This window comes from Coptis chinensis, chromosome 4, assembly GCF_015680905.1.
Source record: "Coptis chinensis isolate HL-2020 chromosome 4, ASM1568090v1, whole genome shotgun sequence".
Taxonomy (NCBI): Eukaryota; Viridiplantae; Streptophyta; class Magnoliopsida; order Ranunculales; family Ranunculaceae; genus Coptis; species Coptis chinensis.
In genome coordinates, this window is record NC_141459.1 from 13,272,788 (window position 1) to 13,344,876 (window position 72,089).

General features: G+C 35.7%; 1 protein-coding gene, 3 long non-coding RNA genes and 2 pseudogenes across 5 annotated transcripts; 2 read left to right on the forward strand and 4 right to left on the reverse strand.

Annotated features, from left to right (window-relative positions):
- Positions 1-4,487: 4,487 nt before the first annotated feature.
- LOC147501994 (ran-binding protein 1 homolog c pseudogene) lies at positions 4,488-5,127 on the reverse strand (annotated as a pseudogene).
- Positions 5,128-23,071: 17,944 nt separating this feature from the next.
- Positions 23,072-25,554, forward strand: LOC147501995 (uncharacterized). Its single transcript, XR_015219914.1, has 5 exons — positions 23,072-23,561; positions 23,981-24,113; positions 24,265-24,345; positions 24,951-25,022; positions 25,510-25,554. It is a non-coding gene; the product is annotated as an uncharacterized LOC147501995 (long non-coding RNA).
- Positions 25,555-29,062: 3,508 nt separating this feature from the next.
- LOC147501996 (uncharacterized) lies at positions 29,063-35,655 on the reverse strand (annotated as a pseudogene). Its single transcript, XR_015219735.1, has 6 exons — positions 35,651-35,655; positions 34,920-35,095; positions 31,087-31,181; positions 30,547-31,010; positions 29,911-29,973; positions 29,063-29,785 (listed from the first exon to the last, which is right to left on the reverse strand). The product of XR_015219735.1 is annotated as an uncharacterized LOC147501996 (transcript).
- Positions 35,656-49,949: 14,294 nt separating this feature from the next.
- Positions 49,950-55,256, forward strand: LOC147501997 (uncharacterized). The gene is made up of 3 exons (XR_015219915.1): positions 49,950-50,934; positions 52,774-54,645; positions 55,001-55,256. It is a non-coding gene; the product is annotated as an uncharacterized LOC147501997 (long non-coding RNA).
- Positions 55,257-58,112: 2,856 nt separating this feature from the next.
- Positions 58,113-58,968, reverse strand: LOC147501998 (uncharacterized). Its single transcript, XR_015219916.1, has 3 exons — positions 58,858-58,968; positions 58,430-58,730; positions 58,113-58,326 (listed from the first exon to the last, which is right to left on the reverse strand). It is a non-coding gene; the product is annotated as an uncharacterized LOC147501998 (long non-coding RNA).
- Positions 58,969-68,641: 9,673 nt separating this feature from the next.
- On the reverse strand, positions 68,642-70,762 carry LOC147501999 (28 kDa ribonucleoprotein, chloroplastic-like). The gene is made up of 5 exons (XM_086606976.1): positions 70,390-70,762; positions 70,197-70,295; positions 69,826-70,110; positions 69,575-69,731; positions 68,642-69,044 (listed from the first exon to the last, which is right to left on the reverse strand). The coding sequence occupies exons 1-4, from the start codon at positions 70,735-70,737 to the stop codon at positions 69,591-69,593; spliced, it is 873 nt and encodes a 290-aa protein (XP_086463102.1). The 5' UTR covers positions 70,738-70,762; the 3' UTR covers positions 68,642-69,044; positions 69,575-69,590.
- Between the last annotated feature and the right edge of the window lie 1,327 nt (positions 70,763-72,089).

Below are 72,089 nucleotides of genomic sequence, written 5' to 3' on the forward strand. Positions count from 1 at the left end.
TATTTTAAGTTATCCTTATTGATAAGTCTTATAGCATTAGTGATATTGCTCAAACATGCAAGAAGAAATACACTCCCAAGGAGAGTCCGTCACAAGATGTGCATTTCCTCAAGTAGTGGATAAGATTTAGTTAGGGAGACTTTGAATGGTCCATCAAAACCCAATTTTCCAATCTTTTAGGATGTTGAAAGAATCTTTTCAAGCATTGTGTAGTCATTTTTGAGAGAGATGGTACTTGGGCAATAGTCAAACACCTACCCTTGGAAGAGAAAATGATGATGTTCTTGTTAACACTTAGTCATAACACTCGTATGACACATGTAAGTTGGTTATTCCAACATTCTAGAGAAACAATTCACAAGTACTTTCATGAAGTATTGAAAGCTATGATTGTGTTTTCCAAAGAGATAATTGTACCACCATCTTGGGATGCCCCAGTTGGAGAACTTAGAAGTTATAAAGAACTTAGAGAAGGAGCATTCAAAGGGGTACGTTGTTGGAGCATTAGATGGCACTCTCATTGATGCAGTTAGTCCTCCTAGTAAACAGACCCCTTACAGAGGTAAAGGTGGAAAAGATTCACTACACCAAAAAAGACGTTTACTAACGGTTATATCCGTTACTTATATTTTTACTAACGGTTATATCCGTTAGCTCTGGGGTGTCACTCTCACTTAGGCCAAAATTAGTAACGGATATAACCGTTACTGATAATAATTTTAGTAACGGTTATATCCGTTACTAAAATTCTTTGTAACAGATAACTAACGGTTGATGACCCGATTAAATTTGTCATTTCTAACGAATATATCCGTTAGTAATGGATGTGCTGCTATTTACTAACAATTGTTTGTAACGGATATATCCGTTAGTAAATTGTAGCCACTAAAAAAAAAATCCTGGATCAAATAATATTATTTAGTCCATTTTGTTTTGGGCTACTGTTGGCTGAACTTGGCACTAGCACACCATAATAAAAAAAAAATGAACTCCACATTTAAACTGACTGATCTGCCATTTCAAACACAAAGTGCACCACTCAATCATTCAAGTCACAAAACACACGGATGTCATTGATTATAAATATCAAGCAGTCTTGACCAAAAAAAAATACCGACAAAATCAACCACATATACAGATCTAATTCACTACAATTACATCTAATATGTCGATCCAAAACTTCATATTTTTCTCTTATATACTTCTACATGCGAGGCTTGCTTCACAACACCTGCAAATTAGCAAATGGTATCAAAAGAAAGAGAAAGTTATTACAATTGACACTACCATTATATATTAAAAATAAGTTTAGTTATACTAGAAAAAGAAAAAACCAATAAAAATAAGTCGATCTGCTAGAAAAAGAAAAACCAAAATAGAAACGGTGCGTATATAGGGTAGCAACTACATTCCTACATGCAATATATATAATATGCAAAGTATACCTAAAAAACAGGTCGATCTCCTAACTCAAGTACAAAGCTTTGATTTATAGATAATAGCTTCTTGTAGTTTTGTAATGGAAGTAGGTCGCAGAAGTGACAATCAAAGAAACCCTTCATCGATAAAGAAAATGCACAATAAAACTTACATATTATATGAAAATCTAAAGCTATTCAGTTCAACTTGATTAATTTTATAATATTAGAGGTACCACACCAGAGGTACCACACCATGGCGGAACATTTCTAACATTTTTTTAGTGTAAGGTGCGTAAAATCTAAAAAGTGTATCAAAGAAATGTATAAAGTCTATATGTATATTGTATCTTATGCCATGCAAGCCCACTTGTCTCATTAGACTCACATACTATGTATGAACGTTCACACATAAAGAATACGATACACATACCTGTGTTAGGTCTAGCTCCTTGCTGAACCACTTTGGTTAATCTGCATCGATTGGAATCAGGTTAGCATTTGATGGAATTGACAATGAAGGACATAGAAAAAGTTCAAAAAACATAGAAAAAGTTCAAAAACTTAGCACAAGGACACTACCATCAGCTAAAAATCTACCTCGGCATTGATGCACAACCATACAAATCTGAAACTTATGGACAACAAAACTATAGATACATGGCTTTTACTGAACCCACAAAAGTCCAACCAGATATATATAACCTAGCTTGAAAGCACTTCAAACCTACCTAATCCAACAAAACATACTAAGAAAATTGAGGAGTATGACAAATTTTTGTTGTAGTAAGTTTTAAATGAGTTTTTACTAACCAGATAGTTTAAGCCAATAGGGCATCTGTTTTCCGATTCTTGTAAATTTGCCTTCACTTTTCCCTTTCTTTCACCAATTATCGGCTAGTAAGAACTATATCTCAATTTTTCACTTCAATGTCCAACCACGATCCCAAGCTAAAGTTAGCAAACACAATTAAATTTGTCGAGTCTGCATTGAGTTCTCATTCTCAGCACTAGGAAGCAAAATAATTTATCATATGATGATGCATGGTATTCAGGGATTTTAATACGCTATAACTGATAAAAGAAAACCAAGATAAGCATTTAAAATGAATCTCTTCGTCTTAAGTAAGCATGCCTGTTTTGCAACGAACTCCATGACTTGAGCTGCACTTAGATTGCTACCAGGTTTTCTCACAACAAATGCCATGGGAATCTGCCCTGCTTCTTCATCAGGGTACCTGTCATAGTGATGCAAAAGAGTGAATCAGAAAATTATGAATAGCCTTCAAGTCAACAACACGGAAAATCAATTAGCACGAACGCACGACTGCAACTCGTAATTAGTAAATTTTACAATGGCAAATTTTTCTGGAAAAGGACCATGAGGTTAGATTTAGATCTTGCAGTACACTAGAGTTCCAAGCTTCTTTTTAAATCAAAGAAATCTAGTGAAATGATTCATATAAAGTTAACCATTAATAGGGGACTACAGGTGACAAGATATTAGATTCTCCACCAGACTAAAATAGAATTCTATTCAATATTAGGTTTTCTATGTCATATTTATTAATCTGTATCAAAAGACAACAAAAACAAAACACAAAATTGTTTGATAGTCAAAAATCTTCAGATTTTCTCTGAGCTAGTTTCCATGGTACCTTTGTTAAGGAAAATGTAGTGTGATCCTCAAATTCATTTACTTATAGGTATATTTTGTCTTCTGTGCATGTTAACTGTCATTTTCTTACAAGGTTGTCCAACATTTTAACATATGTAAGAAGAAGAAGTATAGCAAAGTTAAATTTGTCAAACACATACAGGATTAGAGCAACATCAGCAATTTCTGGGTGGGACTGAAGCAAATGTTCCAACTCAGCTGGAGGGACCTGTAAATTGTCTCACAATATTAGTTATGATGTGATAAACCAATAGATACTAACTTAATGTGATCAATCTAAACAAATTCATTTACTTATAGGTATATTTTGTCTTCTGTGCATGTTAACTATTATTTTCTTACAAGGTTGTCCAACATTTTAACATATGTAAGAAGAAGAAGTATAACAAAGTTAAATTTGTCAAACACATACAGGATTAGAGCAACATCAACAATTTCTAGGTGGGACTGAAGCAAATGTTCCAACTTAGTTGGAGGGACCTGTACATTGTCTCACAATATTAGTTATGATGTGATAAACCAATAGATACTAACTTAATGTGATCAATCTAAACAGTTAAATGGTACCTGGTATGCCTTATATTTTATTAATTCCTTTAGTCTATCAACAATGTAGAGGAAGCTATCATAATCTATATAGCACAAGTCACCAGTCTTTAACCATCCATCTGAATCCATCGTAGAAGTAGTTGCCTCGTCATCTCCAACATAACCTGCAAATACAAGCATTATGTTAATGAAACAAGATGAACAAAGGATTTTTTTTAAGTGCAGTAACTTTGAAAACACATCCTCATGACCCCAAATAATCAATAACATGTATCTAAACCGTATTTGTGTGTGTGTGTGTGTGTATGTGTATGTGTGTGTGCTGCCATGGCAGGATTGAATATAATTTAAGAGTCAAGTAAAGATCTGTTCAAGTAGTTCACCTGTTCTAGTGACAACATATTATCGGAGATATTGATAAGTGGATACTTCTCAGTCGCTGAAGACTCTGTCTTCTCCTCAACCTCGGCTGGCTCACCCTTTGATCTGCGTAAAGATTGTGTTACCCGAACAATAGCAGACTCAATTTCCTACTTGGAGACATAGCTACTCCGAGACAGGAAAGCTTGTCCTCACTCTCTTTCACATTTTCAAGTTCCTTTAGAAGAAATTCTAATCCTTCCAATTCGGTTTCCAGCTCTGATATTCTATTAGTCTTCTTTAACGCTGCCATATCACGCAGCCGTTGACCCTGTTTTTCCTTTATAGCTGCCTTCCTTGCAATTTCTTCTTCAGAAGGTCGCTCTTCCGTGGGAGGTGGGATCCATAAGAGCTTCCAGCACCTAGTCTTTTGTTTAGCTTCGTTTCCCCCTCTCTGTAATAACTATTGTATTACTTGTACATTATTTCTCATTTCCAGCGTGCTCTTGAATTGAGGTAGATGGAATAACTGCAAATCCAAACAAAGAAAACATCAAACACTGGGCTACATATAAACAAAATAATATTGCAATCAAGTTAAATAAAAAAACATCAAACCAAACTTCTTAAGCGTCTTAGATCGACGCATAACCAAACGAACTTTCCCACTTTCCTTGTGCTAAAGTAGCTTGACAGTTCCCACACCTCTTTCCTTCCTTTGATTTCCTTCCTTATCGAACCGATAAAGTTTTGCTGTCCTACAAAATATAAATATGACAATCGAGCTATAAAAAGACCGGCTTTTTTTTACTATTACAGCACAAACAATTAACAACAAGAGACATGGACAATTAACAACACGTATATATATATATATATATATATATATATATATATATATATACATATAGTTTAGAGAGAGAGAGAGAGAGAGATCTGAAGAAGTTGTAAAGTGGCTTACAGATCTAGAAGAACGTTTTCGTGTTCTTCACCAGTAGTGACAGCTACTTCTTCGAGCTTGATAATAGGAGCGATCTGGGCACCAGTGTCTTCTTCCTCATTCGTTGTTGTTGTTTCTTCCTCTTTCTCAATTACTCGATATGTTGTTCCTGAACTTGCCATATTTTATTATTTTGGAGACTGCTACTGTGTACCTCTGTTCTTTAGAAAAGACGAGCCTTTCCTCTTCTTCGAGTGATAGATCAGGATGGTAAACATGGTTCGGCCTCATTAAACCTAGGTTTCATATTCGAGATTGAGAGAAGCTTTTGGGTTTTGGGTTTTGTTTTATTTTCTTTTTTTCTCGGTAAAACATGTTAAAAGTTGAGTCAAAAAAATAAATTGGGATATATACTAACGAAAAACTTGATAAGTAACGGATATTTTCGTAAGAAAGTTGGTAACAGATATATCCGTTAGAAATGAAAAAAGTGGTCTGTTAGGAATTGACCATTCTGGTGTAGTGATTGTTGGCAAAATGTGTTGGCAATTTATGACTTTGACATGAAATTTATATATGTTGTGATTGGATGGGAGGGGACTGCCCATGATGCTAGGGTGTTAATTACTTCAGTGGGGAATCCAGCTTTCAGGTTTCCATTACCTCCTCGAGGTAAGTGTGTAGACTTTGTTTTATTGTAATTTTATCTACAAACCTATTACTTATATATGCATAGTAAATTTTCATCTATTTCCATTGTACAAATAAGTATTATCTGTGTAACGCAGCTTACACGCATACTTTGGGGCTTTATGTCCCCATATTGTGGTGTAAGATATTGGCTTGTTGACTACAGACGTCCTGGGAGTCGTGCTAGGACTAAGGAGGAGAAGTTTAACCATTTCCATTCAAAACTAAGGAATGTGATTGAGAGGAGCTTTGGAGTTTTGAAAGCTAGGTTCCCTGATTTTAAGCAAGATGCTAGGGTATAAGTTTCCAATTCTGAGGAACATAATCATTGCTTGTATGGCTCTTTATAACTTCCTTTGTAGAGTTGCCCTCAATGATGTGTTATTCCAAGCATATGGTAATGAGGAACTTCTTGTGAATAATCAGATTTCAGTAGACCCAGAAACAATTTATGGTGTTGAGCAAGTTTTTAGGCCACAAGATAAAGCACTGAGATGGTCACTTTACAATCTCAAATTGCAGATATCCTTATTACAAATCCTAATAATCTCGAGTGATGTTCTTCTTAGTCGTGTTTTATGATGTATAACTTTTTGTAAACTCTTGTTTTATTTGCTATATTTATGACTTGTAAACTCTTGTTTTCTGACATATCGATGATATGAGAATGTTTAAACTTTTTTGCTTGGTGTTTGAGTTTATTATATCATGACATGTAAACAGGTTGATTGTCATGAGATATGACTTTATTTGAAATTATTGTCAATATTTATAAGCAGGTAAGATGGCATCAAAGGGAGATAAAGATGTTCTTTGCATATGTGGTGGGGGTACATGTAAGACTAAGGTATCAAAGACTTCAGAGAACCCTGGGAGAGCATACCTTATATGTCCAAAGGGTGTTAAAGGGTGTGGACTTTGGCAATGGGTGGATAATTACACTACACCAAAACAGCTTTTTTGTGACGCCTATTTGGCGTCACAAATAATATTTGTGACGCCAAATAGGCGTCACAATTTAGGCGTCTCAATTTGCGTCACAAAAATTTATGACGGCATATTGGCGTCAGTAATTTGTGACGGCATTTTGGCGTCAGTAATTTTGTGACGGTATTTTGAATTTGTGACGGCATTTTGGCATCAGTAATTTTGTGAGGGTATTTTGAATTTGTGACGGCATTTTGGCGTCAGTAATTTTGTGAGGGTATTTTGAATTTGTGACGGCATTATGGCGTCACTAATCATATTTTCATTTTGCTTTTTAAAAAAACATAATAATGCACCTGCTGCCATATATTTAGAAACTACTTGCAAATGCTGTAATCACTACTATACAATTGTTTCCATTCATCCATCCACATCTGATTACCACACAAATAAAAGAATAAATCTTGTATTAAAAATATTTAATATATATAACATTGTATTCTCAACAAACAATATAATTGTAACCTTGCTAGTCCCACATAGTAAATTTCATTCAACAATTGTATTAACACGCCTACACTTACAAAGAATCAGTTCTAACACTTACAAAGAACCAGTGGACAACGACTTATAAAACGACAAGAAAGACCAACCCACCATAGTTTGTCTTCATAGCCTTCCTTTGAACTTCTCTCAGCCAAGCTTAATGCAGGCTCACTGCAGATTCTAACATTGAAGAATTGACTATATACATACTGCCTTGTAACAAACTTGAATTGCGAAGCGACTTTTTACAGATCGAAGCTTCTCTCCTTTACGGTTGAAGACTGCATCAAAATATCAAGCTTTTTCGCATAAGTGGGCAGAGACCAACCGTTTTACCTTATTTGCATCGAAAAGCCCTGGATTTGTAAGACGGGTAATCTGGGTCAAGAGAGAAGAAAGAACAATGAATATGAATAGTAATGAAATGATCAATAAGGGCTAGTACAGAAAAATAGAAAACAGACTTAGTATGAAGCCAACATAAGAATATACCTGATTTTTGAGATCTGAATGGATATCAAATGCAGGCTGCAAAATGAAGATGAACACAAATATTAGTCTTCAAATCTAAATATTTCAAAATTAAAGCATTGCTCTAATGTCAGGAGAAAAGGATTGTTTATAGAATTTGGCAATGACAACACGTACCTAAGGAAAAACAAAATCATAGTAAGCATCTCGTAAAGATGGTACAAGAACCACTCGAGCAACACCCATATATTCAGCATAATCTTATAACTGAATCAGGCAAATGAATAACGTGAAAGAATGCAAAACAGCTTCCATCCGAGAGTTTAAAAACTTGTAAGACTTTGTAAGTCTAAACCGCTTTTGCCCCTAACTAAGGCACGCGATTACAATAATATGATACTTGTAACAAAAAATCTAAACTTTAAGCAACAATAGCTATTTAATGATAATAAGAGGATTACCATCAAGCCTTTCAACCGCTTTTTGAGAGTCTTCGCCATACTTGTACCGAACAAACGCAAGTCCACATTAATCTCCAGTCCTAATTCTCATGAAAAACAAAATTAAATTAACAACAAATTTATGGATTAACAACTGCCACACCCCTACAAGAAGATTAAATTAAAGCTCATATTACGGGATATAAAGTCAACATGTTTAGCAAGTCCATGGTAGTCGTGAAAGAACAACAACAACAACACCGAAAGCAGCAGGCACGACGCAAAGCTGCAGCGAGCACGACTCCATCCAACAAAGAATAACACCCGCCAGCCAGCGGCAGGCGTAATAACACACACTCCATCCAGCAGCAACAACACCACACCGCACAACACCACACTCACACTACCACCTGCACACACTCTCACATACACCACACTACCAACACTTGCCAGCACACAATCACACCACATGCCAGCAGCACCACCACACTATGAACACACCACCACAATATCAGCAAGTTGGTATGGATCCATCTTGTACGAGTGCAAGTCGGTACAAGATCAGATTAAACAAAAAGTTATTATAAAGTATAATAAGCCCTATCCAATTCTACTACTTGACTAGGCATTTGGTAGAGCGTAGTGAGCATTCCTTGGCCCTCGAAAGTAGTTAAGTAAGCAACGATACACCAAACAGTTAGAATACTCACCAATTTGTTGATCCTGAGTGCTTATGCCTTTTTTTTTGTCGAATGGGCTTGTGTTAACCTAGCAACAATAAAAAAAAATCGAGATAGAATAGTAAAATCTCTTTTGTAAATAAATTGAAAGGCTACTCAATTGCCTCAAAAAATAAAACACAAAAATCAAAATATCAAGTGATATATGCAGGAGAGACAAATTATAAGTGGTGGACTTATAAACAGCTACGAGTTTGCGTTGACTACTCTGTCCACTAGCAAACGTTAACACATGCATGCGGTTCAATTTGCATTGAACAAATAAGCATAACCCAATATATTGAGATCATACAACTTATCTAGCTTGGTATAAAATGAAGATGAATGTACTAAATCCAAAAATGGAGGGAAAGAAGATACTAATCCATGTTGTCTTAGAAATTCATTGTTGAATCAATATAATTACACTGTGTGGTGTTCCATACCAACTTACCCTTTACTAGCTGCCTGGTGGAAATCAGAACTTAAAACAAGTAATTGACGTAAACATGAAAACAAAATAATCAAAATCATACATTAAAAGATACTTATCTTGTTGATGGTTGCTCTGTAGGAAATAGCTAGGAAAATGAATGTCCATGCGTCCCCACTTCTCTCTTTTGTGACTCAATTAAGATTCCTTCCTACTGAGAATCCCCCACTTCGAGAAAAATGGTAAGCATCCTCTTCAAGATAAATTGTGGCATGTTCAGGGAAGAGGTGGCGTCCCTACTTCTGAAGTCGTTGTTTGTTCGAGAGAACCCAAAAGGTGCATGCATGAGTACCAATTCTTTGAGAAGTATTTTTCTGTCGTCCTTTTCCCATCATATTTCCAGGAGTTTCATTCCTTTCAGCCGCCCCACCATTACTTAAATGTTTGTACAGTGGAGATTGGAATGACATGACATCATTGGTATCGTCCTTTTCTCCCAAGCTAATTTCTCCTTGGCTAGACTTTAAGCTAATTACTTAAATGGTTGACGTTGGAAGTCCCTCCCCTTCTCTCTACAGCTGTAGTAGTGCAAAAAAATGACAAGTCTAACTTTCAACAATGGTAGTGCAGTAAGTCTAACTTGGAAACCAACTATTATAAACAAACTCATTCAGCAAGAAAATTATAAACCCTAGAAAACGAAATCAAGAATTACAAAACCAAAAACCAAAATCGCGAAAAAAAAAATAACTAATTTTTATAAAAATTGAACTTAAAAGATCGGAAAGATGGTACCTTTGTTTAAGATGAACAACCTACCACATTCAGTTCACTTTCATTGAAATTTGGGGAAGATGAACAAAAAAGAGAGTGGAATTCGAATAGATTGAGAAAAGTGGACAAGAGGTTTCTCTCTGCCGTGTTGAGAAGAAAAAGAGTTGAGGTCGAGAAGAAATCGTAAAGATTGGAAGTTGACGCCTCATCTGTGGCACATGCCAAACACATGACTCTGATCCTTATTGAAGTGATACCTCATTGCCGTCACTATATTTTCAATAACTTTCGTAAATAAAGTAAAACTAATTTTTTGACTTATTGTGACGCCAAACAACATTACTGACGGCACTTCGATGTCACAAATTTTCTGACGCCTATTTGGTGTCACAAATTGAGAAAAGCCCCTGTCACAAAAAAGATGATAAGGTGAAAATGTGTCCATGTAATGAGGGAATTTGTAAGATAAGAACCTCGCATACCCGAAGAAACCCAAATAGAAAATTCTATCGTTGCCCACAATCAACTAATGAAGGATTTGCAGGATGTGAATTCTTCCAATGGTTTGGGGAGACGAGTGGCACAAGCTCTACGTCTGCCATAACAAATAATGATTCTAGTGAATAGGAAACGCTTGCCAAATTGCGCACATTTGTTGAGATGAAACAAGCTATAACAAATGATGTTTGTGCGGGTTTCTTGAAGAAGATGGATGAACTTGGGATCAATGATGTAAAGAAGAAGGATAATAAGGAATGAGTTTTATTAGGATATCAAAACTGTTTTTTAAGTTGTATTTGTATTTCTATTTGGATTTAAATATAATGTATAAGAGGATTTCTATTTTGAAACGCTGCTTGTATGTGAATTGGTGGCTATGAAAATAGGCGCGAAAGAAGATCATTTTGTTGAATAATGACTGGAAGTTTTAGTTATATAATGGTATGTAAAACATGGTTATATTTGTCAAATTGCCATCTATAAGATGTTGTCGCCATTTTTTCCTTTTTTAGTAAGTGCTTATAAGAGGAACTTAAAATGTAAAACAAACCAATTTATAAGACATACTTATAAGATCCTCTTATAAGATAGGGTCTTATAAGACTTTCTTATAACTTAAACCAAAAAAACAAAATAACCCTTTAATCAGGAAGCCCCTATATTTGTCTATCACCTCTATTGGTGTTAGTCTAATTGTCCCTTTGTTGAGTTCTTGTTGTTTTTCTAAGAACTTATGTAATTAAGTTTAAGTTTCCCATTATGTATAAGTTGAATTCATGTTTCTTGAATCATTGCCTATTATCATTTCACAGTTTAAGTACATAGGGAACACATTTCAACTTAGGGTTAAACTTAAGCTATCAGTACATCCATTACAGTTCAATCTGCAAACCCTAAAGACTTTACAAGTGTTGAAATTTCTGAAACAGTCTCTTCCATGGTAATTTTAGAGGTACAGTTCCCCTCCATGTTACCTTCACCTTCCATCTTTCTGTGACCTTTTCTTCCATAGTGGTAGTTGCTTGATGGGTGGCTTCCAAACTTTGCTTCATTCGGGAGAAGTAAAGGTTTTTGTGTTAACCAGGCGGTAAGAGTCAAATTAACAATTAGAGAAGCATGAACAGGATACTTTTCACATAGGCCAACATAATTTCCATATAAGCGATTATGTGTACCATTCTCTAGTAGGTAGAGAGATGAAAAGGTTTTTGTGTTAATTAGGCGGTTAAATTCAAATTTTAAATTAGAGCACCCCGAATTGGACACATCCCAGATATAACAGCATAACGTCCCTATAAGACATTGAGTATGCCATCCTCTAGGCTTTAAATAGTAGCATCGGTTTTTGTGTTAATTAGATTTTTAGATTCAAATATCAAATTAGAGCTTCCTGAACACGACTCGTTCCTCTGATGACAACATAGCTACCCGATAGGCCATTATGTACGCCATACTCTAGGTAGTAGAGATAAGGATCGGTTGTTGTGTTAATTAGGCAGTTAGATTCAAATTAAAAAATAGAAAACCCTCAACACGACACGTGCTTGATATGACACCATAGCTGCCCGATAGGCCATTATTTATGCCATACTCTAGTCCGTAGCGAGAAACATCGGTTTTAGAGTTAATTAGGCGGTCATGTTCAAATTCAAAATTTTAGCACCCTCAACACGACACCTTACTCTTATGACAAGATATCCCATCTATCAAGACCTTTTCTTTGCCATAATCTAGGCATAATTGAGAAGCATCGGTTTTATTGTTAAGTAGGCGGTTAGATTCATATATCAAATGAGAGCTTCCTGAACACGCCACGGGAATCGATAGGACACCATAAGTTTACTATAAGACGTTATGTATGCCATACTCTGGTAAAAAACGGTTGAGTTAAATATTAAATGCAGAAAACTTCTAAGCATTGAGAGAATATTAAAGGTCCAAATATTAAACCAGAAAACTCCACACTTGAAATTAAACCCACTCGAAAGAACAACAATGGAGGGATCTACTTCACATGGAAAGAACAACAACAACAACACCAACCAAACCAACAAAACCAACAAGGACATTCCAGCAGAAATTTGTGAAGAGATTGTCAAACATGCTCCACTTCCATTTCTCAAAAAAGCCAAGTTCGTATGCCGAAAATGGGCAGCCTTTACAAGTTCAAGTTCCTTCACCAAGGAGCACACGTTGATGACGGGATCTTTTCTTGGTTACATCATAAATACGGAAAACAAAAGGGAAACGACGATAACTTTTGCTTCTAGCATTGCAAACAACCCACCAATTCCATTTCCAAGTTTGGACTCCAAACCATATGGTACATCGGTCATTGCCTCATCAATGGAAGGTATTATTCTCTTGAACACACCTTACGAAAGATACCAACAGTTTTACGTATGCAAACCAACGACTAGAAACGTTCATCACCTAAATAATCCTAGGAACAAATTCTTCACTGAAAGTGTAGGCATGGTGGTGAATTATGTGGAACCTTTGCGATTCAATATTGTTCGGATTTCAATACTGAGGTACGACACTGTTCGGCCTTCCCGAGATAACAAATCGATGACATGTCTATCGCCATATTGAATTGTTTGATTCCTAAGTTGACAAATGGAAAAGGTTGGACGACCTGGAGTTGACAAATGAACACATTAACAGGAATGCCAGAGTTGTTGCAAATGGAATTCTGCATTGGTCTCTTTGGCATGCAGGAATATTGGTTTTTAACGTTTGTCGGGAGCAGTGGACAAGGATTAGGCTACCGGATACTCAACGTCCATTTGAATCTTACAGGTTGTTTCCCTATGATGGCTCCATAGCTATTATGTTTTCCTTGTGGCCCGAGGGCAACACCTCTACTCAAATATTAGAACTGTGGGTTTTATAGCAGTACAAGAACATCCAATGGAGTGAACCCAGGAAGTTTATAGGGTTTAGGGATGCAAATTTCGTCGACCTACTGCCATCAGACATTGGGGTGTTCAGTTGGTACGACAAGATCATATGGTACAGTTTCATGGAGAAGAAGCTCCTACCATAACATATAATCCCAGCAAATGGCATTCACTCCATATTCCCATTCATGTCAGACTTTGCCGAAACCTAATTGAACTAGTCGTTTATATATATAATTATTTCTTTCCTGTTAGTCAGCACGTTTTAATAGACTAGGTACTTATTATGTATCAACTGCAAGAAGCAATGTATTGTGTTATGGTTATGTTAAATTACTACTTATTAAACATGTTATGTCCTTTCCTCAATGGTTAAATATACGACAACATAACTATGTATGACGACAACACAGTGTATCTCTAATAGAGTAACATACATAATCCGGAAACACCTGTATTTTTCTAATTGTCCCTTTATTGAGTTCTTGTTTTTTTACGAACTTTTGTAATTTTGTATAAGTTTCCCATTATGTTTAAGCTGAATTCATGTTTCTTGAATCATTGCCCATTATCATTTCACAGTTAAAATACATCCATTACATCATTTTATAGTTAAAATACATCCAAAATGTTCACTTATTTCAACGTACTTATGCTATCAGTAGATCCATTACAGTTCAATCGGCAAACCCTAAAGACTTAACAAGTGCTGAAATATCTAGGTTTTAATTTACGCTTATTAGCTAGTTTGTGGCTAGCTTTTATATATATGACACTACATAAGCTGTGTAAGACACTATATAACATGTCCATAAACAGAAAGTCAGTTTAACAGAAAGCCTGGTGTTTGAGCCCATATCTTCTGTTGCAGTATATTTGAACGGATATTTGAAACACACTTACACAAGAGTGCAATTAGATAAAGGTGTCAGCAAAATAGCCAAGTACATAGCACAGCATGCAAATCAACCTAGTACGTACATACATGGTGAAATACATATACATAAGCAACCCAACAAAATATCCATATACATAGTTTCTGCACCTACAACAAGAAAATCAACCTAACCATTAGAGCAATAAGAACAACAAGTAGGCCAATAATGACGAGAACCATGTTCCTAAGTAAAACTGATTGGCTGTTGTGCTCGGTTTACACGCAAGTCTCCCCTGTAGTAGTACTGACCGTGGGTATGAGTGGTACAGTTGTCTCTTCTAATGTCTGATTGAACTCATTGTAGTAATTGTTGATTCCTTTCTTTGTAAGCAGTAACTCCGCCTCTTCGATAGAATTACATTCAATGTAGTCTTGGCCAACTAATCTGTGTACCTGTTCATGAAATGGTTCACAGCCCGTGTACTAAGGGATTTAGAAAATAAACGGAATTATGAGAATCCAGTTCGAAAAACATTGGAGGGAGAGAATTTGCCATTCGGTCCCCGCAGCCTACTCCAAAGTGCCCTCAGATATACAGGGTTGCCACCTTCTAATGACCGCATAGCAGAACTTTGCCATAAGAATGATTTAGTTGTGTAGAATGAAGTTCGAGTATGAAGGATTTTATTTAGTTGGGTGACAGTGAAGTGTCATAGGACATTCACTCACAGCTCTAATAATAATTATTATTATAATAATTAAACAAAATAATAATGAAAAGTACAAAGATAAACATCTCGAACAACTAAACACTCTCTCTCTCTCTACATTCTTCACCATTTTCACTGTTTTTCTCTATCATCAACATTTTCCCCAAACTTAACCTAAAACGTAAGGAAATAATTGAAAAGTTGGACATGATAGAGTTTGCTCTCCGATGGATGTTTTGTTATAATGATCTATCCTCTCAAATTGAAAAGTTTTTTCAATTTGAGAAGAAAAACCAATACAACAAAACAAGCACCGTATAGCCAACTCTATCATAACGTTCTTTCCAAATATTTTCATACCTTTTCGGTTATTGGTGGGTCACATGGAACATGGAGCCGTCTGCAGAGTGGATAACACCCGAATTTTAAACAGAAGAATAGTGACAAAGGCTTCACCTATGTAGACTTCTCAAGAGTGATTAACAATTGATGTTCTCCAGGAGTGGGAGAGAGTTATTGGTTTGGGTGGCGGTCCGTTTCTAAATTGGTGGGCTTGTACCGCCACCCCAAACCCAATAACCCTTTCCCAACCGTTCATAATATTAATTGTGAAACTGAGAAGATCACAAGTAAAGCATGTGGCACTGATCAAGTTGCCTTTAGGTTACCTAAATTGGACCGATTGCAGAGACCGTGTATTTGTCTACACCTAAACGACCACATAATGACCCTTTCTCTCGCATTATTATAAAAATCTACCTAAACTGACCGGCAAGATTTTAGTTATGAAATCTAAGCAAATGTTGCCAAAAGTAGTATTTGGGACATGTTTTGAATAGTTGGTTTAATTTGTTCATGGTTAGTTGTCTGTCATTGCTATATGTTATAAACCAGCGTTATAAAAAAAGTGTGCAACGGTGTCATATCATTCTTGTGCCATGTGGATAACAATATGAATCAACAATACATTATACAAGCCCAGTAAATCACTATATAAGTATATGCTATTAACCACGTCAAGAACATCAATTGTGTCATATACATTCCATTATATGTATCATACTTTGTTTTCCGCATTTCTTGAACGAGGATGTCAGTTATTAAGTTAAATTTTCAACAAAATGTGGACATTCACTTCAAATATCAGTTACAAAATGTTTTGGACTAAATTTATGGCTACAAAATTAGTAATACGTTTGGTAAAGTGGTTAAAAAACAATAAAATTTAGCTTGCCATAAAAAATGAATTTTTTACCAAAATTTCGGGAGATCCGGACACGTTGTTCTCCTAAATAGCCGCTACCTTAATCAGTTAGCAACCTCTTCTTCTCTTACTTTAGGACCAAAGGTTTGTTTTTACCGAATTCTTCTCACCCTCTCTCGCTACTATATGGATCTACACCGAAAGTAAATGAGATATGAGGTTGTGAGGTGAAGGCAATGTTAGGTCTGAGGTTGTTTTTATATGGTCTGAGGTTGGCTTAAACACAACGGAGCCCTAATAACTATAGATTTGTGATTAGGGTTGTCAACAGGTCGGACCTGAACAGGACACACCTAGGTCTAGGCCCAACCCAAATCATATTTGATATTTTGAGCCCAAGCCCGGCTTAGGTCCTATTGGGCAAGTTCGGATTCGGGCCAGGCCTAGGTCCATTAGCAATACATGGGAATTGTTATTTTTGTCTAAAATATAATCAAATTTGTAAGTGGCAAGAATCAAACCCACAACTCTGTGTGGCAAGCACAATACTAACCAATATGGCTTCCAATTTTCTATGTCAACTTTCAGTAAATATAATAGATATATTAATAATATTAAATATAAAACACATAAACTATTATAGATTTCAGGCCGGGCCATTATCGGATCGGACATAGGTATGTCCAGACCTGGCCCAATAATCTTATCGGGCTAAATTTAAAGTCTAAGTCCTTATCTTATCGGTTCGGATTCAATCGGGCTTCGGGCTTGTCCCGACCCATTAACAGCCCTATTTGTGATTTGTTTTTAGTTGTTTTTATATGGTCTGAGGTTGACTTAAACACTGTTGAGTATTATTGGGATACTCATTTTGTTACGGTTAGATTACATGATGATATGTTTTATTCAACTTTTGATAGTCCTCGACAATGGTGTGATCGATGATAGATTTGTTCATTCTAAGAAAATGATCAATACTTATTTTTTATTAACCATCCTAAGACAGTGTATCAACCTGATAGAACATTATAATGGTCTAGGAGATTCAACATTTGTGGTGTCTACTTGTAAGATTCCGTTCATCACAAAAATACTACAACACATGATCAAAGATGATCTAGTAAATACAAAATAACACATACCACAACACATGGATAAACTAATAACCCTTGACATATACAGAAAAAGTTGTCTAACTTAGTAAAACGATCTAGAACAACAGAACAAAGACGCATATACACATAGCAAAACAAAATAAGAAACGGCAAAGAAGCCACAACTAAACTGAAATGCTTTCATCTAAATGGCACACACAAGGGCACCTAGGAGTCCATGGGCATGGGTTCAAACTCCTGAGCCAGCATATACCGCAAATGTTTCAACTTGAATTTCTCATACCTAAGATTTTCCATCTCTTGGTTTGCTTCTTTCTCCTGTTCCATCTGCGCCTTAGTTTCCATCAAGTGTTTCATGACCTCACCAATGATTAAACGCTCTCTACGCTTGTTGTCGATGATCGAACAACTTCATTATGTGCTTGTCTTTAGGAGAGAAAGGGCTGCCTGGCCTCAGAAAAGCTTTGACGTCGGTGCTTTCCATCAAGGAAGGGGGAGACATAGTCTAGATAGAATTTTGCTTGTGCTGAAAGCAGAAGATTGTGAAAATGGAGCTGTGGTTGAGATATTATCCCAGACGTCTGAGGAGATGTTTTATGAAGAAAGCTTGTTGTTATATTAGCAATAAATATGTATTTAATATTAAGTGACTAGGTGTTGCTTTCACTGGTTTCAAAGCCAGCAACTTGAAACTTCCCTTTGACTATCACCTTACCTGAATTAATTGCACACAGTCAAAGCTTAGAGCTTGAAGTGACCAATGTTTAGATCAAATTTACCAAATAATAAGCAAATTTCAACATAATTAATTATCAAGTACCTAAGATGAAGAAAGAAAGTCACTTTAGACACATAAAAAACGTACATCATGGAAAAAATTATTCATGTTGTTGACATGTTATATATACACTAGAAAATTGCCGTTTAATTTGGTAATCTAAGTTGGTATCTCATTTAAATTTTAAATTATGAGAGGGGTTCTATAGACATGTATTAGCAACCTCTCGTAAACAAACTCATGATTTTGAAGGTATTTCTAAGTTTTAGATTTGGCTACTTTTTTTGAACATATGATCTCCCAACTACTATAAACATTATCACACAAATGGCTAATTGTGGACTGTTCATTTTCACCATTTATAAACTATGTTATTCGCAAGTTATATTCAACTTTTTTATTTTTTAGATTAGTTGTGGCAATGTTTAAAATAGTTAGGAGATAATATCTACAAAAACTTGGCCTAATCTAAAACTTCTAAATACCTTAAATTTTTTGAGTTTGTTACATGTTTTCTTAATATATGTCCCTATAACCCGTAAAATAAATTTTAACTTACACATACTTGGTAATTTAATAGATTTGATGTACGATTCCAATTAAAATTATTTTCGCTTCTTGCAGTTGCTTTGTTCAAATGATTGTCTTCAATTTGAAATTTTTCAACAAAACATTGCATAATTGTCAATAATGTATGTTTTAATTATCTAATAAAATTCATATTTGTATAGCTACAAATGATCATGTGATTTTGTTGTTCAATTGCAATTGTGCTTGGGTCCGATTGTTTATTGGGATTGCCTTGTTTTTTTGAGTTTTTTATGTGTGTTCGAAAGAACCAATTGACCATAAAGAGCTTCGTGCATGTGCTTCCTAAAACACAACCCGTGCATTAGCTCCTCGGTATTACTCTACTTTAGCTCATATCTCACAAATTTTATAAAAATTGTATTTACCTTTGATATTTTAGGTTAAATTGTTAATAAAACTCCATATTACCTAAAATATTCATAAAATCAATCAATTTGCACAGTTTATGTGAATTACGACAGTATCTGAGTAAGGGCTCTTATGTGAAACTGTAAATTATGTATCGAACACGGATTTTTTTTTCCTTAATAGTTGCAACTTCCTGAGCACAATCGTATGACCATTATTAAATATGAGTTTGTATCCTCTATAAACTCTGATTGCTTGATCCCATTTTGAATCCCCGTATTTTAGAGTCCTAAATTTTTTGTATACATATCTCCAGACATTAAATTAGATCTAAGCCACAAGTTAAGTTTGGAAGTTTCAATTATATTAGGACCACTACTTAACACCAATTCCTCGAGATCAGTCTTCTCTATTATATTAGATTGATGTTCAAGATGAACTATCTGATGAATCTATCAGAATACATTTTAGTTATTTTAATTAGCGTCTATACTTAAGAATACACTCATACGCTAGTTCCAATTTATTGCCTGGGTTATTTCCCTTTTAGAAAATGATATCGGTTTTGCAGACAAATAAATTGTGCTTGCCTTAGAGAATATTGTAAATACCCTCCATTCTACATTCATACCACTACAACACACGTGTCCACAACCCAGGTCGTATCTCCACCAACTAGTACCACACCACCAGGACATAACAACGACCCAGACTCAGGTTGTCCTAATTATCGAGCGCAACCATATGTGGAAGCAAATGATCCATCATGATCCTGGAGCTCAGTCAACACACCAATCAAGGAGTCATTTACTTTGTAACATCAAAAGTAATGGTGAATCATCAAGATAGCACAAAAGGTGGATCTATACTTAATAACGGTCTGGAGCAAATTAGAAAAGTCAGCTCAAACATTTATAAGTAAAGAGAGATGAACTACGTAAGGCTTGATTCAAGTTTACCTAAGAAACTTGATACGTAAGCAACTTTTGTCCCAAGTAAGAGTGCAACCATTCCCTATTAACAACAACATCAAGTTGTAGACACAAAATCTTACACCTCTACAAATATCTAAGCCCTCGACTCCCAGAGGACCCACTTCTGTTATCAACTTACTTATGGACAGCATAAAGTCCCAAAAAATACTGACAAACAAATTTGGTGAAGGGGATGACACGGATGTACAATATGAGAATAATGTTTTAGGGAACCTAAACTTCCTGCTGAGGCATCGCAAAACCAGTATACGACAATCTATATCTGAAGTTTGTAATCCGGAGACAGCCAAGTGAATATTCCTTTAAAATATGATAACAGTAAATAGGACAATGTCTATTATAACCTAGTCCGGATTGGGTAAATATTTGCTCATATATTTGCTAAGTTTACATGTGAAATCACCAAACTGTCCTCATGTCTAATCCATGCAATTAATGCAAAAGCTTGCCAACTCTCATGTACGGAGCTAATAAGCACCTTTGCCCAACATCAATTTCAAAGCAATTTTGATCTCTTCCCAATAAAACACTGTGTGAAATTTGCTAGATATTTCTTCTTCTTCTGCTTCATGCTTGAAACAAATTTCCAAACCAAATTTTGAAGTTGTCATTGCTCAATTATAGAAAAAGGTATGTAAACATTACCCTAATTATTATATTATACTGTTTTAACTAAATATGCTCTAATGTTTGTGTTGGTGTATGTGTGGAAGTTAGTGCTACCACCCTCCATTTGTGTTCAAAGTTGCATCTTTAATTTGATGTAAAAGCTTGCCACTTTAAACATGGAACGTCAAATAAGCAAACAAGGACAATAAATTGGGGTTGTACAATATATATTCAATGTTATTATGAGTGTAAAGTTGAATCATCACACAACCCAAGCAAGACATTAAATGTGCGTATAATGGCAGTTGATACAATAAAGCTCGCATCTTGATACTGTTGAATGAAAGAAACCCATGAAAGAAAACCCGCATTTTTTAGGGTATATATTTGGCGGCTATATTTGCACTCATTGACACTGAAATTCAAAAAATCAAGTCGATATTATATTGTCTGAGAAGAGTGTAAATAAAATGAATAACTTACTTGTATCATGTCTTGTACGTACATGATATATAATGTCTTACTATGACAAGCTGGATTATGTTGAAGCTGAACCCGAACAGTTCGATATCGAGCGAATACCACTTCAATACCGGCCGATTATTCCTGAGTTACAAAATGGTGTAATATTTGAAAGAATTTTGCATGCAACTCAACTTCTCACTAATAAAATTATGTGCAACTATCACACTCAGGTGAGGCTTTGCATCAAATTTTCCAAATTATATTGTGGGTCCTCAAGAGTAGATTGAAAGATGGTACATCTCGTTCATTAACACGACATGGCAATTGCCTAGGCGAATGCAACCATTCAATAAAAGCAAACAAAAAGGTACAGAAGTATCTTATGCAATTCCAACCCAATGCAAAACACAAGTGCTCAAACAATTTTTACAAACATGTTTGTCGAATACAACACATGGTTCCAAGATAAATTTTCATCGATGCCCTAGTTTTAAAGTATCATTATAGTTTTCTTGACATTATGCAATCATTGGAAAAAAATTTCCTGAAATTTCTTAACCAACACAAAAAATGACAATCAATATACTTTCAAATGACAGAAATAACGTGATAGATAATTAATATATTTTGCACCCCGACTTTTGAATAAGTAATGACTTAAACAACTTCACTAGAAAAAAACCACAATGATATATACTCATAGAGAAAAAGGGATGCATATACAGATACACAGAGAAAAACCACAACGATATATACTCAAACAGTTGATGGAATTTATAACTGAGTTAAACGACTTGAAACAACACAAAATTCAAGAATGGGGATCACAGAATTTCATAATCAAAAAATAAAAAATAAATAGGATAATTATAAAATAATGATTGAGTGAAGACTGAAGAAGAATTTATAAGCGAGGAAAAATCCACAAACCAAGAAACTAAAATCACGAACTCCAACACCCACATATAGAACACGCAACATATGAAAATAAAAATAAAAATTTTCCATTGAAGAATACAAGATATCAAAATAAAAATCATACCTTTGGCTATAAATGAAGCAACTATAGCACCGAAACTAATTTTAGATGTAGATTAAACACCTAGTAGTGTGAAAAAAAGCAAAAGAGTAGAAATTAGATGGTAATAATTATGAAAGCATAGAAGAGGAAGGCGAAGCAAGGGAAAACTACCTGATGGACGTGGCGCGGCAGCGACAGAATTGTTGATTAGGTTGTGCAAGAGAGAGGATAAGAGGAGATGAAAAATATAATTTTGGTTTTAAGTTTTAGAGAGGAGAAGAGAAGAGCCCTTTTCATTTTTTCCCTCTCGCCCAAAATTCTTATTTTGGTTTTTACTTTTTTATTTATATTATCTTACACTTAACTTTTTATAGTCCTTCACGGTTCCTAGTTAAAACAAAACTTTTAATGTAACACTTTATTTGCAATTTTAACGCCCAAAAAATGTTAGGAATGTAGTTACACCTAAAAAACGTTAGGAACCAAAAAAAAATGTGCATTACTAATATCTTGTTTTGGTGTAGTGTTAATTGTGATATCAATTATTTAATCATCAACTAGTATATTTTCTTTCTCCTTCATAGCCCACATAATTGTTTATAAAACTCAAATGTATCCTGGAGTCCAGTTAGTGTTGAGCTGTCATTTTAATGAGAGTAGCCTGGTCTTGATTGTTCAACCCTTCTTTTGTATTTTTTTAGGGACTAGGTACTAACGATATTATTATCTGTTCTAACCTTCTCCATTTGAAATCTGTAAATGATGCACTCTTCTATATATAATATTTACTTGTGGTCATTCCTCTATAATTTCAACTGTTTTCAAGTCTTTGATTAAATTCCATAAATATGATTAAAACTTATCTTAGGCATGCGTTGCTGTTTGAAGTGAAACGGCTTGGGTACATGAAATGTCAAGTATACCCACTACACTATTTTTTGCAATCAGAAACGGTCATAAATTGTGTTTGGAACGGATTACAAGTGTTCTTGGACTGGAACACTAAATCTAAAATACTATAATAATCACGACTCTCATCTACAGTAGGGCAATAGTAAAATATTATTATTTTATGTACTTCTTGGTCTCTTCGTCATTTTTTGTCTGATTTAATATAAAATTTACCTTTATACCTTTGCATATTTACAATTTAGTCATGTTTACTTTTTGGGTTAGTCAACTATTTGGGCTGAACAGCATCATGTGCGAACCGCACATGCATCATGCTAGTACCTTTAAATAAAATAAACTCGTATTTTGTTTTGGGTGAGATTCGAACACCGAACCTCATACCTAGAATTAACAGTTAACCAAGTGAGCTAAACGCTTTTGATACTAAATGAAGCAACCATAAAATTAAGACTAGTGTAGCGGGAATTAAGACTTTAAGCAATCATAAAAGGTTTTAAGTTTTTTCATTTTTCATTTTCGTTCTAAACACAAGGGTTTCAACTCAGGCTCCAACTTTTCTTCTGGAGGCATCCTCATTTCTCGATCAGGTAATATTATTTCTATCGAATCTCACTCTTTATTAATTTGATTAATTTCGAATCAAATTAACTCAAATCACGAATTAACTGTTTCTTCAATTCATGAATCAAAATTGTTTATGCTCTATATTTTGAATTGGATGAAATCTTTTTTAGCAATGTTTCTGCTCTATATTTTGAATCGGAATTAACTGAGGTTTTTAACGCTCTTTGAATTTTCGTTAATATGAAATCAAATGTGTTTGTTGTTGATTAATGTGATATCCTTATTTGCTTGACCTGATATTTGAATACTTTGTGCTTCATTATATAGAAAGAGAGAGAAAAAGGCAACGATGCTTGTATGTAGGTGGTACAAAAATAGGTTATGGTTACAAATTAGTCTTTTTTATTATTTCGTGCTTTCTAATTTCAAGTTCCATTTTCAGAATGTCAGCCCTGCTTGACAAATCATGGATGTCCAAACCTAGGGGCAGTGATGAGTATATAAAAGGAGTAGAATTGTTTATGGCGGTCAGATCCTCCTACTTTTATGACCGTCAGATCAGTGATAGTATACAGGTATGAATTTTCTTCCACTTTAAACAAACTGCAAGGAAATGATAATAACTTATTTGTTATAATTTAAGATCGATAAGAAATATGCATAATTTGTTTTCTGTTGGGTGTTCTTTGTTTGCTATATAATGTACTGGTGGAATTTTTCTTCCAGGTAGATTGGGGAGAAGCAACTATGAATCTAGCAGAGCGTGATTACGCTTGGGAAGGCATTAAATGACTCCCATAATCATCGGTTTGTATTTTTATCAGACAGATGAGCTTTACTCTTTGTAATGGCTGGTACAGATCATATGTGTTATGCATGATGTATCTTGATCCATTTCTTTCGTCTATGGAAATTTTTTACTTTTTACTAGAATTAATGTTTTGGTAATCAAGTGATACGAATTTATGCTTTTGTCTCTTATCGAGCTGGACCAAGCTTCGTAACTTTATGATTCTAATTAGTCACTGCAAGAAAATTTGTTTTAATAGTAGCTCCATCATCATATCTTTATCAGAAATGTGTGGAATTAATCACTGCAAATGGTGTCCCGATTAAGTCGACCCCTACCATACCATGTATTAATGAAAGCTTCTCCTACATGTCCTGTACAAGATAACTTATTGACCCTCGATCCTGGTTGGTACCTGTGATCGCAATGGGAGTTGAAAATGTGCCCATTCTAGCTGTCTATTTTGTCCTAAATTAGGTAATGGATTTGATGTATATAGAATACCAGAATGAGCTAGGTCTGGATTATCTAATCACACAATACATGCATACTGGTACAGTTCAATGCATATGTATTACTCATTCATTCAAGTAGCTTATGTTATTGTGTAACCTCATTGCAGCTGCATACCATTGTATAACTTCAGCTATACTTACGATTATATCATGTCAACATCAAGCAGTTTCGTTGACAGGTGAGTGAAATGGTCCTTTTGCTCAATGGCACTATATTATAATCAATGGATAATTTGGTTCCATGTTTATTTGTGTTTTAAAATGTAATAGTCCCAATCAATGGAGTAGAGAAATACGTTCTACTTGATAATTGTCAATCATCCATATTTGTTGAATCTGTTTTTAAAGTCCACATGGTAAGTACTATCGAGTAAGATTTCAGACTGAAATGCTAAATACTTTTGTATAAACTCGCGTTTTCAAATATAGAGGTTCTAACTTTGCTTTAGCTTATTAGTTTCAATTAGGCTCAATGCTGCGCCTTTGCAGCCTCGTAAAGTTCTGTGGTCGAGAATCGAGGCTACCAGCCTAGTGTCATGTTCTTGTTCAACAAGTTTCTAATGATTCTCAATGGGGCTCCTATTTAAACTACATGTCGCATTTGTCGATAGCTGAATTATTAAGTTTTCACAAAGCTCGGTATTTATTTCCAACTCATGTATTCAGGTACATACATACAAATGGATGGCGATGGTGGAAGAAAAAATATTCGATAAAACGGCTTAGAAAAAGCGTCGGCGGCGCAATGGTCGATTTGGGACTTCTTTGGCTTCAGTTGGATCTCAAGGGGATCAGTCTGTCAATCTAATTTAAACTAACGGTAGTTTAAAACGCCGGTAGTTTATCTTTGGCTGAAATAAATGAGACCCAAAATATTTCTCACATTGGAATGTAGTCCAAAAGTACCACTCTTCCTCTTTTTGGCGTTCTCAAATTCAGGAAAGTAATCGGAGTTTACATCCAATGTAAATGAATCAAACAGACATCAGATTTTCTTACGCTAAAAATGTTATATAAAAGTCCAAAAAATGCGTTACTTATTTGAGTTCTTTCTTATTATCAAACTCATATCTCGACCTCGTGTTATAATCAATTAATGTTTTTTCCTCTGCATCTGCTTCATTTCAATGGTCAGGAGAAACCAAAGAACCCCAGCTATGTTTAATTTTCTGTGGAGACATATGCACATCTGACTGGATTGGAGGATGAAATCAATACACTTAATGATCATGTAAAGGCATTGAATGAAGAAGTTGATATATTGAATGAAAAACTATTGTCTGCTCATTCTGAGATAGATGCTATTAAGGAAACTGTTGTAAAGCAGCACACAAAAGTTGTTGAAGAAGCTGTTTTAGGAACATGCTTTTGTAGCATGTGTTTTGTTTGTAATTACTTTGGATAAATAACTCAATATAGTTAGGATTTATGTGTTTTCTTTCAATTTATCTCTTTTGGTAAGGTTATGCTTTGTGCTAATGTTGGGTTTTTTTGTAACATTTGTCTGAGTAACACAGGTATCATAGTTTGGCATTGAGTGCAATTTGGAACGTTTCTAAAACCCACCCAGGCACTCAACAAACACTTTTTTTTTTTAGTTTGAATGCTCCATCTCGAACGCATAAAAAGTGTTCAAAAATTTTCATTTGAACGCAGCTTAAAGTGTTCCACCCTTTAAATTTTGAAACAAATTGTGGTATGTCGGGAGAGCTTTGTAACAAGTGCAGTCCGTTCCAAGACTTTAAACATGAACACACCAAATGTGTTCAATCATTTTAGGAATGCAGTAAACAGAGCTTTGTAACAAGTGCAGTCCGTTCCAAGACTTTAAACATGAACGCACCAAATGTGTTCAATCATTTTAGGAATGCATTAAACATAAACGCGTAGCATCTGTTCCAAATCTGTTCAGGAACAGATTACATCCGTTCCAGATCAGAAAAAATGGTGTAGTGACCCCTGGTACGAAATAATAAACGGCCCGGCCCAACCGAAACGACCTGGTGTATATAGTATGAGCAATGATTGTTCATATCTATTTAGAATATGAACAATCACTGTTCATACATTAACATGAGCTATGAACACTCATTGTTCATATGAACAATCATTGTTCATACCTATATTGGGGTATGATCAATCAGTGTTCATACCTCAACATAATGTATGATCAATAAAAACATCTATTGGAGTATGAGCAATCATTGTTTATACCTCAACATGAGCTATGAACAATCATTGTTCATACCTATTTGGGGTATGAACAATCAATGTTCATACCTCAACATAATGTATGATCAATAAGAACATTTATTGGGGTATAAACAATCATTGTTCATGCCTATTTGGGGTATGAACAATTATTGTTCATACATCAACATGAGCTATGAACAATCATTGTTCATACCTCAACATAATGTATGATCACTAAGAACACTTATTGGAGTATGAACAATCATTGTTCATCATTGTTCAAATGAACAATTATTGTTCATACCTATTTGGGATATGAACAATCAATGTTCATACCTAAACATAATGTATGATCAATAAGAACTCTTACTGGAGTATGAACAATAATTGTTCATATATGAAAAATAATTGTTCATACCTATTTTGGGTATGAACAATCATTGTTCATACATCAACATGAGCTATGAACAGTCATTGTTCACATATATTAATTAGGGTATGAACAATCAATGTTCATATAAACAATAATTGTTCGTACCTATTTGGGGTATGAACAATTAATATTCATACATAATTAAATATAATGTATGATCAATAAGAACACTTATTGAAGTATAAACAATCATTGTTCATACCTATTTAAGGTATGAACAATCAATGTTCATACCTTAACATAATGTATGATCAGTAAGAACACCTATTGGAGTATGAACAATCATTGTTTATACCTCAACATGATCTATGAATAATCATTGTTCATACATCAATATATTGTATAAGATACGTTCACCTATTTGGATATGAACAATCATTATTCATACATCAGCAGAAGGTATGAACACTCATTGTTCATAATAAAATGACATAAAGAGTAAAATCGGAAAATATTTATTTCAAATCTGGGCCATTTGTCATTAAGGGTTATTTTCATGCAAAAATTGGTTTTCAGGATTATTTTCACCTGAAATTTGTCTTTGTGAGTGATTATAAAAAAACTTTGTCCTCTAAAATTGTTTTGAATCGAAATTGGGGCTTGAGATTATTTCTTTGTACAAACTTTGTCCTCTATAAATGTATAGAATTATTTTCAAGTTTATGTCCTGCTGTTGAGTTGCCAAAGTTAACTTTTCCAAAGTTTCAATAAAAAATCAAATAGAATATGGTTTTTTGGCCGTTTCTCTTTAAGTCTCTATACATTTTCTCTCCTCAGACAAAAATTGTGTGCGGCGCAGATTGCGCACTAATGTTTGCCACTATGGTGGATTGACATCTATCTCACAAAACAGGGAGGAATGGGAGGACAGATTCCACGTCATAAGGTGATACGTGGTCGACACACCCTCTAACTATAGCCACTCAAAACTCATGGAGGGTGAATTAAAAAGCTTTTATGGGGTGAGTTAAACAGTTTTTCTCACCTCACCCACCCCCACACAAAAAATTCAACATTGGACAAAATTTTTATGGGTTGAATCTTTTATGGGCTTAGAACCATGAGCATGGGCTCAATTAAAAAAAAATGGTAATAGTGGGGTAGGCATCCAAAAATCAGCCAAAAGGTTGGGTTTATAAACTGTTTGGTTTATAAATCAGCCAAATGGTACTGCACAATTGGTTGACCCAATTGATGTTATTGGGCTTATGGATAATGGGCCAACAATTGGGTTGGTCTTGTGCCGCGATGAGTTGTTTTACCAAGACGACATACACCTTGGCCGGCGTGACGAAGTTTTTTGCCGGCGGAGAATGGCTTTGTGCCGAAGGCGCGATGTATTGTTTCGCGAAGGAAGGCACGTTTCAAGACGATACTCGCTTTCGCGCCCGAAAGAACGAAGTTGTTGGGGTAGCGCGACAGGCGCGTTGAGGTCTCACGGGCCGTAGGCACGGGCATACCCTAGTGTCTAACAAATTAACCAAATTGAACTTGTTAATGTATTATTATCCAAGCCCGGGCCAATGAAGTGCCGTGCCAGATGGCAGTGGTGCAGCACGTCCTAAAAATAGAAAAGGCCCAAACTCCGCCCACATAACTCCACAGACACCCTAAACACAAACAGCTCTCTCCTCTCTCTCTCTCTTGGGTTTCTCACTTCTCCTCAATCTCTGTCATCTTTTATCAGGTAACCCATCTTTTTTGACTCCCTAAAAGCTAGTATTCAACTTGTTAGATTAAAGTTAGTATTTTTAAGTTGATGATTGGGTTTTTGTTTATTTTATTGATTTATATGTAGATGTTGTTTTTTAAGTGTTTGATTCATGGGTTGTTTTTCTATAAATTGAGCTTGTAAAAGTTGATGTGCATTTTGAGATTTTTCTTTCATAGAAATCTAAGTTGCAAAACAATTTGCTTAACAGATTATTTTTTGTTAAGTTTGCCGGCTTTGGAGTCCGGTTAGTATTGAGCTGTCATTTTAATGAGAGTAGCCTGGTCCTGATTGTTCAACCCTTCTATTGTGTTTTTTTAGGGACCAGGTAGTGACGATATTATTATCTGTTCTAACCTTCTCCATTTGAAATCTGTAAATGATGCGCTCTTCTATATATAATATTTACTTGTGGTCATTCCTCTATAATTTCAACTGTTTTCAAGTCTTTGATTAAATTCCAGAAATATGATTAAAACTTATATTAGGCATGTGTTGCAGTTTGAAGTGAAATTAATTGTGACATCAGTGATTTAATCATCAACCACATATTTTGTTTCTAAAACTCTCTAAACCCACCCATAGGTGCTAACATCATAATTGAACTGCACACACATAAAATAGGTTATCAATGTACAATGTCGTTGTAAATTACTTCAGTAAATACCTTTGACTTTGATTATTAAAAAAAAAGAGAACAGGTATATCAAAAACCAACTTCAGCACTTACAGGCAACACCTTCACCGAGTACTTTGTTATATTAGGATCAGCAATTCTTCCCTGGTTAGCAACCTGTAACAAGTCAAAATCCATTTAAGAAAGCTCAAAAGTGCATTATAGCAATTTAACTCAAAATATCGTTGTATCACCAGATTTATATTTAGAGCTTATTTTACATATTTTTTTATTTTTTACTTTTTTTTATTGGTAAAAACTTGAAGCTCATTAGACCTGAGCCTTAAGAATGTACACAGCTAAAATATGCAACACCGACGAATAACAGTTAATTGTGAATGACATTTCTAATTGCCATCCATTAAATACTCTTACTTGTTCAAAAACAACATTTAAGTATGCTTCCAGAGTTCCAGCATTAGCAGAACAATTAGAATGCAACTACTCATTAACCACAAACGCCATTCAACACTTATTATAAGTGAATTTTAAGAACTCAGGCACCCTAAGCTTAGGGCTTAGGGTACAATTAGAATGAAGGGTATGTAAGCATCAGTGCATCACCATATGATAAAATCTGAAACCCATTCACCAAAAAGTGACCTTGAAAACCAAATTAGAGGCATTGCAATTTAAGAATATAATCAAAAGTACATTGGGGTGGGGGGGGGGAGGCAAGAACAAACTTACATGCTCTGGACTATGAAATATTTCAATGAATGGATAGTCTTTCTTCTGTCGCGTTATACAGAATCCAGGATATTTTGGGCATTCAGCCTGGATAAAAACAAAGAAATAAGAGACCTTAATGAGGAAAAGTTTAAGGATTCTCTTACTCGGTAACAAAAAAAAGGACTCTGGACAGCCTTTCAATAATGCTCATCTCCTTCACAAAATATTACAGTTTTCTTCAAATATATGCTTCGGCTTATTCTATTTCTAAATTAGGAAGCATAAACTCGGCAAATACTGGATAGTGAGACGACAGATAAAACCCATCAATGTTATCATTCACCACCTCACAGGACACAGGAACCAGAGATCGACCTCTGTAAAGAACCCAATCCCGTGTAGATCCTGAGTCTGACGATCCCAGCAGAGGCAAAGAGCTCTAAATATTAACTTGAGGAATTCAAGCGTTCCTTGTTTATCACCTGGAGCACCAGTTAAGGACTTAAAGTAGGCAATATTGGAACACCATCAAACGAAGTAGTGTAGGAAAAGTCATACCTTTAAAGCCATGGAAGGTGCGGATAAGCGATACATTTTTCCTAACTCGAGCATTGGGCCATGCATCCCTCATATCGCCTACAACACCATGCTCTCTGTGGTCAAACAATCAAATGAGCCGGTAACAATCAAGTCAGTAACTCGGTATCCACCTAAAAATGTTATTCACAAAAACAAATTGAAGCATTGTAAGGGTATACGTATTGCTTTTCAATCACAAAGTCTTTAGTTTCATCCAATCTAAGAAAGGAAGAAAATTTTGAAACAAATAATCTACCCGTTGGCCATTATACCAGCAATCAATATGTATCGATAATATAGACAATTGAAGGTGTCCAGTGTTCTCCTGGTTAAAACTTGGGAGGTTGGGCCCTATGAAGGTCATAGGTTCAATTCCCACCTCCCGGGGGCAAATGGATTTTAGGGGATTAGAAAATATAGGCCCTAACAATCAAAAAATATATACATCATAGAACAAAGTTAGTACACAAATTTGCAGGTGTTGACATCATATCTTAAAGAACAAAATAGCGATGCATCCTTGAAGATGTACTATAATTTTTGCAGACATGGAACGTGTCCATGTAAACCAATAATCATTACGCACACCTCTCCAACTACTACACATTAAGGCGCATCACTCTGCATCACTCTCCTTGTGCCTTAGGCGCGAGGCTCGCCTTATTGAAGCGAGGCACGTAGTAATTAAAAAAAATAAATAAATGAAAAAAGAAATAAATAAAATAAAATATGACATGAATTTTCATTGATTTGCATGGCTAAACAATAAAATCAATTCTATAGGATTGTAAACTTGTCAACTATTGAGTAACATCCGTAAAAATCACGAATCGTTTAGGTAGTAATCGATCACTTAAAAGAAAAAAAAAACGTAAGCAACAATTAAATAGCAAAATGAAAATTGTATCTCTCAAAACAATCTAGCTCAACTTCAATAAACTAAAAGAGCAAACAAATTGAACTGAGCCAAAGAGACTACACAAAATAGAACACATGATTCAAATTTTAGAAACTCATAAAACTTCATTGAATTCATCTTTGTGCCTCTCTCTCTCTTTCAATTCATCTTAACAAAAACTTGTAAGAATACAAGTTTATAGTGTACCCTAATATAAAACTTATAAAAATTGTATGATTTATTGTACCATACAACTATTGGATTGAGTGTGGACGAGTCACATATAGCCAAAAGTGTACAAAAATCAAGAAAAACTGCAAATGATGATAAGGAGCACGCTTTGTGCACCTTGCGCCTCAACAAAAGACACAAAAAGCCACCAAAGGCATGCGTCTTATGTGTGCACCCGCGCTTTGGTTGAGGCGAGCCACTAAAGTGCGCCTCACACGCCTTTTTGCGCCTTGACTACATTGGTAAAAACCTTTGGGTGATGATACCAAAAGTATGGGGCTCGAACCCCACCAACATCAAAGAGTTACTGATCTCATTTAAAACAGGCTTGCCAATCTAAAAAAAAAAAGAAAAATTGTCAAATAGAGGTATGAATTACTCTCTCGTCTTGAAAAGATACCACAAGGATGTTAATACTCCTCTGAAAAAAATTGAAGGTGCAAGAACTTGACTTAAATCAACCGGAACTCACATTTGTCCATATTTTCCTTCTAAACACTCGAGATTGAAGGGACATTAATGAGCCGTAAACCCTAAAAGATTCCACTGCAACCAAAAATGGCAACTACACGCATGGTAATACAATAGTAGTCACACCTGTTTTGCGAGGAACATAAAACCCCCTTGCTTCTCTAAGACTCTAACTACCGTTATACAACTGGGCATCTGATTAGGAACCTTAGCCAAAACAACAGCAGCAGCATTTCAATAAACCAGACATTTGTACAACTTGGCTAATTAGTGATCCTTGGCTAGCAACGCACATCAAGATGTTGCTCATGTGTCTTCATGGAGTGACCGTGATATCTTTGTTTCCCCCCTTCTTATCCACAATATTATATTCCATTGAAAAGGATCACAAGGAACAATTTAACCAATAGAGTTAGTCAAGGCCATGCACCCATGCGGCCATGCCTTTCCCTCTTTACCTACCTTAGCAAGGCACTAAGGATAGGTATACAACCTAGATCCAATTAACGCACCAACCCATTACAACGGTTATCTCAATTGCAAAAGAAGTACTGAAATTCCACCTCCTAAACATGAATTCCAGGTCGCCAGAGAAGAGGCAGAGAAGGATCTGCCCTCACAGGAGTGGAACTCAGAGGATGCTCTCATTGAGCGAGACAGTATCTATAGTTATGCTACTGTCAGTCAAGAATAGCTATACCATCTCTTCAGCCAAGCTCCTACAAATCACAAGGACAATCCTAACTACCCCTAGCTGTGAGTGCTCTAGTGCAAAAAAAATTCCTTAACATTAAGAAGAATATGACAGAGGTCCCTTTGCTCTTGCATGAGCAACCTCCAATTTCTCCCAATCCATAATCTATGATGCACATATATTCCTAAAATGTCATTGCACCCATATCGGTCGGGTACGATACCGATACGGGTATTGGATACTTCTAGGGTACTAGAATCCTTGAAATAGACCTGATCCGATAGTTCTACTCCATTGAAATGTAAATTGTTCCTAAGGCTTCAAGCTGTATTGACTTTGACATGTGTTATAATAGTTTTTCACATGTTCCTGACTAACTTTACTCAAAGAACTACTAACATAATTTTCAAAATACACATATTTTAAAATATTCATATTAATTAGTCGTACCCATAGGCCATACCCGTATCCTAATATTTCAAAAAAGCCGTATTGTACCCCGTACCGGTGTTGCCGTATCCGTGCATCATAGTCCATAATACACATACAACTGCTTTTGGAATGTCCTCCTCTAACCACTTAGCTTTAGTAGAAAGTGCGCATGCAATAATAAACTGGACGTGTTACATAGGAAAGAGTTGGTGTGTGTGTGGGAGGGGGGATGTATCTCAGGAATAAGCTTAAGTGGAGGGAATGCATGCATGGATAGACACAGACAGAGTTGTAAATTTTACCATAACAAAATCAAACAAACTTTCATTGCAAACCTAAGAATGAACTCGCCAACCTGATAATGAAGTGGAAATCAAATTTATTAAAAGAAATGGTTCTTAAAACAGTAGGCATTTAAAAACAAAATTCTGGTACAGACACAAGTTAGGCCGCATATACTGATACTCAGACACAAATTAAGCTCAATCTAAGTAACTTACAAACTAGTAAGCTGTTAAAGGTAAGAGTTTCTTATAGCAATAAAAAAAAATGGTGTATGCAATACAGCTTTTTGTAACTAATAGAAGAGTCAGAGATGATTACATATAAACACAGCTTATTCCAAGTTTGAAAAGGTACAGAACAAAAACAACTTTCTTGCTTCAAGATAGTCAGAGATTTGGAGAGTTGTCACGTTTACATCTTGATTTCAAATTGCACATCTTAAAGTTGATATACGTGACAATTGGAGGTCAGTTTACAAACTACAAAGGTGGCATTTACTACCTATCCTACCCAGATTTGCAAATATATGACTAGCATGGATAACATTTTGTACTGAAAATTTTAATTATTTGACAATGGAACTATCATTGTAATTTTAAGGAACCCAGGACATAAACTTCACCACTATAATTTTAAGAATCAATAGAATAAATATGAGAAAATAAAAATTTCAGAAGATATGGGAGAAAAAGAGACAAAAAATAAAAGATAAAAAGAGCATACTCTTAATTATATGAACTACCAAAAAGATACTCTTGCTAAAAAATGCACGCTTGGTAAATGAATAAGGCAATCGGTTACCTTGACCTCCCCAGTAAAAACCTTCCTGTTGTTGATTCCTTTTGTGTGTTAAATCCTCCACAGTATATAACAGGCAAGCTAGGAGATAAGGATGCTATGTGAGCAAGGCACTTCACCTCCTAGCACGAGGACTAAACTCATCCATGTTCGTATTCACGATTTGGAAGGAGAAGGTTCTTCAATGTTTGAGCATCTTAACGAAATACAGAATACCATCAATCAGATGCATTTGATGAAGATTAATTTGGGAGACGAAGTTGAGGTTTTGTTTCTATTAGGCTCTCTACTCGAAAGTTGGGAGACGTTAGCAGTCTCTCTACACGGATCAACCAAGGATGGAATCGTTTCCATAGAGATGGCTACCGCATTTTTGTTGAATTGAATGAGGAGATTAGAAGGAGTTCAAAAAACAGTTCTTCTCACACAGAAATCCTTGTCACAGAAAAACGGGGGAGAGGTAGAAGCAGAAAACCATCTCATTCTAGAGGTGATGACAGAAACAAATCTAGGGGTGAAACTAGAACTCCTAAGGCAGAGAGACAATGCTACTATTATGCCACCAAAAGCCACTTCAGATATGAGTGCAGAACACTGAAGAGGGATGAGAAGAATAACTGTGTACATGAAGACATAGTAAAGAGGAATGGAAACTCAGGCAGAGATACTACCGCACTAGTCGATGATGGTCTAGTGGGAATTATGTCAGATTGTGGTCAGTGTTGTTTTAGTACCTCATGCCAGGATATAGAGTGGGTGATAGATACAGGAGCATCCTATCACGTCACACCACACATGAGATTCCTCACTACCTACAGCTATGGTGAATATAGTGACTGAAGATGGGCAACAATGGAGTCTCGAAGATTGCAGGGATTGGGGATGTTCACATAGAAACCAATGTCGGATACACCTTGACACTCAAGGATGTAAGACATGTCTCTGACATTCGGCTAAGCCTAATTTTCGCTGGGAAGTTAGATGATGATGGCTTTGTAAACTCGTTTGGCAACGGGGTATGGAAACTAAGCAGAGGTTCCATTGTAGCAGCCAAAGGGAAGAAAACTTACTCTCTTTACAAAACACAAGCTAGTTTGTGTAAAGCAGAAGTGAATGCGGCAGAAGAAGAAGCTTTCTCCGAACTGTGGCACAAGAGACTGTGTCATATTGGCTAAAAAAGGATGGAAGTTCTTGCTAAGCAAAAGGCCTTTCCAGACATCAAAGGTACACATTTAAATAGATGTACTCACTGTTTGGTTGGAAAGCAACACAGGGTGTCTTTTCAAAGATTCCCGTCTCACAGAAAGGACAATGTCCTTGAACTAGTGCACACAAACTTATGTGGTCTTATAAAAGTGAAGTCCCATGGGGGAGCTTTGTACTTCGTGACCTTCATTGATGATGCGTCAAGAAAGGTATGGGCATATAGTTTGAAGACCAAGGATGAAGTACTTGGTGTGTTTGAGAAATTCCATAGCATGGTGGATAGAGAGACTGGGAAGTTGTTGAAGTGTATTCGCTCAGATAATGGGGGCGAGTACATTGGGCCTTTTGAAGAGTATTACCAGAGTCATGGGATTCGTCATAAGCAGATCGTTCCCAAGACACCACAATAGAATGGAACAGCCAAGGAAATGAACCATACCATTGTAGAGAGGATGAGATGCATGCTATCTCACTCTAAGCTACTTAGAAGCTACTGGGTAGAAACAATGCATACAGCCGTGCATGTGATCAACCTATCGCCATCAAAGCCTCTAAATAGTGATTATCTAGAGAGAGTATGGTCAAGCAAAGATGTTGATTATGGATACTTGAGGGTATTTGGGTGGAGGACATTTGTGCATATTTCGAAAGATGAGAGATCCAAGCTTGATGACAAAGCCTAGCATTGCATTTTTCTGGGTTATGGAGATGAAAAATTTGATTACAAACTCTATGATCCGATTAACAAGAAGGTAATCCGAAGTCGAGATGTTGTGTTCTTGGATGACCAAACCATAGCAGACTTTGAGGAGGGTGAGAAGCTACAGGCTTTAACTAATGATCTTGTTGATTTAAAACCAGAAGTTCCTACTGTGGAATGTGCATAAGGCATTGAAATTGCAAAGAACCATGAGTTTGAAGCACATGATGAGAATCCTATTACTCATGATGGGATAGAACCTATTGGTATAGAAAATGCAGATGAAGTGCATGAACCACCACCTGAGCAAGCAGAAGTGCATCCTCCTGAGGCACCAGCAGATTGCACAAGGAGGTCAGACAGAGAGAGACAAGCTTCAACCAAGTATCCACCACATACATATGTTCTACTATCGGATGGTGGAGAACCTATGTACTATCAAGAGGCTCTTGAAGGTACATACAAAGAGAAGTCGTTGAAGGTGATGCATGATGAGATAGATTTTTTGCATAAGAATCACACTTATGAATTAGTTAAGAAACCGGAAAGAAAAAAAATTCTCAAGAATAAGTGGATCTACAAAGTCAAGCATGAGGAAAATAATCAACACCCAAGGCACAAAGCTCGCTTTGTTGTGAAGGGATTTGGTCAAAGGAAAGGGATTGACTTTGATGAGATTTTCTCTCCTGTAGTGAAGATGACTTCTATCTGGGTGGTATTGGGTATGACTGCAAGTATGAACCTAGAGGTTGAGCAACTAGATGTTAAGACAACTTTTCTTCATAGAGACCTTGAAGAAGATGTCTACATGGACCAGCCAGAGGGGTTTGAGGTCAAAGGCAAGGAGCACCTAGTTTGCAAGCTGATAAAGAGCTTGTATAGGTTGAAGCAAGTACCGAGACAGTGGTACATAAAGTTTGATTCATTTATGGCGAAGCAAGGATGCAAGAAGTCTTCTTCCGATCATTGTGTGTTTATTCAGAAATTTCTAGACAGGGATTTCATAGTGCTCTTGTTGTATGTGGATGATATGTTGATGTTTGCCCAAACATCAACAAGATATCCAAGCTGAAGAAAGACTTGAGTAAGTCCTTTGAGATGAAGGATTTGGGTCAAGCAAAGCAGATATTTGGGATGCGGATCACTCATGACAGAAAGAGTGGGAAGTTATGGCTTTCTCAAGAAAGCTACATTGAGAAGGTGTTAAAGAGATTCAACATGGATCAAGCGAAGCCAGTCAGTTGTCCGCTTGGTGGCCAGTTTCGCATGACCAAAGAGATGTGTCCAAAGGGTGAGCATGAGCAGTCAGATATCCACAGTGGGCAGCTTGATGTATGCAATGGTGTCTACAAAACCGGATATTGCTTTCGGCGTTGGTGTTATAAGCCGATTTCTGTCAAATCTGGGTAAAGAGCATTGGGAAGGTGTTAAGTGGATATTGAGATATCTCAAGGGCACTTCCAAATCGTGTTTGTGTTTTGGTGGAAGTAAGCCCTTACTTGAAGGCTACACTAATGCAGACATAGCGGGTGATGTTGACTAGATAAAGTCCACCTTCGGTTATCTGGTTACTTTTGCAGGGGAGCCGTTTCTTGGCAATCTAAGTTGCAAAAGTATGTTGCCCTCTCTACTACAGAAGCCGAGTATATTGCAGCCACTGAGTGTTGCAAAGAGATGTTATGGATGAAGAGGTTCTTCGACGAACTAAGGCTAAAGCAGAAATAGTTTGTAGTTCTATGTGATAGTCATAGCGCCATCCATTTGAGCAAGAATCTGAGTTTTCATTCTAGATCCAAGCACATACATGTGCGTTATCATTGGATTAGAGAAGTACTCGAAGACAAGCATTTGTGTATCGAGAAGATCCATACCGACAAGAACGGGTCAGATATGATGACCAAAGTCTTACTGAAAGGTAAGTTTGATGTTTATCGTGCTACTGCCGAAGTGGTAGTAGACTCCTCCTGTTGATTTGGTAATTGCATGGAGGTATCCCCCTTCACTGTTCGGGAGGGGGAGATTGTTGGAGTTATACCTCATATGAAGAGAAAAGGAGTTCAGTTTGCGTGGAGAAGCTTAAGCGCGCACGCGCTCCTATTGGTCTTGCTCCAGGTGCGCCCGCGCCCATGCCGTGAACAACCTCCAGTGTTTTTAGAGGCCTTGGCGCTTCGACTTTGCCTTGGCGTGCCAGCGCCAGCCTATTTTGGTCGGGGATTTCTTTTTTGCGAAACCGCGAGTTTGCAATATAAGGTTTGGGTTTTTGGCAAAACCTAACACATGCAAGACACGAAAAAGACACAACACATAGAGAGGAAACCCAATCTTGAAAGCAATCAAGATTGAGAGAGAACCTTTACATAGAAACAACCCTGTAAAGAAAGAGGAGTGATCTAGTAAGGTGAGAGACTAAAAGGAGTGATTGTAATCTTTCTTCCTACTTTATAAAAGGATTAGCTCTTATGGAAGTAGGCACCATTGGCCGAACCACGGTATATTTTTGTGTTATGGTATGTTTTTACTGCTTTATATTATTATATGTTGTTAATAGTTGTTTAGCGAGTTGGGAATGTTAGTTTGGTTGTAGGGAATATTTAGATTGTTATATGGAATTGTTATTGTTCAAATACAAGTTATTTGTGTAGTGGGGATCGATTGGTATCGGTGTTAAACCTCAACACTGCAGACCTCCATTTTCTGTTCAATAGAGTGCGCAACATTTTTGTTGTCTCCATTGATGACTGGATTATGGGGAACAATGACAAACTTTGTAGTAGCTTACGTGATAATTCTGCACCGAAGTAGTCACCTAAGGCACTATAGGCTCTAAACATTAAAGCATGAGAGTGATGAAAAAAATGGAAACATTCGTACGTATTAGAGAGGAGAGAGAAAATATAAGGAAGGTTCTTGGAAGGGGGGGGGGGGGTTTGTTTTGGGCATGAGCTGTCTGATTAATTACCTAAAATGACCAAATTATAGTCGTTATCGAAGTTGTCAGATTAGAGAGTTGTAGGACCAAATTTTTCTTGAAAACGAAGTGACTAAAAGGTGATTGTGGTTTATGATGCTTGAGCTTGACTAAATTCCTATACCTTTGGAGTGTCGAAATGTTAATTTGGTTGATACCCCAAGGATTCGTCGCTTTCTCTTCTGGGAAAGGTTGTTCAAAAGAGAAAACTCAACTATTGGGGGAGATAAAGGTGATGAGGATACCGTGCTCCCCACAACAAGTTAGAAAGGTGCATCCGGTTTTATCTGATCTAGATCGAGTTTAAAATTAGTTGGGTTGGGCCGGTTTGAGTGTTAAAAAGTTTGGGATGGTTTGATTTGTCATCAGTGGGCTTTAGTTAACTTTTGGGCTTAGGCCTTTGATTTGGTGCATGCGCTACTTACGTGGAGACTGAGTAGCCATGTGTACGCATTATGTTGCCAAATCATCAAATGTGTATGCCAAATCATCAAATACATATACATACTTCACAGAATACATAGACGGTACCCATTTTAGCAATATTTCTAATCTACGGTACCCCATTTAGCAAAAATAGTAATACATTACCCATAATGTAAAATCCACTATAGTTCAGTACCCATATTAATAATTTTTTCAATTACCAATTAAATGAGAGCGGGCAGCTAGTTCGACTGTTTTGGGCAGATTCCACCTCACGTATAGATTATAGTTGCTTTGGTGATTTGTTATTGTTTGATTCAACATACAGGAGCAATCAATACAAGATTATGATTGTAGTGTTTGCTAGCTGGGATCAACAACCATCGACAGACAGTAATTTTTTATTTTGCATTGATGACAAGCTAGTATGTATCATCCCAAAAAATGGATGCTACATAGTATATATCATCCTTACTTTGGCAGATCAAAACTTCCAGTAAGAATGGTGATAACCAAGTGATAATGGTGCTCAACATGATGCTATATAGTATGTATCATCCCAAAAAAGGGATGCTACATAGTATATGTATCATCCTTACTTTGGCAGATCAAAACTTCCAGTAAGAATGGTGAGAACCAAGTGATAATGGTGCTCAGCAGGATGCTATATAGTATGTATCATCCCAAAAAATGGATGCTACATAGTATGATTCATCCATACTTTGGCAGATCAAAACTTCCAATAAGAATGGTGAGAACCAAGTGATAATGGTGCTCAACAGGATGCGATATAATATGTATCATCCCAAAAAATGGATACTATATAGTATGTATCATCCTTACTTTGGCAGATCAAAACTTCCAGTAAGAATGGTGAGAACCAAGTGATAACGGTGCTCAACAGGATGTTATATAATATGTATCATCCAAACAACTGTATGCTACATAGTATGTATCATGCTTACTTTGGCAGATCAAAATTTTTAGTAAGAATGGGGAGAACCAAGTGATAACGGTGTTCAACTGGATGCTACATAGTATGTATCATCCCAATAACAATATAACACAACACAAATGCAGCATAAAATTAACCAAAATCTAGACATCTTATTTTATTCGAAATAAATAAATAGACCAATTTGTTTTGTTTTTTTTATTGGCAAGCCTGCTTTAAATGAGTTCAGTAACGCTTTGATGCTGGCGAGGTTTGATCCACAAACCTCTGGTATCATCACCCAAAGGTTTTACCAACTTTGCTAGTCAGGACCTCCATAAAATGAGTAGGCAAGCATATTCTTAAAGAGATCAGTAACTCAATTGTGTGTAGCGGGGTTCGAACCCCAGACCTATGGTGTTATCACCCAAAGGTTTTATCAACTAAGCTAGAAGGCACTTACAATAGACCAATTTGTTGCTCTTTATTATATTCAAAAGCTACACGGAATGTATATTGGTAAAAAGAAACATTATAACCTCATAGATTTTGGATAGATTGAATATCTAGCTGAAATGAGTTGTTTACCTATCTGGACAAATTGTTTGAATATTTAATTCTGTTGTATAGAACTTGTCAATCAACAAAAATCTCAAAAACTGCAAAATAATCATTTTCATGAGGTGAAAATGGTAAGAAAATACGGGGGTTTCCTTCCATTCTTGATAGCACAATTTATTCCATGAGCTCTCACTTATTGATTCTTTAAATAGCCATCTTCAGCTCATAGGCTCGGGCTTTGATTAGACTCTGACCAAGATATTTATTTCCTACAAAAATAAAAACTTTCTAATTCTAATTCTGCAAGTAATATCTCTCCAATTCATAACATAGAGAAAAAAAATGGAATCAATCAATGAAAAATAAACAAAAATAAAAAAACTTGAACTTGAACCCAAAACCATATTTGAAAATTTGAATTTTCTTTCTCATGATTTACCATTTGTAAATTGATTATTTTCCACAGCATGATAAAATGAAGATGGGAGCGAAGATCTATGGTACAAAACAATAAAATATAAACTAAAAGAATTCTAAATTAATACAAGGATGAATGATGCATCTTCTCTAAAATTCAAAAGTTAAATTTGAACTCTTGATATTTGCCCAATGTTCAAACTTGAATATTTAAATTGATGTTGAACTCATAAGTTTTTTATCTCCCAAATTCCTACAAAAGTTAAAAGAAAATATAAACAAAATTCAAAAATATTAGAGTTAGTCTTGAAATTGTGCGGATTTGAGTCAACGGCTTTTGATACGGTATGGGTCGGGCGGCTTGACGGGTCGGGTTTGAGCATATAACCTACACCCATAGCCCGACCACGTAGAAATAATGGTGGGGCAGGTCTGTTTTTGGGTCGATGCGAGTTTGGGTGGCGGGTGAAGACCGGGTGCCCTACCGGGTGATCGGTCAATGGTTTTTTTTACACTCCTAACTGTGGGCGTTGAAAATCTATCATTAGGGAGTTAAATACAAACGCACGGTTGTGAAAGTGGATAGGGAGTTAAAACAATTATCAAGTGGCCTGTTTTAGGGGATCCCGACTCTTAAAAAAAAACACAAATATAAGTTCACGCGTTTGTATGCAAGTGTAATCGTTCGTACAAAGCAAGCAAGGGCTGCAAACCATCTCGAGATTTGCGCTAAGTGACAGCTAGTCTCTAAGAAATCCATTTTGTGAGGTTTTGCATTTCATTTCGGAAAATAAGTTGGTAAAGATGTTGAAGAGGATGAGTTGCCAAGTATATTGAGGTACTAATTGTTTTTGTTCATATAGTTTTTTTTTTGGGGTAACTCATATACTTAAGTTTGATGGTAACTCATTTTACAAAACATAACCATATCTTCAAAGGTGCTACTTTTTCTAAAGTTTGTATTTTTCATTCTCAATATACTTGAAAATTGTATAGTTTGAGTTTATGAGTGTTTTGTATAAGGATGATTGTGTTTTGATCTGCAGCAAATTAATATATGGTGCACAATGGTATGGCTTTGTTCAGATCCGCCCAAGCATAGAAATGTCATCTTTGTTTTGGTGACAGTAGTTAAGGTTATTCCATAAAGTTTGTGTTTTTATTTATCATGACAGTGGTCGTCTAGTCTACTTTGGTGTTAGAGTGTTTTAAGTAGAATAGGTACTAATTGGATGATATGTTCCTTTTGGTTTGATTTGAGAAGAATAAAAGAGTAGTTTTTTGTGGATTTTCAGGTAGTTATTAGTTTTGAAGAAATTTGAGCAGTAGAGGAATTGAGTGATGATAAATCTTAATTTTTTGTTTTTTTTGAAAGACAAGTAGGGAAAAATCTTAACTTTTTTAGATTAACCCATTTATTTCGATATTGGCTCCTGAAAAAAAAACACACTATAGCTTGCATCTTTATTAGTATGTATCATGATAGAGGCCATTTATTGTCAGAACAATTAGCATATAAGTTGCAATTAATGTATAAGCATATCTCCGGTGGTTTTGAGTTTACCACCAAACTAGTTAGATTAATGCTAATGCCAAACTAATTATTATGTGGCTCATTTTGTAAAATTTTGTATGTTATGTAGCTTAATGTCAGACGGATGATACAAATTACATATCATCGTTCTGACATGAGGTTATAACGTATATAACATCCATTTTTATCAGAGAATGTTCTTGGACTCTTTATTGAGATGTTATATATTATAATGCATCCTGTCACAAGGAGGATATATAAAATGTAGCATCCATCATCTGGAAACTCGAATGTTTCTGGTACACTCCACCAGAATGCTACATGCAATGTAGCATCTTACAAGTTAGTGAACATGATAACTATTTACACTTTATGCTTATGCTTTATTATTTGTTTGCTTAGGTGCTGTATATGCATACTTTGTTGCGTGCTCTTGGTGATGTTAATTACACAATGGGAAGTTCTATGACAGGCCAATGGGTAAAACGTTTAATTTAAGATTTATTAGAGATCTTTATAATTTCCACTTATTTAAGAACTTTCCTGAGTATTGAGACTAATCATATAAGGTTGAAGTGAATGAAATTGGTCTGCCACTCCAAATTGCCCAAAGGATTACATTTTAAGAGAAAGTAACTGAACGAAATAAGTTTCACCTACAAGAGTTGGTCAACAAGAAGTAAGAACCATCGAAACCTGAAAGCACCATTGCATGACTAGTGAAATTATAGTCAGTGACATTATGTCTACAGACTATAATTGATAATTTGATACTTTCATATATTTGAATTTTCTTTCATTTGTATTATTATTATTTTTATTTTATGTGCCTATTCTTTTTTCTACTCTTATAAAAAAAAATCAAACTCCTTATCTATCATATTCTTTATCATCGGTTTTTACCATTTCTTTTACATATCATACGTTTTAAACCCGTTTTACCGTTTTAAATCCGTTTTTTATGCCCCACGTTTTTTTACGTTTTTTCCCATTTTTTTCCAAGACGTTCCGTTTAAAACACGAACTAAGTTTTTTTCAAATACGCCGTTTTAAACCCGTACCGTACTTGGTGACAATGGTCTAGGTAACTGAAGCCTAAATTTGACTCAAACTATGTCAAAAGTGAACTCAAAATCAGACCAGTGCAGCTTCCTATGGTAGACTACAACACGTGTGTTCAACCTTCTAACAATCATACAAGTAGAATGAACGTCCAAAGACGTAAAGAAAGCAAGAAAAGATCAAACCATTCCATGGTAGTGATAAGATTACAATAAATGTGTAAGAGGTGCACGAAATTGAGTTGGAACAGTCAATCTTTCAAAACACAACTCCTAGCTCAGTTATCCAAATACAGTGAAACTGGAACCGTTAGAAACTAGACACAGAGAACTAACTTTTCTACCTAGGTCAATGAAACCTAACTCCAACTCTAACTACGACAAAATCTAGCGCGAAGTCAGTCCAGCACATCTTCCCTGGGCAGACTGGCACAAGTATTCTTAAACCTCTAGTCTACAATATGGAAGCAATGACTAAACATAGTAGAATTTCTACTTATCTGTTGTTTGAACTACCAACTTAGTGAATTTATTAAAAACCATACAAGAGATTGTTAGGATATTACCACCATCAAGACTGAACTTCGACAATTTCACCCACCACCACTAAAGTGCACTTATTTGGATTCATTGTCACACGTAGTGGTACTTTGACTTACCTTGTATCTTGTATGCATATATATACTGTGGAGATTGGAATCACATGACTTGGTGTCGTCCTTTTCCCACCAAGCTAGCTTAAGGTCCTGATCTCCTTTTGATTCACCAAGCTAGAAAGTATAATGATCAATTAAAAGAAATGCCACTCCAAAACTAAAGCAATGATATCCGTCCCTTTTTCTTTCCTCAATTGAATATTGAAATCTCCACACCATCAAACATATCAATTAAATGTTCAAATTCAATCTTTTTAACCACCTTGAACGATCCATATACCCAACCCTTAAACTAGTGAGAAACCATCTTTTATCAGCACTAAAATAAGGAGAATTAGAGTTCTCTTTTTTCGTCTTTCTGTACAAGCTTAGCTTCCTCCATATCTCGTTTCTTGTTGTTTCATTTTCTAGTCGTCCTTATCTCTTTTCTTTTTCCTACCTCTAACAATATATGGCTTTTAAGCTCCCTTACCAAAGTGCTACTTACCTGATTCCATTCCAGCTCCTCTTTCTATTAGTAACTAGCAGGAGACGTTGAGTTCATGGTTGTAGCCTTCCAAGCTTATAATGGTGATAATTCATTTTAGGTCAGGTGAAGAGGCGTCCCTTTTCTCACTTTTAGCTAATTTATATGATAAGCTCTTGTGCCTTTCCGAAGGAGGTGCCCCCACAAATAACTAAGATGAGCCAAAGCAATAAAGTGGTGAACCGCACCAACTCTTAATTAAACTCAAGTAGGAGGTGTTTACATGCTGTACTCAGCAACCATGCAATGGAATGTAGACTAATGACCAACTCTTCATATTCTTTGTCACAGTCAACCACTCAACCGTTACCTACAACTAATAATACTCTAAATACATATGCATATGATTTAACTAATTATATTGGTATATAGTGCTCCCAAGTTCATATATAGTAAATTGCACCCATGAAATTAACCAAAATTGTTAAATTAAATCCTATTAATTGTTATAAAACTAGATGAATTGGTAATTGGTAGTACTGCCATAGTATATATATGTGTTTAATGAAACAATTGACTCGCTCTCAATCTAGTAAATAATATCAAGGACACAAATTCACTAACCAATACTCAAAATTAAATCATTTTAAGGACCAAGCTCACAATAACACTGACTCCACTAGCATCACTTAATATGGTACGTTAAATTTACCGAAATATCATTGTGTAAAAATTCAAGGTATTACATATTCATTCTAAAACCATCATTTATGGTCACTACAACACTTGTTATAAAACAAGAAAAGACAGGACTTCAGACGTACTCATGATCAAATCAGGCAAACAATACATAAGACATGATAAAACAAAGGACAACATGGATTATTCAATGAAAGAACTCTGCAATATGCATATGGTCATTTAGAAACATATAGAATTATCCATCCCTGCATTCATATATCAACTTGAAAGCATTTGCACCCTCCCCAGTGTTGAAAACAGTTGAGCCTATTTCTAGAACATGGAATATGTGAGCAATATAAAGCTATCAAATTACTGCTTCCTAGTTCTATCACGCACATTTCTTGCAACATAGTTTATAAAAGCTTCAACCAAAGCATACAACAAAGAATACACCGTACTGATACAACATTAATAGTAACCACAAGCAATACAAAAAATAGTATTGACATACATGAAAGCAAAGTATGGCAACATAAAGAGAAAACATACACTACTTTGCAACTCCAAATCACAAAAGACCAACATGCACTTGATTCTCCACGTCTCAAAAGAAAATTAATTTTTTTTTTCATTTGAAATTACTGTCTAAAATCCTAAAACAATCCTGTCCATAAATTATAAAACTCGGTTGGATATTTCAGAATACAAATTTTAACCCAAACGAATCAATTTTGTAAAAAGTTTTCAATTTTATGAAATTTTTGGACATCATCTACCTCGTGCTATCAAAACCATCACCAACAACAAAAAAAAAACAAACCTTGTCGGTAAAATTAACCAGTTTGTTCTTCCCCAACATTCTCCTCGAGATGGTTGAGTCGGAACAGAACCCAAAACGAATCCAATAGGACTGGTTAGGTCTTGAAAGTGCAAGACAAATCGGATTCAAAAGAAAACTACTTTAGACCAAAAATTGTGTAATCAGAAAAGTCTAACACGGACAACAATAATAAATGAAATTATTTTCATAACCCAAGCCAAACGAGAGATGGGGAAAAAACGCACCTGTGAGGAAGTGAGATGAGCTAAAGAAGTGAGGGAGTAAGTTGAGACAACCGCTCTTCTCTTCGAGTCTGTGTGGTGGTGTTCAGAAAGAGAGGGGGGAAGAAAACCCGAAGAGAGAGAGAGAGAGAGAGAGAAAGAGAAAGAGAAAGATGGTTACTGGGGTTTTTTTTTTCCTGATAAAAAAAGGATTTTGAATTAACAATAAAGATGGTTATCGTAATTCTAGGTAGAATATTTCGTTGTCTAACTTTTCATTTTGCGCTCCTTACTTTTCATTTCGTGCTCCTTTACTTTTCAAGAGATCTAACGGATATAAAAGCACCGGTCAATATCTACAGTTCATAGAGAAAGAAACATGACCGTGGCCAAAAACCAAAACCTAAACTGAAAACACACGGATATTGCCCACAGCTCCCAAAGGTTGTACTGTTGTAGTAGTGCCCATCTCAGAGTTTAATTAGTACAACCTTGGTGTTGACTTTTGCGTAGATGCCTTCTTTGAATTCTGAATCTCATGGTATAAAATATGTAAAATGTGGAGATTAGCTAAGCTGTATTTCTCTGGAGATGGAGATGCTCTCAAATGTCAAATCAAATACAATAACTCACATTACATACACAGAACTGGTGTTGCTGTTAACAATCAATAGTCACGCCTCAACAATCACTTGTAAATAGAAGAATCATAACTACTTAGCTTAATTTTGATCCCTGCCTATTAGGTGAGTAGGCAACTTTTACCACTTTTGAAGCCGCGACTATATATGTTTTACCCAAACACCTCAATTACATTCAACATTACACTCATTCAAATAAACTGGTCAATTGTTGTAATCTTAATTTCATTCTACTTTACTAAGCTTACTGGCTTAGCAATTACAATACTTGAAACTATTGATAAGCACACTATCTCCTATTAGTTGCATTTGTTACAGGGAGTGACTCTTAAGACAGATCGGGGGGGAAAAGTAACTCTAGAGGACATATTTTTTTAATCACTCACAAGGACCAGGTAGATGAAAGGTCAAGTATCTATTGACAGGAAATTAAAAACGGCTCGGGTAGATGAAAGGTCAAATGTACCCCTGGTACGAAATAATAAACGGCCCGGCCCAATCGAAATGACCCAGTGTATAACAATCACTATTTATACCTTACATTAGCTATGGACACTAATTGTTCATATCTATTTGGAGTATAAACAATCATTGTTCATACCTTAACATAATGTATGATTAATAAAAATACTTATTGGAGTATGAACAATCACTGTTTATACCTCAACAATAGCTATAAACAATCATTATTCATACATTGCATATTAGCTATTTGGGGTAGTTCATTGTTCATACATCAACATGAGCTATGAACAATCATTATTCATACCTATTTGGGGTATGAACAATCAATGTTCATACCCCAAATAGGTATGAATAATGATTGTTCATAGCTCATGTTGATGTATGAACAATGAACTACCCCAAATAGGTATGAACATTGATTGTTCATACCTTAATATAATGTATGATTAATAAGAACACTTATTAGAGTATGAACAATTATTGTTTATACCTCAACATGAGCTAAGGGCTGGAAATAGAGCGGATTCGGGTCGGATTTTCACTCAAAACTCTTTACCATATTTGGATCCATCCGGATTCGGGTCGGATTTTGGATATCCATATCCATTAAAAAACAACAAAAAATACACTATTTTAATGATTTTCATATATAAATGTAAGATATAAATTAATTGTTAAGCATCAAAATATAAATCTTGTTAAAATGATTCGGGTTTTCTGATATTCTGGTTGGTTTCTAGTCACAAATATAGAAACCATATCCGTTAAAATTGATTCGGATATGGTCGGATTCGGGTCGCATCCCGTACCATTTCTAGCCCTTATGAACAATCATTGTTCATACATCAATATATTGTATGAGGTACGTTCACCTATTTGGGTATGAACAATCATTGCTTATACATCAATATAAGGTATGAACACTCATTGTTCATAAAAACGACATAAAGGGTAAAATTGGAAAATATTTATTTCAAATTCGGGCCATTTTTCCTTAAGGGTTATTTTCACTCGAAAATTAGTTTTTCGAGTTATTTTCACCCGAAATTTGTCCTCGAGAGTGATTAAAAAAAATCGCTACTTTTGAAAGTGATTTTCACTCGAAAATGGGCCTTGGGACCAATTTATTATATTTGTTAATGCTTACAAATAAACAATGGTAACGCATGTTCCACATATGGAAAGTGTTCGAGTCTACTGATGGGTGGTTATGTAACCTGAGTTGACCCTTGTGCCAAATGTGAAATGTTTGGTGTGAGCTAGATCTTGTAAACGATATTACTTATTGTTATAATATAACGAGACAATTGTGACGAGCAAAGATGACTGATCAATCTAAGAAGGTATTGCTTATCTCAGTTTGTGAAGTGATAATTCTACTTGGATTGTTTTTGAGATTTTGAGGATGTTGTCATTAAACATCGGGTGGATTTTGTTGGATGTTTTTTTCATGTGTCATCTTAATTTTGGATTATGAATTTGGAAATATATGTACTCACATTTTTCATACTTGAGTATTTTCTTTTGAACCAAATGAAATATTTGATTTGCATATAAAAAATTGCTTGCTCGTTGCAATGACAACTCCATTACCACTATTTGGTTACATCACCATGTTGAGATTCTTCATCTCTTCAATCTATCACTACTACAGATAAGCACATTAGCCACGGTTGATAAAATGGTATATACCACTATTTTGCCAAAAACAGTGGCTAATAGGCACTTACTACGGTAAAGATGGCTGGTCTAATTTCGGTATAAGCATATACCACTAGTATTGCGAAACAGTGGTATATATTATGCCATATACCACGGAACAAGCTAATATAGTTAAGTTTTGGTTTTGATATTCGTATACCCCACCATTTTTCAAAAAAAAAGTGGCTAATATTTTGCCCAAAAGAAGTATTATGTGGATAAAGCCGACATACCATAACCCCACTCGCTAAAAAAAAAATCATAAAAAGGGGAAAAAATCGTCTCGCACTGAAACTCACTCTTTTCAACTTCAAGATCTCTTTTCTAACTTTTATCGGTCTCTTTTCAATTAGCTAGGGTTTATCAAGTATTGATATCTCTCTCCCCAATTTTGGCTCAAAGGTATTTGGTATTCTTTTTTTCTTCCATCTATCTATCTGGTTTCGGCTTTAATTTTTTTTTGTTTTTGCTTTGTGTTTGTTATATCGTTGGTAGATACTGATTGTTTCCACCTCTTGTTTGCATGATTTTGGATGAAAGAGATCGAAGACCATCAGGTTTCTCTCCATCCCCCTTCCCTTTTGCCTTTTTTTTTGCCAAAGTAAACATATTACTCGTATTAGGCTAGCTAGACAAAGATATAGATCGATGAACTAAAGATTCTCAATTTAAATAATTGACTAGATTAAGCAAAGAAGGAAATAGAAATCCGTCAAAGATTTATGATCAGTACTTAGTAGGCCTTAAATAGGTGCAGTGAGACAATATTTAAATTCATCTTTTCTCTTTGCCTGAGCATGCTTTTTTGTTAATTCAATTTCACTGTTTTTGTTTAAGGTATTGGGTAGTTTTCAATTAAGTGACCAATAGTTAGCACTTTTTTTTTTTGATAGTGACCAATAGTTAGTATCCAATTTCGTTGTTTAGTTAGTACCAATAGTTAAAGCTACGTTTCAATTTCAAGGTAAAGGTACGGTTTTCAGGTTTCTCACCTCTTGTTTTTAGTTAGTACTAGGTTTTCAATTTCATTGTTTAGTAACATGGGAACTAAGCATGGCCAAAGTTAAGATTATTTGAGTATACATAGTTTGCACAAGGTAAAGGCTATTACAGATGATTCATTTATATGGACCAACCATATCTTGTAATATTGATTAGTTTAATTTACTCCTTTTGGTGTGAGGGTTCCTATTGTAACCTTTCGATAACCCAGGTGTTTTTATGAACTATTTAATGGTGATTTTGTGATGGTCCTTATGTATCACGGGATGCGAAACGAGTTACGAGTGCAAGTGGAAAAGTTAGTAAAGCTTAACAGTTGCTAAAAATTTGATTTGCTAAATCTCTAATCTTGAGTAATTTTCTGAAACTTTTCGGTCTCAAGGTCTCTCTTCCACCATTAACGAGATTAAAAATGAAGTTTACTTGATATCGAATTGTTCATAGGTGATCAAGTTGTTTTATGATTTTAGATAGGCCTATAAAAATAAAATAGTTTTCCTTGTTACCAAACAATTGGAAATCAAATTTTGAATCAAGTAGTTTCCATGAATGCACTTTCTTGTCGAAAGAGATATCTGCAAACCAAAAGTAGCCGCAGTGATTTTCGTTGGTGAGAATTTTGATAAAAAAAAGTTGTTTCTTGTTTTCTGTTAGTCCCGAACGAACTAAGTCTTGCCACAATGAGGGGTTAAACCCGCTTTTTCCATTTGTTCGCTAAAACAAGGCTACTTGTTGGTAGTTGCTACTACTTCTAGGTAATCCTCTACTTATATCCTTCATGCATGTTTGTTTGTTTGTTTGTTTGTTTGTTTGTTTGTTTTTTTGTTTTTTTGTTTTTTGTGGGTTCTTTATCCCCTATTCTATAATTTCTATTAGATATTTCTTATTTCAGAAGAATAGAGTTAGATGTATGGTTCTTGTTTTCTGTAGTATAATTTATTATTATTATTATTATTAGAAAATAAATATGTTGATCTCATCATGTTTATAAATTATGAGAATTTGGGCGTTTGATCTATTTGTTATGGATGCATGAACTGTCGGTAGTTAGTGGATTGAATCACCTCTTGGTTCTTATTAGGCCCTCTACGGGCGTTTAACTTACCATTTATGACCCTTATTAAATAGATACACTAGACTTGTCATTTTATTTTAAGTGTATCAAGAATTCATCCCTTGACACAAACACACACATATATTACCCTTTGTCATCGTATAGTGGAGCACTCAAGGCAAGTAATGCAGCTACTTTTGTTTCATTGCATAGATGTTGTTTTGGTGGTATACACGAGGTTAGAAGATCTGCAAAATTTTATTGTTGGTGTTATCATACAATATATTACATATTCATCTTTAGTTTTAGTAATATCGACTGTTTTTTTTCTTCCTTATAGGATTCTTTTTGACAAATTTGTTTGGTCGGGGGATCCTTCGGTTGGGAAAGGTATTACTCTTAAATGGGAAAAGGTTTGCAAACCTCTAAAGGAAGGAGGGCTAGGGCTCAGGAAACTTCACGAGCTGAATCTATCCCTACTCATGAAACTTGCTTGGATTTTTCTCACTGGGAAAAGTGAATGGAGCTTGTATATGCAGGCTAAATTCACCATGGTTTCAGGAGAATGGCTTTCTTATTGCAAAAGTTCCTCAGTATGGCCTGGTATTAGATGGGCCCTTAGAGAGATGTCTCCGCATCTGGGGTGGCTTGTGGGTCAGGGACAGGGAATTAGGTTGTGGTAGGAGAATTGGGCTGGAATTTCTCTAGTAGATCAGGTTCAAGGCATCAACTGGAAGCACCTCAAAGCTAAGGTATCCGACATCATTTCTGTGGGCGATTGGTCTATCCCTGATCAAGTGAAGCAAGTCTTTGCAAGAGGCGGTATTGATCTTAATTTGTTCTGACCACCTCACGGGAGAAAATGAAGATGTTAGAATCTGGAAACCTGCGAAAGATGGCAGATTCACTGTAAAAGAGGCTTTTGAGACCGTCAGGAGCAAGGAACAAGCTGTGGGGTGGCACCGTATGGTATGGAATAAATACTTGCACCCTAAGACCGCAAGTACCGTTTGGAAGCTTATTCACAAGGCTGTCCCTACTGATGATAGGGTCAGGAAGAAAGGAATTCACGTGGTATCGAGATGTCGTCTTTGCAAACAAGAGGAGGAGACAGCCAGCCATAACCTATGGGATTGCCCTATCACTAAGGAGTTATGGGATTGGCTATTTGGAGTCCACAATGTAAAGCCAGCCATAACTCTTCAAGGTATTCTTGTTGCCCCCTGAACTCTTATCCCAATCAGGAAAGAGTTATGGAATTCTGCAGCTACCCACCTGATGTCTCAAATTTGGAAGACGAGGAATCGCATATTCTTCGAGGACAGGAAATTAAGCAAGTCACATATCAAAAATGAAGTCATAAAGGGAGTTTCGGCTTCGGGTAAGGTAGCTTCAGGTTACATGTTCAATATTCTAGAGGACTTAGCCGTGCTGCATGCCTTCAAAATTAAGGGGAGACCGCGTCCAAGCCGCATACAAGAGGTAAGTTGGATTCCTCTAGAATTGGGTACTATGAAAGTGAACATCGATGGCTCCTCCATTAGGAATCCAGGGATTGGTGGCGCGGGCATTGTCTTTCGGAACCATGAGGCCCAAGTACTAGGAGTTCAAGCCTACGGTCTGGGGGTTACCACCAATTTTGAAGTAGCAAACCTTTCAGTTCAAGCGGAAGTAGCAATTGGCAAAGGATGGCTACACTTATGGATTGAGAGCGATTCAGTAGCAGCGATTAAGGTGTTCAATGGAGGCAACATGCCATGGTTTCTTAAAGCTCGTTGGGTTAGAGCAACACAAAAGCTTGTGCACTAGCACTTGTCCCATACCTTCAGGGAGGCCAACTTTGGCGCCGATGCTGTTGCAAAGAGAGGATCTTCTCTGATCCAGGATGAGACTCTTTGGAGCTCGACCAGACTGAGTTACATCAAGGCCATCGAAAACCCATATAGGCCTTATTACCGGTTTAGCTAGGCTGGATGCATTAACTTAGTATCTCTCTAGCTGTATTCCTTCTCTCGATGTAACATTCTTTTTATAAGTAATAAAATATCCCTACTTGCATGCAAAAAAATGACAAATTTGTGAGTTGTCATGATGTTGTCGGATTTGTAAACCCTTTATCCTTCACAGGAGCTAATGGGCATGAGAATTATTGTAGAGAGCTTGTAGAATACAAGTGGAAAGAGAGTTTTTATTATCCCCTTTACAATCCAAGGTATGTATATCGTCTGATGTTTTTCTTACTACCCATGTTGTTTAGTCCTTTTAATTGGAATGCATATTGGAGTTTTAGTGTCTAATATCTATTTTTAACTATCCATGCCCGATCAATCTTCTTGCAATGGACATTAAGTTTTGATTGTCATTAATTTATTGCGGATGACTTTTAATTGGTTGAATTTGATGCATCATCTACCATCTAATAATGACTCACGTGTGTATGTATATGAAATAATTCGTTACATGCTCAAAGATATTACATTACCTCTTGATTACTTAAAAATAATGACTTTTTCTATTACTCTTCATTATTTAGATATTACATTACCTCTTGATATTTGATCATGTAGATGACAAATTTAACCCTCAAAGATACATACACAGATGATGTTCGACTTCAAATTGTTAAGTTCATCCAGCATAATGGAGCGTTCGAGCCAGCCACTTCTTATCTAGGTTTCGACCTATTCCAGTTAAGGTTTGATGTTTTGGTCTCACCATTATTTTGATGTTTTAGATGGAACAAGAAGATTGCTCTTTTGATTGATGGAACAAAGTTAGTCATTATTTTGATGTTTCAGATGGATTGGATGGTTCTTTGTGATTGATGACTCGAAAAGTTATAAAATTCTTTTAGCATTTCAATCTTGCGTGTTGGATGTCTAAAGTTATTTCTTTTGTTTGTTGCATGGATGAATTATTTACATTGAGCAATGTGTTTTTAAATCTAGTGTGGATATGGTGAAAATGGGCAAGTTGCAGGTTCAATGAATAGGATGAATGAATATGGTGGAAATCGAATAATTAGGGGCTATTTTCTCTTTTAAAAAAAAATAACTATAGACCACGGTTTGAATCGGACAGTGGTAAATATCATCACTATTTCCCACGGTTTCAATATCAAGTAGACCAAACCGTATAAACTATTAACCATGGTTTTAGCATTAAAATACCACAGTTATATAACGAACCGTGGTAAATACAAGGTACTTATTGCCACGGTTTTATTAGAAGTATTTGTCACGGTGGTTGTTACCACGGTTTTAAAACAGTGGTTAAAACCCTTTTACCACTGTATATAATAGTGATATATGAGATTTTCTGTAGTAGTGTATATAATCACCAACAAAACCTTGAGTACGAACATTTTTATTCTCCCTCTACAATTCTACATACACATACATGATAATGCACTAACAATCCATCGCTCTCTTTCCTTAGATCGTATGACAATTTCCAATATGATGAAATTTGACCAAATTATATTGCTAATATGATGCAATTGATATGTTAAAATAAGTGTAATAATAAAATCAATGAATGTATAAATACTAATATAATCACATATTTGAAAGAAAACCTACTGGCTGTAATGATAAACCTATATACCACGCCACCACCACAAAATAATTATTAGGCTGAAGAGCCTCAATCATCTTTGGTTTCGGATGCAATGAGAAGGCAAGATCCACCTTCATGAGCCTCCAAACTTCTATTGGTAAGGGATTAGTCGGTGAATCTTTCTATTAGACACCTTATAAGAACATAACATAATGCTAATTCATTGATGATGACTCGGCCTGTTCACTTGTTAACTCAGTTTCATGCTAGGTTATAATTGGACGAGAATTTTATGAGGAAGGAAGAATCAATGGAAAGTAAAGAGTTCTCACTGAACGGGATAAACCCCAATTGAAAAGTATCTCGATACAAATCATATTAAAATGAATACTACATCTAAACACAAATCATTATGTTCAAAATTTAATTTTGACATAGCCTTCTTTGTATTTTTAACGTTTTTTACGTGTGAAACCTTGTCATAATGCATTCTCAGCTAAATCCAATCATTTTCCAATAAATCCAACAAAAGCAAAGAAACCATAAGAGCTTACCATACAATCTATCGAGTGTGGTACCTTCATGTACTCAAATAAGTCAACCTCCATAGATTACATAAAAGAAGATCACATTGTTCTATTACATATAGAAACTACACGAAAGGCTGTAGTGCTATACGTAGCGGCAATCTGTTCCACTATTAGATGTATACGATATAAAGAATATAAAGAACATAATATACCAAAATCCATTCATAAAACATGATTCAAATGGATAAATTTTATTTCTTATTAAATTAAATCATATACAAACGCATTCCCCTCGCATTTAACTAATTAACATGTGAAGGTAAAAGATACACACTAAGCGAGTTCATCTTCTGTATCATCTTACTCAAGGTAGTCCTGGAATTCACAAATTAATAAAGAAAGATTAGTGCAGTAAAAAATGTGGAAAAACACAAATATATGCAAATGCCAACTTTAAAGTTAAAGTGTAGCAAATATATGAAAATTTTAAATTCTTGGATAATGAGCTTAGCACATTTTTAAAACACAAGTAAAATTCAAGTTCATGCAAACACCAAAAGAGAATTGAAGTAAAAAACCAAACCAGTTATTCCACTAGCAACAAACTCAACCATACTAACATGCAGTTTTAATTTCATCAGACATGCGTGATCTTATCGCGGCTTAAACAGTGAAGAACTACAAATGGTTGAGAATGGTAACAAAGAAATACTTGGGAACTAAAATTCAAAACCCATGGTCAGTGTGCATTTTAAGTTGTACGTATATCTATAAAAACTATATATAAAAAATGTGTCACTACTTAGCAGCAGTCTTAATAGTTAATACAAATTGTCCACCCTCAAACTTATCCACAAATAGTTTCAAACCTCCCATTAGTTAGTTTCAAACTTATCCACAAAAAAAATTTCATAATAACCTGTACAATGTAACAAAAACTCTTCAAAGTGTCCCAAAGATTGTAGTGTGAAGCACCATTGACTAGATAAACAGGTAGAAATGAACAAGCACATAAACAACATTGACTAAATAAATGGAGAACAAAGAGGAGCAAATAAAATTTTGAAGCTTACCTATACTAACACCATTTATTGTCTACCAAACCTTTCACTACAAATACACCAACATATATGGTCAATATATGGACTAATAGAAATTCAAGGACTTTCGTCAAAAAAAAAAAAATTACAACTCTTTTGGATATTCTAACCCTTGTTCCTTTTTGACAATGTGTTAGTTAAAATTATCAATAATACTCCCTAGCTCACAATAATTACTGACTTGAAGGTACAAGGGCACCACCATTACATGAGCACTATCTCAGATGACTATAGCATTGAACTTTCTACAATATAATGGCATAGCCAAGACTCAGATATGAACTTCCACTTTACTTCGAGATTATTGATAACTTTTGAATGAATGCAAACTGAAAAAATAAGTAAAAGGTAAAATTAATATCCACTATTAAATTTTATGAATTCAAACTTAGTTATCAAGTACACTTACCCTGCATTTAGTTGTCATATTCTACCACACCAGTAATGAATTCAATAACCCGATTTTGTATTTCATAACCAACTAGCGCACCTACACCAGCACTTGCAACAGCACACAAGATGTTTGCTCCGGCACCCTTGAAGAGAGACTTGACCCCTTCATTCTTGATAATATGTGAGAATGCATCGAAAGAGCTCTAATACTTAAGAACTTCTTCTGAGGTCATCATCCTCCTCCTTCGCACAGTATCAATTGGGTAGGACACATGCCATGCTCCTATTGTGATTCCCCATCCCAACTAAAAACTTGCTGGAAAAATATCCTGTGATTACCAAACCTAAGAAGCAAACAATGAGTAATTGCCATAAACAACTGATTTTAACGAATCGTACAGTCAAAAGTACGTACCACGGTACACGATAATCCCAATACAGGAGATGCCAAACCCACAATAAAGTCCTGCAATGCCATCAGATTTGAGGGTCTTCCTGTAAAACATCTATTAGACCGTTGAACTACCTTTCACCACCCTTTTAAGCAGCCTTAGTGTCATTGACTGGATGTGTTCGAGCATAATCCAATGGATAGACAAATAGAAGAGATGAAGCACCAGCTGCACCTCCTGATGCCACGTTACCAGCAAACCATTTCCAGTAGCCATCTCTATCTTTCTTGAAGTTGAATAGTCTTTTAAAGTAAAATTTAAGGCCTGGTAATATACATTCAGGGTTAAATATTTAAAAGAAAACCTCGAAAATGCTTAAATAATTTGAAACTCCAAACCATATAGTTTTCACTACAAACTTCTGAGAGGACACTGAATTAAAATAGTTTACCTTGGAAGGCTATTTGGGAAAAGCAAAGTTGTAATCGGGTTATGATGAAACTCCAGCCCATATCTCTTCATTTGGAGTGCCCATAATTCTTGGAAGAGAAAACCATAATAAGTAGAAGGTAAGTACAATAGATATTACATAATATAAAGAAGCTAAACGGTAATTAACTACAACACCTAAAAAATCTTGAACAATGATAAGGCGATAAAAACACACAAGAATTTAACTTTAAACATCCTTTTAATTAGGGATAGCCTTTCTCTCCTTTCCATTTGCCAAATAAAATTTCATTCAGTAGATAACAATCACTTGACTGAATTTTGTATATAAAACCCAAGAACATTGAACTAGTTTTCACCCAATTCTTTTACTCTCAGTTCCATTAGCGCCTACTTTTGATTCAAGAGAAACTATGAGAATCATAAAAGATTAAGAACATAACTAAGGTTTGTGTAACCAGAAAATGGCAGGCAAGTTAGAACGATACATACTAAAAGTTGTCTAAAAGCTCAAAAACTATGAGATTACACTCCTGATGACAAGTCAATACAATTTTATGAAAAATAACTCACTAGAAACCGATGATAAACATAAACAAATCATTACATAAACACCCATTCTTTTTCCTATACTTGTTTGTTAAGAATTTGAGATGTAAATGTTAAACTTACTCAATCTTGGGATAAGTAAGTTAAGCTACAAATTCATTTCACAAAAAAGCGAAAAACAGACCATGTGAAACTTCCATACTCATCTAACACTATGTGATTTTCAAACCATATAAACAAACAATCACAAATATCAAAAGTGCGTCACTTAGAGAATTTCATAATATAGAAGCCATAGTCGTAACATCCTATACAATAAACAACCAATAAACTTCATATTTATGAAATCCATATAGAGGGTGAAACAATTCCAAAACTACATGGGTCTTACCCTTTTTCCATTATCCAAATATCTCTCTTATACTCTTATATTCTTACAAGATTTAATTTCTATCAATCATGGGGCAAATTAACTCTATAAAAAAACTTGGAAACCATTTACCAACCTTTCCCTTTCAGCTATTCCTTCGAATTGTTCAAGAGGTTGGAACCACAGCTTTAAATTCAACCTGAGCTTCTCCTTTGCTTTCGCTTTCCTTGTCCTCCCGGCCAGATCTGGGTTTTAGCTTAACGTTTCACTTGCATGCAACTCAATGACAGTTTCCACATGACCGGGATTGGATGGCGATCGGTACCCTGATTGCAGATAACAGTTGATTGTAAACATTCAATAAATTTAAATTCTAAACTACCCAACTTTAAGATTATGAAACTAGAAATTCAACTTCGAACAATTAGCAAAAAACGTAGCATTACCTGCTTATAATCAACGATAGGTGGTTCCAAAGTGTCCAGTTGCTTTGATCTTGGAAGGAGCTTTATCTTAGGCCGTTTGACTACTTCTGCAAGTATCGCAGGTTGCATTTGTGACCCACCCAATTTACATTCAACAGAAGCTGGACGAATCACCTTGCGGTTGAATGATAAATTTGGCTCTTTAGCTTCAGTGTATAGTACATTTGGGGCATCACCCCTTCTTGATAATACACATTCCCCAACGCTCAAATTTTCATCCTCAACTACCCCGACCCTTCTCCTCATACCTCCCCCTCATTCCATTAAAATCAACCCTCTCATTCTCCACTCCACTAAACGAATTCGACCGAAAATCAGTATCATCCGAGAGCCTAATAACTTCAACACCAGTGATTTACAAACCATATAAACAAACATTCACAAACTATAGCTATATTCACAAATTATATTCTACCCAATCTAGAGTTAATGCAAAACTAGGTAAAAAAAATTGACTTTATCAAACAACCTCATGCTTAGAATGAGAAACCCACAGAAATCCAAATAAGGAAAAAAAAAACACGAACCTTGATGTGAGAATGCACACAAAACCTGTTCACATCAATTTTAAAAATATAATGAATAAAGTTACTTCATTTGAGCTTAATAGCTAAACCCATAGAAAAAACATATTATCTTTAAAATCAAAATTGAGAATGAGCTAGAGTGGAAAGAGATACATGAGTTAAAAGAAGAAAAATTACCTTTGATTAATGGCGTTGAAAAGAGAGACACAATTTGGAGAGAATATATGCGTTGAATTTCCTGAAAAAGAGCAAAAATTTGGGAGTGAGATATTTTTAAGAGAAAATTAGTTTAAGGAGTGAGCTGAGGGATCGGAGATGACCTTGCCTCCCTCTTGCTGCAGTTGTGTGAGTGACCTAAAAATTTTAGACTACGTAATTTTCTTTTGGGGGAACTAAAACATTTTTGGCACTGGTGAGAGTTTTCCAGGGTCCATTTCGGACCGACGGTTGCCAAATCTCAGAAACAATCGGCATACAAGAAATATCCGTCAAAGGTGTACAACAGTTATTAACCATCAGATATATCGATGGCCTAAAACAGTGGGATGTCTGTCGAGTAAGAATATTTTTTAACAAAATGGAAAATAACTAATCCGACGGGCATTTTTTGGAGGCCAACTAGCTAGAACTGTCAGAAACAATCAACAGATAATAGCCGTCGGCGTACCTCTATTAGGTCTGTCGAGTAAACTCAAATTTTTGGTAGTGAATGACATTATAATATATGTTTTAATCACAAAATACTTATGTGTGCGTACCTTAAGTGGATGAGATTTGTAAAGAAGGCTTTGGAAACTACAAACACTCCATCCTCAAACTCTTTGGCCTTCGCCAGTTCAGCTACACTCTCCTTCACCTGTATTCATATCGTGTTTGGCCTTAACAAGAAATTAGATTTTGTTTTGAGAAACAAAATGGCTCGGGCAACATTTTAGTGAGAATTATTGAGCATAATATGGTGAAATGAACTGACAATTTCGATAAACACACTCATAAGTCATAAATCTCAAAGATTGATGACCCAACAATAACCCACCATCAATAACCTCATCCATATAATAATCTTTTAACATATTTCCAATCTAAACCACTCAATTCTATATTTTCAGATCCATGAACATAAAACCCTAAAAGAAATAACTAAAACTACCAAGTAAGCACTCCAAACCCTACAACGCCAATTTTCAAGCAATGATTTATGCAACTTGGGTCGTTCGTGCAAAACCATTAGGATGTACCACGAAATTCATAATCAGGGAATCTAATGTTACCTGCAACCCAAAATGTCACGCCATTTTTTTTAATGAATATAATGTTAGCTTATTTAAAAAATGATATTAGCAATAATTTGTAGCTAAAACTAACACAAACTAGGTACACATTTTTTTTTAATATAAATGAACATAAGCTTTCCATACTATTATGAAGTCAGTTAAAACAAACAAAGAATCATTTGAGTAGCCCACTTCCTCAGAGACATCAATTAGAACTTGATGTGTTAGTAGCAAAGTCTAATGAGCTACCTATTTAAAAACTCAGGGGCAAATTCAAGTTAAGTTCATTTATTTGAGATAACAAATGCAACTTGTCTCATTAGCCTGCAAATAATTCAATCGAGAACTATGTAATAATGAATTGGGCAGTGGAAATGAATCCTTCGGAACAAATTGATACAAGAAGGCACACAGAGGCATGAACACCATGAAAACAACCTACAATGCAAGTGGAAATGGGCTGGCACCACATTAGCACGGCACACCTATAAGTATGTATCTTGAGTGTCTCTAAGAACAGGACACTTATGACTTCAGAAATAGGAAGAAGAAGATGCAAGAATTTGAAAGCTTGGTAAAGTGATACGGTAGGCAAAGTTGATTGTCATTTGCTTTCATTTGCATAAGAAGGAAAAGAGACAAAGTTTGGTGGAGCAAGGTTATTTGGCTCAAGCACTCATGGATGGTTCAGCACGAAAATGGCTTCACAAGGCAGTTTCTACTAAAGATGGAATACAAAAAATCGGGATTCTTGCTACAAAAGTACTAGATGCCTGTTTTGCGAAAATTAAGCTAAAACTTCTAAATTCATGTGGTGCTACCCAAGATAAATGGAACAGAGGGAGTGGCTGCATAATCTCTTCAACTTCAGATGTTATTGATACAATTTGAAAGACATTCTTCATGCATCAAGGAGAGCAAGCTCAATTGTTAAAAAGACTATGGCCGGCAGGTGTAAGTCGTCTAATGGTTGAAAATTGGAAAACAGGATTAAAAATAGATTAAAGATAAGCATATAAGCATATATTCATTCCCAAGTTCAATTTGCAGTGAGGAATGAAATATCATATTCAAGTAAACTTGTGACTGGGACTATGTATAATACACCTCAGGACCTCAATACTTTAACAAGGCTGGGAATTAGCCTGAAAAATACAATATTGATTTCTCTTGTGTATGTCACGAAAGAAGAAGAAAAGGTGAAGGGGGGAGGCCAACTCATGAAGTAGACAAGAGCATGTAGGTTGTTTCAATTTCAATTTATTAGCAGAGGACAAACTTAGTCTACTTAAATTATCAAAGGCACCAAGTTGGGATTGTCCTTACCCTATCAACAACTACAACTACTGAACTACAATAACAATTATAAGTTGGGATTCTCTTATTATTTTTTTCAATTATAAGTAAATACATAAAATCTAGGGTAAACTTTCATTTTTCAGAACAAGATTCAGAACTGCCATCTTCAGCTATGTTGTAGAAGTTTTTGGGAGTGAAAATGTACTATCTACAACATGTAAAAGAACTTGAGTCAAAACAAGTATACATGAACACACTACACCCGTAAAAGATGTGTGGTCTTCAAGGTTGCACAACCTCAAGAAGCTTCTCATAGATTTCTCTGGCAGGCGAGTCCTCTCTACCTTTTTATTTTGATTGGCAATCCTCTACTTGATTCAAGCAAAAGAATATCATTGGACATATTTAGATCATGTGGTGACTCTAATGAGAACTTGTTCAAGATTTTTCATAAAAGGTCTGAATACAAGACTAACATTATACTTAGATTTAAAAAAACAAATGAGTGCACGTTGTCTAATAAGCTCTCAAAAGCCATAAGCAATTAGATATAGGTATTTCTCAACTTGAATAATAGTGATATAGTATGTTTAACATATTGTGACAGGAGCAAAGCATGTTGGGAGGCTTCTTGAAAATGTTAGTCATTCAGCGAACACATGGTAATATTAGCTAAGCATATTTTTTCAGGATAATAGTATCAGGCAGAATGAGTATTTGATCAGTTTCTTTTGGTTTCTACATTACTACGTCCACCTAGCTGGTATTATGAAAGGATCCGTTATGAAATAAACGAGCACGAGCCGAGTGATTTCCAGACGAGGTATTTTCCCTTAACAGACGTTCGTGCTTCACTACGTGGTCAAATTAAATGTAAAGAGATCCTCAAGGCTAGGGAGACAGCCAAGGATATTGCCATAACTGATCCAAATAGGCTGATGATATCCACCGTGTTAGCAGGCTTTTCTGTCTTCGTGCTTTCCTGATCATCTTAGCTAGTTTTTGAGTTTTTATCAAGTCTTATGCAGGAAGTCTATGTAATGGAGAACTTAGAAGATGGGAAGTAGATCTTCATCCTAACCTACAAGACCCTGATTCAACTGCAGTTGATATGGTAATACCAATGCTTCTTCTTCACTATTAATTACTTTTTAATTAATGCACTACGCTTTTGGAGTTGGGGTTGCACATCGAAGAAAAATACACTATGCTTACTGTGAGTGTTCCAGGTGGTGGTGCTGATGCGGTGCGAGGTGCTGATTTGGAACTAAAGTCTGTTCGTGGGAACACTATTTCCAAATTTTAAATTGCAGCAACTGCTCGTTTATAATGGGAAAATGCAATCAAGGTACATGATTTAAAATGACTTCCAAGTTACTCTAAGTTATCATCTAAATGTGGGTTGAAAAGTTGCTATTTTTGAGGGATGTTATATGCCTGCTGTGACACATCATAGCTGCTTGCTGACTTCTTTCGTTTTTTGAGTAGGATGCTACTAAGACCTCTATTGTGGATATGATCATGGGGTGGACTTGCTGAGAATGGGGTGGAAGTTTTGACTTGCATGCCTGCTTAGCAGTGAAGAAATATTAAAAATTCATAGTGGTTGATTGAGTAGATGGACAAACTAATTACGTGGTACTAGATTTTGTTTGTTTTTAGTAGCTGCTGGACTGTATTTAATTACTTTATTTGAGTATAGTTAGAACATTACCTAGAGCAAGATAATATATGCTCCCACTCAGACTGCATGTCTTCTTTGAAAAATATAGATAGATCTCTGTTGCCCAGGAGACATAATTATCCATACTAAGACTACAAAAACTTGCTTTGCGAAATCATACGTGTTATTAGATAATAGTAGATCTCTGATGACTTTGATTATATTTGCATTGTAAAAATTACATATTTCTGTGACATTTATTGAAGTTGTTCATGTGGTGCGTCATGGATTTGTTTGTTTATTTTGGTGTACTTTAAATTTGGAAAGCGTCGTATTTTCTAAAACCTATCAACTTCTATCAACTTTAAATTGGGTTCTCACTTTCGACAGATTAAAACTATCAACTTCTACCATATAATTTTCTAAAACCTATCAATACAAGTATTCACTTTCATCACAACAAAAGGGCCATATAAAACAAGTTTGAAACTCCAAAACTTTCCTCATACAAATTACTCCAAATCACCATATTCGTCTTCGTCGTAGAAGTCAGTTTCAAGAGATCCACATGGCAACGTATATGTGATGCATGGATCCTTTGGCTTAGCAGGCACATAGCACTTACAACCACTTCCACCCATTCCTAGTCGTGCTCGTTTTGAGAGTAGATACGCCTTCCATTCAATGTCCTCAGAAGTTGTCATAGCCTCGTCGTATTTTCTTTTCAACTATACACAAGATTTGAACTTAAATTTATTGCACATAACATACAACATAAACAAACGACAACAACTTTTCCTTTCCTTATATATCAAATACTATTATATATTTCAAAACCATATTTATTACCTTTTTTCCTTGGCTATCCACTTATACTTGGCATGGTAGTGGAAATGGCAGTGCTTCCGGGCGTGGTGGTTTTTCTGAAACATCATAGTCTTTTGTACTTTCGAATTCTCCTAGGAACTTAAGTGCATAAACCACGCTTGGGTATAGAATAAACCTAATTTCTTTGGCCTTTTTTGCATTGCTGTAAAACCAATCTCATATAGATACCTAGCCATGAAGTTTACATCGAAACACCAATTCCTGAGCAAGTCTATGTCAGAAACTAATTTATGAAATTCTCGTTTCACTACCGCCTCCATATTGAGCTCGAAGTTGTACATCTTGTTAATTGTCACTACGAAAATCTCCATTAAATGGGCCAAGGTCTCTAGATCCGGACAGTGAGGGGTCTGGGGATGATAACTATGGAAATGAAGGTATCCATTATTGTTACATATAGCCACAACTGCTTCTGGTCTCTTACCAATAATCAAGTACTCATCAAATGTGCCCATCTCGACACGACTTTTCCACCAATAGTGGGCTTTCTTTTTACAATAATTCCTCTCTATAGTCTTTTCAAAATCACCATCATGGTATAATTCCTCTGGACTTTGATATGCTTTAGTGACCATGGCTGAAACAAAAACCCAAAACACTTCTATATAATTCACTTTAGAGAGCGTACTACAGTTTAATTGAACTAAACATGATCTTATTAAGACATCTTATCTCCCACCTAGGACACTATATAAGTCCACCTTAGACACCTTACTACAGTTTACCTGAACTGAACAAGATCATATTACAACATCTTATATATCTCCATGGTACGACACTATATTAGAACATTTTAGGCACCGTACTACTGTTTACCTGAATTGAACTTGATCAAGACATCCTATCTCTCAAGTACGAAACTATATTAGTCCACTTTAGACAGCATACTACTATTTACCTGAACTGAGCTTGACCATCTCAAGACATCTTATCTCCTAAAGTCACGACACTATATATGTCCACTTTTAGGCAGTACTCACGGATTACTCCGAACTGAACATGATCATATTAAGACATCTTATCTCCTAAGTACAACACTATATCAGTTCACTTTTGGGAGTTTACTACAGTTTACCTGAACTAAACATGATCATATTAAGACATCTTATCTCATATGTACTCCACTATATAAGTTCACTTTAGAGAGCGTACTACAGTTTAACTAAAATGAATATGATCATAGTAAGATATCTTATCTCAAATGTACAACAATATGTAGTGCTATAAAATTCGAATTTAGATAACCTGAAAATACAAGGTTAATACGGCTTTCATCCCTATTTTACTTTACTTTTACAACATGTGGAATGAATCTAATGATCAAAGTGACTTGGGACATTTAGGATGTTGCTATTAAACCGACATTTAACTTGAATGTAACAGAAACATTTATAAGTGTAATCAACTTAAATGTAAACAATTAATTTTAGCCTATTATCAAGCACACAGTTACCTGCAGTGCTTCTCCAAATGATTTTCTTAGATGAAGAACTCTATAATGAAAGATAAAGTATCTTATCATAGTAGAAATGGAGGGGGGGGGGGGGGGAAAGGGGGGAAGGAAATTGGACGGGAAGAAATGAAGTTTTCATTGGATTGTGGTGCTTTCGGGGAGTGAATGTTGTTGAGAGAGAAGAAGAGACGAGAGGTGACTTGAGGGTGGGAGATGTTCAAGGGTTTATATGTAAATTCCTATTATGTTAATTTCATTTTTTTCAAATAAAAATAACTAATATGTGGAAGGGTATTATGGGTACTACACACTATCTTCTAGTGGGGGCCACGTCCACAGTGGAATGAAACTTGTCTGGCAGATTCAACGGGCTATTCTGTCCTCATTTCTCAGTCAACGTCCAATCCAGGCATTTTCCGTTTTTTAAATTAAATGGCAATCCGGTATCTATACTTTCTATAGTCTAGTCTGTGTGGTGCAGAACTGCTTGGGAGGTTGGCAAGCGCTTGGGAACTATACAAGCTCAAACTAGTTTAAAGGCAACAACAATTTCCATCCATTCAAACAATTTAAAGAAATAAACAAATTTCACCAAAATTCCATTCCAATGAAAATAACTTTGTAGAGGTATTCAAGTTCAAACCTAGCGAGTGTATTTTCCCTGGTGGAGATGACTAGACTCAATTGTTCAGCTTTTTTTTTTCCAAGGAGATAGAGAAGGATGAACTCATAACTTGTTTACCTTCCAGAATATCGAAAGGGAAAGTAAAATGAACTACCATCAAAAGGCCACTTCGGCATTTCTTCCTCCATACAGTGCGCAATAGTTGGTCAGGGCTCTTGGGTATTCCTTCCTCCCTATAGCACATCATAGTTGGTCAGGGCTCTAGGAATCCCCTTTCTCCCTTGTTCCTTGTAGCACAGGATAGTTTGGCAGGGCTCTTTAGGAATCCCCTTTCTTGCTATATATTATAGCGTGTGATAATTGGTCAGGCCCCTTAGAAATCCCCTTCCCTCTATAGCGCATGATAGTTTGGTCAGTCTCACGAGTAACAGAATCTCTCACGAAGGTAAATCATGTTATATACCATCAAGCCGTTCAGCTATTATGTGCTTTAACAATCTTGCTGTTTCGCTGATTTTTCTGTAAGTTTGTGAAGGTGATAGTGACATCACTGTCTTAACAAGGCATTTAAACATGCGAACTCATTAGAAAAGTTCACAATTACCATACTTATTTTCTTAAATTCTAGTACTGAGGAGTATAACTTCACAACTTCAGAAGAAAATTTTGTTCAGATGTAAGCATCGTTATTGAAAACAAAAGATGTAATTCACTGTTTCAGACATTCAGTAGCATCCGTTCATGATAATTTCTCATCTCTGTCATCTCTGTCATCCTAGTGATCACATAAGACACAATTAACACAATAACACGAACATGTATACATCTTTCACTGCTGTTTTACTTCTCTGAGAAAATTCAATACTAATGAGTAATGACTATATCCACAACAAGCCCTCATTACACATTCTGTCCCTATGTGATGCTTAGAAATGCAAATGGAGTCAACAGTAAGGTACAGATCAAAACCTTGACAACTGATATGGTGCTGTCATTCTCCACAATGCGGTTTAAGATTCACCAGGAAAGATGTATTACCCACGAAAAATAATTTCCTACAAAGATCCAGGAACACTTGAATTAGAAATTTAGAATAGTTGAGAAAAAGTATAAGTATCACCTAAAATCAGATGCATAGACACTTCTCTGAAGAAGATAATGTGGGAACACATGGACTTTATGTCAAAATAAGACCATTAAGGCATGAGAGCGACACCTATACCATAGTGATATGTTTCCATAGACCCAATCCTGTTACGGTACTTAGCAATTTTCATGGTAACCAGAAGATCAACGTATCTATAAGTTTTCCTATCCTATGACTGAGTGAGAATGTATATCCGACTAGGGACTGCCTGTAAATAAAATGCGAGTCAGCAGATAGAATGTCGGGATTGTAGTCTTATTTGCAAACGGAGTACAATTACAAGTTCTTCTGCCGTGTAGGTAATCCAAATATTTATCTCTCTCTATAAATGCAGGTCAATAGACCGAATACAAAACAAATGAAAAACAACAAACAAGTGTAGAATTAGTATAGATATATGAATAGCAAGCAATATAAGATTTACGATGATTCACCTACTTGTTGATTATAGACTTTAAATTTCCTTGGTATTGTCTGATCTTCTTTCTTCACTATTACTCTCAGCTGATTTTTCTCCAAGACTGATACCATCTTTTGATTGCCCTTTCAGAATCCGGTTACTGAATGCCAATCGAACTGGTTTTCCCATCAATTCCTGCAGCAGATTTTTCAAAACTCCATATCATAAAACAAACATTTCACAGGAAATCATCACAAACTAAATGTCAAAAATTCAAAGCAGAAACTACATTTCCTTGGAAATCCCTGATTGCTTCCTCAGCTTTCTCCATGGACCGAAAAGAAACAAATCCATAACCAGTAGGCTTTCTAGTCGGGGTCATCTGGTATGTAACTTCTGCCGAAACAACGTCACTATTCATTGGCTTAAAGAACTCAATGAGATCTTTAGACTTAACTTTCCATGACAAATTAGCCACAAACAAATCATACTTTGGTGTCGATTCTGTTATTACACGCGGTTTCGTTTTTCGCACCTTAGCATAAGCAACACTTACAGAACGACCGTCAATTTCCTAAAACAAAACCACAGAGACTCATTCAACACAAATATAGAAAATTAAGAGATACCCCAATAAAGATTTAAGCCCAATATTCTTACACATGTTCCAAGATTGTTTAAAGCTTCAAGAGCTTCTTCTTCAGAGCCCATTGTAATAAATGCCAACCCTCTGTTTCTATCCTTATTATACATTGAAAGCTAACAAATTGACAATACCCAAGTTCAGAAAACTTCACAAAATATAAACTTTAACAGAAACAAACAATACAAAGATTCAAAAAAAAAATCTCACCTCAACATTTGTAACATTTCCATGTTTCTGAAACAGGTTTTTAATGTCTTCAGCTGTAGAGTTCCAAGGAATGTTCTGTGCAATCAATCTTGTTTTGGGTTCTTGTTCTGATACTGTTGTTGGGCTTTCAACAAGTGTGTGTTCTGTCGTTGAGGGAGTTTGAAAGACAAGAAGGTTTGTTTTTCTTTTAGTTGTTGAGAAAAGAGAGAGAGAAGAAGAAGTGGAAAAAGAGGAAGGAGATGAAGAAGAAGAAGAGAGTTGTGTCTTTGAAGGTTTGTGAAGTGAGAGAATGGTTTGTTTTAGTTCAGTAGAGAATGTTGAGGGGAAGCTTAGAAAACGAAGCGCCATGATCAGTGGAAAGCTTGTTTCGTGATTTTTGGAACTTTGGATAAGGAGTTGGTTCTAAGCATTCGGGTGTTAACCGTCCGGTTCTGGTCCGGTCTAGTGTAGCCATCTAGGGCTGTCAATGGATCGGTTTGGGTCAGGTTTTGGAAAATCCGAACCCGAACCGATAAGAAAATTGGGAACCCGAAACCAAACCGAACAGATAATATTATGTTTAATCCGAAACCAAACCGAACCGATAAGATACATTGCAAAGTGAATCCGAACCGACTCGAACCGAAAACTATAAAATCAATTAAATTTTAAATTAAATTAATTAATTTTAACCACACAATTGATAAACATATACAAAATTAATTATAAAATATTACTAAGATGCTATCTTATCGGTTCGGGTTCATATCAATTCGGTGGAGGGCAAACCCAAACCAAATCAAAATTTTATCGGTTCGGTTCGGTTCGGTTTCAGGTCGGTAGAGGGCAAACTAAATTATCAAAACCTAAACCATTTTTTATCGGTTTGGTTTGGATCGGTTATCGGGTTATCGAGACCCATTGACAGCCCTATAGCCATCTAATTTAATGGTTCCGGTTGCCAGCGGTTCCGAGTCCCGTTCTTAAAATTGTGGAACCATATATATTTTTTAGTCCGAATTTGTGGACACAAACAGCACAATTCTATTGGTTAACAGTTTTTTCGGTCAGTTTAACAGTTTTTTCGGGCAGTAGGCACAGTTTTTTTGGGCAGCCACTCCACCAATAAGAAGCTGAGGTCTTGTGGACAGTAAACAGTTGTTTGTCCACAAATTTATTCTGTATATTTTTTCTGATTATTTTTGTGTGGTACTTGGAACAGTTCAAGACCAACCTTAGAATGACATTGTAATAACGAAAAAGAGAAGATTAAGAGTCCTGTATTGGGAGCCACTAAAATTAGATCGGGCAGCCTCCAGTCCAAGCCTAAACAACAAAGCCCCAAACAAAAGCCCAATACACCCCCCAGCAAATCGCGAAACCGGGAAAATCTACCCTAACCGGTCATCTCTTTCGCACAAACCCTTCGTAACCCTAACGAAAAAACCCCAAATTCGAATTTCAATTCGAGTGCAAACCTTGGAGTGCCCGATTGAATTACCACAAATCTCCAACAATTCGAGTTTCTCACCGTTAAAAAACCCCAAATTGAAAGTTGAAAGTTGCCATTGAAAACTAGATTCGAGTTTCTCACCGTTCGAGTTTAGCAAAATTGAAAGTTGGGAATTTCACCATTGAAGCAAAAAATGGGCGCCCGATTCTTAATTGTTGTCATCCTGCTCTTTACTTCATTTCTCTAATCTATCTTTACCAGGTATATA

Coding starts and splice junctions, on each gene's coding strand:
- LOC147501999 (XM_086606976.1), bottom strand. CDS start 70,737: ATGGCGCTTCGTTTTCTAAGCTTCCCCTCAACATTCTCTACTGAACTA. Junction 70,296..70,389: donor GAAATGTTACAAATGTTGAG/GTGAGATTTTTT, acceptor TCAATTTGTTAG/CTTTCAATGTATAATAAGGA. Junction 70,111..70,196: donor TAAACAATCTTGGAACATGT/GTAAGAATATTG, acceptor GTTTTGTTTTAG/GAAATTGACGGTCGTTCTGT.